The sequence below is a fragment of the Salminus brasiliensis genome, chromosome 7, assembly GCF_030463535.1.
Source record: "Salminus brasiliensis chromosome 7, fSalBra1.hap2, whole genome shotgun sequence".
Classification (NCBI taxonomy): Eukaryota; Metazoa; Chordata; class Actinopteri; order Characiformes; family Bryconidae; genus Salminus; species Salminus brasiliensis.
The window spans coordinates 20,450,022-20,522,110 of NC_132884.1; the positions used below are offsets into that span (position 1 = coordinate 20,450,022).

General features: G+C 40.5%; 2 protein-coding genes across 4 annotated transcripts; one reads left to right on the plus strand and one right to left on the minus strand.

Moving 5' to 3' along the window:
* Positions 1 to 3,252: 3,252 nt before the first annotated feature.
* Positions 3,253 to 23,770, plus strand: dzip1l (DAZ interacting zinc finger protein 1-like). Of its 3 annotated transcripts, none has more exons than XM_072684060.1 (16): positions 3,253 to 3,327; positions 7,777 to 8,349; positions 9,930 to 10,014; positions 11,784 to 11,908; positions 13,150 to 13,311; positions 14,633 to 14,752; positions 14,861 to 14,923; positions 15,080 to 15,226; positions 15,952 to 15,982; positions 16,148 to 16,249; positions 16,369 to 16,502; positions 17,675 to 17,861; positions 19,345 to 19,516; positions 20,701 to 20,903; positions 21,565 to 21,701; positions 21,936 to 23,770. In XM_072684060.1, the coding sequence occupies exons 2-16, from the start codon at positions 7,837 to 7,839 to the stop codon at positions 22,080 to 22,082; spliced, it is 2,328 nt and encodes a 775-aa protein (XP_072540161.1). In that variant the 5' UTR covers positions 3,253 to 3,327; positions 7,777 to 7,836; the 3' UTR covers positions 22,083 to 23,770. The 3 variants fall into 3 exon arrangements, with proteins under 3 accessions (XP_072540161.1, XP_072540164.1, XP_072540163.1); XM_072684063.1 differs by having other exon boundaries at positions 21,565 to 21,629; XM_072684062.1 differs by having other exon boundaries at positions 20,701 to 20,894.
* A 513-nt stretch (positions 23,771 to 24,283) lies between these two features.
* Positions 24,284 to 27,660, minus strand: LOC140559466 (claudin-18-like). Its single transcript, XM_072682979.1, has 5 exons — positions 27,441 to 27,660; positions 24,994 to 25,158; positions 24,760 to 24,898; positions 24,516 to 24,623; positions 24,284 to 24,419 (listed from the first exon to the last, which is right to left on the minus strand). The coding sequence occupies exons 1-5, from the start codon at positions 27,658 to 27,660 to the stop codon at positions 24,284 to 24,286; spliced, it is 768 nt and encodes a 255-aa protein (XP_072539080.1).
* Positions 27,661 to 72,089: the final 44,429 nt, after the last annotated feature.

A 72,089-nucleotide genomic window follows, 5' to 3' on the forward strand; every position in this document is an offset into this window, starting at 1 on the left:
TCTTCAAGATTGATTTTTTGGCCGCAGTTAAGTTAAGGCTGCCCTCATAACCTTTCTTTGTTGTACACCGAGCCTCAAATTAGAATCATCAGCAAGCAATAAATTGTTCTGTTTTCTTCATAAACACAGAGGATTGTGTTTGTTTAGTTTGTAAATGTATGTTTGTAAAAGTGGAATTTGGTGAGAGGTAATAAAAATAAGATAAGGAACAAAGAGAAATTTAGGCATGGATAACATGGGCAGTTTTTGGCTGTGGCCTAAACGGAAAGTACCTACAACCAAATCACGAATCATGGGCAGCGGTTTTTCACAAATTTGCCAGTATACTACTGTCAGCTGTTGACGTAAAAAAGGTAAAATTTGGCCACTACACTGACAAACCCCTCAGAAATAACAAAATATTCCTAATTACTCCATTACTGCTTGCTTTCGTCATGTTGCTTTTTCTCTCTCGAGATGAGCTGGCACTCACCCAGACAATCATGGGCTACATAAAGCAGCAAAGGATACATCTATGGTGCCTTCACAAACTGGCAAGATGAAGGTACCTAAACAGGCAGCATTTTATACAAACATTTCATTCGGACGTGTTACACGGCTTGTAACCAATACCGTCCGGCCTTCAAATACTGCCTGAGTAGGCAGCATTTATGTTTTAGACACAGCCTTTATCTTTCAGTTAACCTTACCTGGCTACATGCTTGTCCAAAAGTTCTGTGTCTCCTCCACGTTTCCTGCCCAGGTCATCCATAGATTACCAGTATCTAGCCCCACCCCTCTTGTTATCGTTGCCAGGTGTTCATTGTTTTGTTCTGAGTCTGTAGACTCTGTCAGTCCTTATGGAGTCTTGTATGTGTGCTCATATGTCTGGTGTGTATGATAAACCAACACCTTCACAGACGTGTTTACGGTCATACCTATTTTTTCTTTCAATGAACCCCTGTTCCGGTGATTTGGACACCTGTGTTTGGATCAAGTTGCTTGTTTTGTTGTGTTTCAATAAACTATGTCTTACACTGACATCCAGTCTCCTTCTTTTGCCCAGGACGCCATACAAGCTAGAACGGCCACTGTGTACCGCACCGTTCTGAGTAAACTCTAGAGACTGTTGTGCTGAAAATCCCAGGAGATCAGCTGTTATAGAAATACTCAGACCAGCCAATCATGCCAAATCATGGCACTCTGAAAATCCAGGAGATCAGATTTTTCTTTTACTCATTCTGATGGCTGAGGTGAACAGTACCTGAAGTGGCTGGCTTGTATCTTAATGATTTTATGAAGTGCGCTGCTGCCACACGATTGGCCGATCAGATACAGTAACTGCATGAATGAGTAGGGCTACATGTGTATCTAATTAGTGTACATCTAGCCTAATGTATAACCTATATAACTCACTTAACCCATTATGGTTTAAAGGTTTTTTTCACAGCCTATGGGCCTTTGCAATTTAGCATCGTTCTACGTAATGCAGCTAAACTACTGTAAATCATCTAAAGGGTGTCACTTCTGAGATCTTCACAATCTAAGCAACATCAGAGCCCATGCATTAGCCGGAATCAAGTCCACCATCCAGATGATGCTGTGAAGCTGTTTAAAGAGATCTTTTAGAGGACTGAATTCAAGTGAATTCAAAGTGCACACAGCTTTTAGACGCAGAGTCAGCAGGGTCAAGAAAAAGAGAAACCAGCAATGCCGATTACCAAATCCATGTCAATTAGTGTCTCCTGGATTCAAATTAAGCCCAGTCTTGGACTACATTGACAATCTAGTACTGAATCAGAGTTGGCAGTCTCGTTTAATCTGGATTTTTACTGACCAGGTCAATGGCACCACTGTCCACGGGCCTCTGACTAAAATGTTTAGAGCAGAACAAAGACTTGGGACACTCCACTGCAGATCTAAAAATAAGGTGGATGAACAGCCTTTGAAATATTACAAATACAGACGCATCTTATCTGTCCTCAGTCTTCTAAGCCAGTGCTGTTCTTACATTCTTCAGTTTCAGACTGTTATTGATTCTGGGACGTTGTAACTATTCCAGTGAGGTATTTTAGCTTGTGTGTGTGATAGTGGTGTTAGTGTTTAGTCCTTTTCGTATATAGGGCTACCTATATTCGCAGAGCATTATATATACGCATTAGCTTGAAAAGAAGATCATTAAGGCCATAATAAGCTATTACATATGAATAAGGCGAGTTGTGCCCAGGGGCCTCGTAAGACCACGACCTACCTGGATTTAGGAAAGAAGCCTTTTGGACACCATTTAATAAAAAAGTTTTTTTTTAATTAAGGTAGCAACACAAATTTGAATGCATGGATGTCCTGATGCAATTCAGTGGACGGAGATTGGACGGATCCAATCGGATCGATTTTTTGTTGTATTCAAAACCACATGGCCATCTGTTAAACTGTGCTATCAATCTAAAAAAGGATTTTAAAAATACAGGCTAATAAACAAAACATCAGTAATTATATATATTTAATAATAAATTAGGTTTCTAAACTAAACTATGTGTCTGTATTACCTATACAATTTGATTGGATTGAATTTTTGTCCAAGTCTGAGCATGAAGTCCTTGAATCGGTGGGCAGAAAGCCACACCTGGACATCCCCAGGCCTGGTTAAATGGCTCTGTAAAAGGTGGGCTCCACTTATTATAAGTCAAAGAACCCTTTTTCAGCAGCTTTTACAATCAGATTGCTTAAGAGTCAAGGCTGATCTAGGAACAGCAAACTTCAGGCACATAACAAGAGCGCCCCCTTGTGTTTGCTTACCTGATGCATTTTTTTTTCTTTTTTCATTTTTATGTCCAACATTTCAGGCAAGTCGAGTTTTAAACATTTTACCCCATCTCATTTCCCAGGGGCTTAAAAATACACGGGTTTCCATCATCATCATCACGTCTGTGATTGTTATATTACCTGCTGCACTAAATTCTCACATGCTGCTATATTAGTGTGCTTGAACTGCATAACCTCAAAAGCAGAAGACAGCCTAATAAACCCTTGTTCTAACAGCTATCTAGAGTTCAGCTGCAGTCACGACAAACATACAGAGCCATGATGAAGCCTGGCTTTCATCTGGATCGCTGTGTCTTACATTAGCTAGCTAGTGATCTCCAAGGAGACTGTGTGTTTCCTCTCCTTGCTCCACCCGTGCTCTGCCCACCTACCAGCTGTTGCTCACTCACACACAGTGACTTATTACAGGCCTCGAAATACGGGTGGTTTTCTTTATTTCCTTACTCTCAACTCGATCTCTCTTCAAAGTCATGCTCGAAACGTTCACTTTCTTCGCTGAATGTCTGGAAGAGTCTCGGGGCCGAGGTAAGTTGACCGGTTTGGACTGAGGCTGAACTCAGCTCCCTGTTTCACTGGCCTGCAGTGCCTCTGTAAACGCAGGAAGGCTCCGCTTCGAAGCAGCGCCGGTTCTCCAGCGAGGAGGAAATCGCTAGCGCGAGCTACCTTCGGCCGAAAGGCAGATGTGATATGTAGCTATGTAGCTAAAGCCGTTAGCTTAGCTTAGCATGGCTATCCAACGACCATTAAACCGCTCTCGTACTGTCGACAAAACGAGCTGCAGACTGAACTCTTCAGACTAACCTCGGACTGAAGTTAACAGTTGTTGAGGTTGAGGTTAATGTTGCCGCCCCGTAGATTTCTTCCATATTGTCGCCTCAGAAACCCAAAGCCTCCAAATAACGGTAACGGTGGCGGCTATTAGAAATCCTTTAGCCTTTGTTTTTCTAATCGTCGGCGATTTTTATGCAACACGGTGAAACTTTTAAATGATGAGATGGTGGGGGTCGGTTTTTTGGTTGTTTTTTTTTTGTTATCAGCACGTATTAAAAGTAAGTTTAGTTATTAAAGATGTGCAAGTTGCAGCGATGACTCGAATCGGTTCTTTTGAACTGGTTCTGACGGCTGACTTGTTCGTACCGATTCACAAAGCCACCGCCACCGACATCACAGACATGTTAAATAGACACACTGTAAAATAGAGAAAAACAATAAATAAATAAATAAATACATAAATAAAGAAATGGTTACAAGCAATTTAACTCCCGTTTTGATAAACTCGATTTTCTTTATTAAACAACTGTGTATTATAGCTAATATTTTACCGCATTTTAAACGAGTTCCACTTCAACTCTTTATTGGAAAACATGACAGTTAAGTAAGCTTTGTGTTGTCTTATAGCCTTTTGTTTTGGAAATTGATGGATTTAGGTTGAATTAATTAATGTAAAATGTAGCTAGATGATTCATTTCTTTTTAAATAAGCAGCAACCAAACTAGTTAAAGATGTTGACTCCAGTCCTATGGGCTGCCACAATACTGCATGTTTTCTAGCTCATGAATCGCACCAGGCCTTTTTGAGAACAACTCATCTCTGTATCCATCTAGTTTAACACCCTGGTTCACAGACACTAGCGCTGGTTGTCCATTTCCTTTCAGTGTGAATGCCGTGTGTATCCAGTCCTTTGCTTTGCGAGTCAAGTCAAAATCTCTCATTAATCTCTGATTAGTGAACTCAGAAGTCAGACGTCAAGCGCACACGGAACCGGTGTCACCAAAATCCCTATTTTGAAGACGCTGGTCTTTGAGTTTCAACTCTTTAAAAACAGGACTGTTCAAAAGAGTCGGTTCAGTAATCTGAGTCAAACTGAATCAGCAGTAGCTTCTGCCAGGCGGAAATGGCACCGTTGCCAGGGGGCGTGACCACGCCGCTGTTCTGGGCGCGGTCACTGTGTTGCCAGGGGGCGTGGTCGCGGCTCACAGGAACAGTCGTCAGCCAGACACAGCGCCATCCAGCGGGATTAACGATGACTAATTGAATATTCTGTAATCTGGCAGTAATCTGCCTTCACTGCTGTAATCTGATCGTTAAATTAACAAGCAGCATTCACACAGCAGGGTGTGAGAGTGACCGGTTTTTACAGTGCTGTCTCATTGTGAGTTTACATGGGTAAAGTGTAGCAGATGGAGTGTATATATATATATATATACATATATATATAATGTCGACTCAGGTGCAGGAGGTTAAACAACACCCCATATTCGCAATAACTTTGCTATATATAAAGCATATTGTGCATACATTAATATAAGAACATGACCAGAAATCATCGTCGTGAAAATCAAATCAGATTATTTTTGATTGGTCACTTACACTTGCAGTGACGACTGCCTGGTCTCATAAAAATCTAGATATTGTTGGTAAAAGATGTTACTTGGATAGTCATAAATATAAAAAATTGTAGAAGGAGCTTATAGATGTTGTTTTTGCATAATAATAAATATTATGAATGCAAGTTGGATATTAATAATAAATATTATGAATGAATTATATTAAACATTGATATAAATAATAATAATAAATATTGCTGCATAATAATTAAAGCAAATGGTAATTTAAAACATTGCATTGTCTGATTTAAGATGCTCCTCAAATTGAATTTAACTTAACTAAGTAAAGAATCTGTTTCCTTAAACTGCTTGAAAACATTGTAAAAAGTTTTTATTTATATATATGAATGTGTGTTTTTTTTTTTATTGCAACAACGCTAAATGTATAATTCTCCAGTTTGCAGTACATTATGAGTAAGTCCAGTTTTCTAATATTAAAACCATTCAAGCAATTCCCGGTTTTTCAGCAGTGCAGATTACAGAACCCAGGATCAATCCAACAACAACAAAATCAAACACACACTGAATACTGTAAGTGACGACTGAATTGAAGGAGTGGCATCTGGTTGTCTAGAAACTAAGACCGGTCAAACACCAGCTGCTATAGGTTGGAACAATGCGGTTCCACATGCTGCTAAGAAACTGTTGAGTGTTGACACACACTCCAGGGAAACAGAACCGTGCAGGTCTTCTTCAAATCTAGATGCTACTCAGAGAAGATGAACCATTTCCAAATGTACAGCCAGGTTAGTACACCTTCTCTCAGTTCTGTATACGGGAGTTAAAGCTGAGCTGTGGGGTTATTTCTGTTGCCTGTTCAACTCCCCAATTACTGTCTTAGCATTAAGCATAATCAACAGGATACACTGCACTTCTTATTACTGTTAATATTAGGAAGGAGTGGTGTATTATCAAAGAGATAGGACTGCAAAATACCACTGACATGCTATATGGGAACACATTTACAGGACTTTATGTAGTGTATTTGAAAGCATATTTATTCACTTTCTTTAAGATCAATAAAGAACATTGTTGATCTGCCGGTCTGTCTATTATTCACAAATATCAAAAATCTCATTTTTACATTTATTGTAGGACTCAGCGATATTGTACACATTTTGTATCATGATATTTAAAGATATTTACTACCATCCAACTACCATCCAAACACTCTCCCATATTTAGTACAGGGATTTTTATTCAAAATATGCTGTACTTCGTCCAGGTAAACCAGACTAATTACACTGTTTGCAATTAAACGTGTTGGTGGTCATCCTCGACATGCTTAGAAAGCACATTGTGTATTACAATACGAAAATGTATCACAGTACGATCAAATATTGTCATATTGCCCACCCCCTAGTTCACTTATAACGCAACATTGACTGAACGCAAAAGGTGGAAGAAGCTCCAGATCAGTCTGTGGCGTGCACATAATGGATGAGCAAGAAATCCAATCAAAGCTAGTGTATGGAAACACTTTGACTCTGGTTGGCAATAACTACAGCAATCCTCACACCCTACAATGAGAACAGAGCCGAAGTGGTCTGGTCTCATAAAAATCTAGATATTATTTGTTAAAGATGTTATTTGGATAGTCATAAATATAAAAAAAATTGTAGAAAGAGCTTATAGATGTTGTTTTACAAACCTCAAACCATAGTTTAAGTCATTCTGCACGTTTTTTGCATAATATTGAATATTATGAATGCAAGTTGAGTATTAATAATGAATATTATGAATGAATTATATTAAATATTGATATTAATAATAATAAATATTGTCAGAAAATGTTTGCACATTTTGGAGCTAAAATACAATCATTCTGCACGTTTTTTGCATAATAATGAATAGTATGAATGCAAGTTGAATATTAATAATGAATATTATGAATGAATTATATTAAACATTGATATTAACAATGAATAAGAACTATTGTCCAAAAAACTCTTCGTCCGTATTCAGTCTTTCTCCCTATGTTGCACACTTTGGAGCTAAAATACAGCAATCCTCACACCCTACAATGAGAACAGAGCCGAAGTTGTGGAATCACTCATTTTATCACTGATGAGCGCCATCTAGTGTCTCATGCTCCAGAAATCAGCAGTGAATGTGAGCCACAGGGGTGCAGATCTGTAGCAGAAGGTGTCAGAGGAACGGCAGATCACTAAAAGAGATGTGGTCTTAGTTACTGATAACGCTCCAGCATGGTCGTTGCTGCTGAACTGGGTAAAGTCCTGCATGTGAAATACTATGCCCACACGCTAAACCTGGCCTCTCAGCGAGTGCTCAAGTTGCCTACTGTGTCAAAACTAGGACGCATTACTCCGTTTTTCCAAGACCTTCCAGTTGAGTTGCCACATCGCTTCCATTTGTGGTATTAATAAAAAAATATTGGGAGTACATGCATTATGGATTATTCCACAGTGTGTGTGTGTGTGTGTGTGTGTGTGTAGGTGTATCATATGTTTGAAAGGACTGTTCCCTGCTTTGTAGGGTTTGTCTTCGAGATAAGTTTCCAGTGAGTTGGATCTATTCCCTGGTCTGATAGCTCTCTCACTCTCTTTCTCTTTCTCTGTCTCCTAAGCCCTTCTTTAGAAGTGGCCACTACCCATCATCCTGCCCTCTCTTCGCTAAACCCCTTATCATGCCAGGCCAGTTCTCCCCAGCTGAGCCCCACTCTCCCTTGGTCACCCCACCGGCCTGGAGTACAGGACTCCCTCCTCAGCCCTTTCACTTCCGATCCCGCACAGAGCCAATGGACTGGCGGCGCATGGCAGCGCTGGACGTGGACCGTGTGGCGCGAGAGATGGACATAACCGTCCTGCAGGAGTTCATTACTGCTGTGACGTTCTGCGACGCTGAGGGCGAGCGATGCCCCCACTGCCGAGGCCCCACAGACACAGCCTTGCTGAAGGTCCTGCGCATGTCCCAGCTGAGCACTGAATACCTGCTGCACTGCCAGGAATACCTGAGCACACAGGTGTCCACGCTGGAGGAGCGTCTGCGGGGGGCGCTGTCCCAGGCCCAACGGGAAGCAGAGGAGCGAGCGCGGTTGGAGAAGGAGCTGCAGGAGGTGAAGCTGGAGAGCCGGCGCAGGAAGAAAATGATTGCGACCCAGCAGCTCCTCCTACAGGCCAGTGCCAATAACTACCACAAGGTGAGCTTCGGAAATTAAAGGGCACAGCAAAACCTACTCCTGAATTTGATGAGTGATGACGTAGTGGGCGGAGCTTCCTAATTACCACAATACCCGCATGCCACTAATAAACACATAACAAGGTTTCATGGAAGAAAAAAGGTTCCTTCAAGGTTCCTCAAAGCACCTTAAGAGGTTCCTCCACAATTTCAATTTGAAGACCCTCCAAAAGTCCCTCAAGGGTCTTTTAACAGCGTGCTAAACATAAACCCACTCGCTACCATAATTTAAGGCATTTTGGAGACACTCTTATCAGAGCAACTTACAAAAGTGGTGAATCTTTCACTCAGAATTTCCAAAGCTAGAGTCCATATACCCCCGAAGATAAACATACAGGCCATGCCAAAATAAAAGTCTCTAATACATATAAACATACAGCCCATTTCAAAATAAGACACACTCCAGTTACGAGTTACGCGGCCGCTTAGAGACCCAACGCCACCAGGGGCCCCAAAATCACCAAAATCTCATAATAAAAAAATACACATTTAAAAAATAACTGAATAACTTATAATTGAATAATAAAACGAAATGGTATTACACAGGTAAAAGCCATTTTTATATTCATTCATGTTCATAGTTGGCACACCAGTACTAGGTTCATTAATTTCTTCTGTTGGCTGCTGCCACTGTTGGGCAAATGCACATATGCACCACTTGGGTGGTCGATAAAGGCCGGGGCGCTTCATCGTATTGCACAATATCCCTCCCCCTATGAAATGATGAAGCTTCTGGTGCTGAGGTGGTGGTATGGGGGGCCCCCAAATGAAAATCTGCTTAGGGCCCTATAAAGGCTTGGGCCGGCCCTGGTCTTACATTTGTCTCAGATGATCCGATGATCCGATTCGTGGCTTAAAAACAGTGATTCAGTCCAAAGTGAAAGATTTGTGATCCATTACACCACTACTATTAAATGTGTAAATCAGGTCCACTTGTCTGTTTCTTAAATAAACTAAAAGATACAAAACCATAATTTGTGTTGATGTAACCTACTGTCAAAGTAGTGTTTTTTTTTTTTGGTAAAAACATTTTGTTGCCTTTACAGTTACATGAAATAATTTCATTTTAATAATAATATTATTTATTATTATTTATATATTATTATTTAAAATTCAGAACTAATGTATACAAAATGTATACAAAATTACATATAATTTTTCTCCATTTCTTTGCTACGTACCTCAAATAAAAGCTATTGTTATTGTACAGTGTGCAAAACTCCACATAAGCAGGTCATTTGCTCACAGCTCTGTATGCATCTCATATGGCTTTCATACTGAATTCAACTCTTGAAGCACACTGCTGCAAATACCAACTACAGTGGTCTTAAAATAGTATACAAATGAAAACAGGTGGTGAGATATCATCTGAAACCTGCAGAATGTCAGCTTTAATTGAGCCTGCAACGTTAGGTTTAGCCAGTGTTAGCTCAAGTGTCAGAGACCGAAGACGTGTAACTTAAGTGAGAATTGTAACTCCGAGTTTGGAATGGGGAAAAAGTTTATGTTGAGTAAAAGCACCTGTTCTTTCTCTCACTTCAGTGCCAGTTCTGTGAAAAATCCTTCGTCAATTACTCCTACTTGCAGTCACACATTCAGCGGCGGCATCCTGAGATCACGGATGCAGGTACGAAACCTCCCACATGTATCCTCAGGACCATTCAGCATGTGTCAGTCAGTCTGGGAGCCGGTACACATCATACGTTTCTTAAGTTTCTTAAGACATGTTTTGCTAAATGGAAAAAATATGGAGATTTTCTTCCCATTTCATATGTGGGCTGCTGGGTCTGCTTTGTAGTGTATCTTGCTATGCAGATTTGCCTTTTGCTGTGTGGAATATTTCATTTAACTGTGTTTAGGCAATACTCTGTTTACATTTAGCAAATGCAATCAGGCTTACGCTCAACCCCCGAATTTCTGACCACTTTACTGACATTTGTCATTAATTAATAAATGAAGGTTGTTTATCTGATGCTTGCACAGTGATGATTAGATGGATGATTAGATCCTCCCTTCATGTATGCAATTCTATGTACCTGATCGATCCAGTGAGGAAACCAAACAGTATCCCATGATGCTCTGTGCAGACTGCAAACATATATGCAGAAAAAAAGTATATAGCAAGGACAACCTTCACAATAACAACAAATCTTATTGGACATTATAGGTCATTGTCTACATTATACATTACATTTACAACCTGCATATGTGGTCATTTTACTGCTGATGACCAGATATTGTTTAAAGTGGTGGGCCATTTTTAATGGACAGGGCAATGTGCACTGCTGATTGGAGTGTGTGAGGCACAGTGGTGTTCCTGAGATTTGGACATGCACTATATGTCCACATATTTGTGGACACCCCTTCTAATGAATGCATTCAGCTACTTTAGGCTGCACACATTGCAAATGCACACACACAGCTTGTCTAGTCCCTGTAAAGAAGTACTGCCATTAGAATAGGACTATCTGAAGCAGATAAACATGAACCACACACAAGGGGCCCTATTTTAGTGATATTTAGGCGATCCGTCAACCACGGACTGTGTAGCTTGATTTAGGGCCTGTCAGTATGTCTTTGCTATCATAATGATGGGAAAAGTACGCCATGCCTTCTGTGCAAGTCTTTTAATTAACCCTGGCTGTGTTTTGGGCATAACATGCAATAAACCAATCAGCGTGTCACTTGCCATTCCCTTTAGGAGCTAGGGGCAACATTGCAATAAGCCAGAAATTGACCTGAACACACCTCATTTTGAAACCACCACGCACATTGGCACATTGGTGAAAGTAGACTGTTGGCGGGGTGTAAGATAGCAATGAACGACATGCCTTGTGCAGGGTGTAAGATAGGGCCCTAGGTGTGGGATAGAGGGGTGTAAAGACCCCCAGCATTGAACTTTGGAGCAGTGGAACTGTGTTCTCTCGAATGATGATGATGCTCCATCCATTACTTATGGAATGGGGTGGGGTGGTGATTATCCAACATACTGACCTCAGCAAGTGGTCTACCACCCAAAACTATCCAGCCAAAAGCAGGTCTTGGGTCAAAAAGACACAAGCTCTCTAATAAAGTGACCAGTGAGTTTACCATTAGGCCAGGGACAAAAGTATTTGGTCAGTGTTATTTTGGCTCTGAACTTTGCATCAGATCATTGCATCAGATGTTCGGAACAATGGAATTAACGAACCCACGTGCAAACTCACTGTATTTATGTTTACCTGCTTCAGTTCTTCAGTATAGCGCTTCACTGACTATTCTGTCAGAATTTCTGGAAGAATTGATCAGTAGAAATGCTTCCTTCTCCTGCCAAGTTGCCATTTTGGAGATACAAGCTTCTCTCGTGACAGTTATGATTATATAATATGCCATATCAGTATCATGTTTATGTTTTAGAGAGACAGAAGAAGAAGCAAGTGGAACAGATGGAGGATGGGATAGAGGAACTGAAGGAGAAACTGAGGCTGACTCAGCTTCAACTGGCAGCAGAAAAGGAGGCAGATGCGCACAAGAGACAGCAGGTGCGTAAGGGTCATCTTTACAGCTGGGAGAGAGCAGAGCATAACCCACATTTTAGTTTGTGTTCATTTTCTTTTAGATTATTTGAACATACTTCTTGTTGCTGCTAAAAGTCTTTCACAGTGAGGGTAATTGAATTTTTCCTATTCTCTTTGCAGAAGGCCTCTCAATATTCTTTTGGGTCGTCGGGAATGCACAGCTTGTTAAAGGTCTATTCACAAAGCTTTGGGTGAAAATGTTTAGGGCAGGGGGTTGTGAGGGCCATTCCAAAAGCTTCAGTTTTTCCAGTTCAGTCTCTTTAGGTAGTTTGTGGTGGTTGTCAGCTTTAGCTTTTGAACAGATGGTTTCATATTTGCTATTTGTGGCCAAAGAGTTCTGTTTTGACTTTCAATCAATTGTTGTCAAAACTGGGGCTAAATCATATTTTGGTATGCTTAAGAGAAATGGAGATATACGGTAGGATGATAGGATGATGAAAACTTTAACAAAGTAGAATGTTAAAGTACCAGCGTTTATTTGTAATACCAAAAACACAGCATGCTAGGTGTCTAAGTAATATAGTTAATGACATATAATAAAAACACTTGCACGCTTCATGGTATTTTACTCAGCAAACTGCAGTGATTCGTCAGGCTGTTTTTAAATAAGTTTAAATAAGCTTCTATTTGCAAAGGTGGTACTCTGTAACGTGTACTCCCTCTGGAAACCATTCCATTTCAACCATACATACATTCGTTTTTGGAATTAAATTGTACGCAAATGGTAACCAACGGAGCATGTACATAGTAACATATAACATATGTTAACATATATAATAACATATATAGTTCTTCTAGAAGTAGCCATTAGAAGATGAGTAAATCGTGGTCATTAAAGGATGCACAGGGTCAGCATTACTACTCAGAAAGGCCAGAAGTGTGCAAAACAACCATACCCACCAGCCTGGACTGTTACCATAGGGCAGGTTGTTGCAGAAATCTGAACTTACTTAGAATTGACATTGTGAGAGTGTGCATTCTGTTAATTTGTACAGAGTGGTTAATTGAGATGAGGTTGCTATATGTAGGCAATATGAAATAATGGCCAAATCCTGCTGATTGTATTTAGCGATAGCTGTAGTTATCACATGTTAGGTGGTACCCCTCTCTCTCTCTCTCGTATAACATAAAGCAATGCAAGTAAACACATTCGTTTGAACGCTGAAATACTTTAAGCATGTTTGTCAATGCACTTAACCCACCAGGAGCTGGAGGAGCAGCGGAGAAGAGATGTAGCTGAGAGGGAGGTGATTGAGAGATGGAAGGAGGAGGAGAGGAGGAAATTTCAGCAAGAGATTGAGGAATTGCGACAGCTCTTTCTGCAGGAGTTTAAAGGCATGGCAAACAAGAGCTACTCCATAGAAGCTGTAAGTGCAAATATAAGTGTTGACACACTTCTGCCACTAGATGGAGTCACACACCCAGACCCAAAATTGACAGAACAGTTAGACAGAGGTAGACAGCACAGCAGACAAACCTGACCGAAAAGGCAACTTAATTATGCACCTTTTTCTTTTTACTTGGTGGAGAAGGAAAGGCCTCTCACACCGTTAGTACAGTGCAGGACATGCACTGTTTAGGATGATATAGAAAGTGGACTGGATATTTATACAGTTTATGTTTTACACATGCAAGTTAAAAAAAATATATAAACATGGACACAAGGTCTCATGTGTTTACTGCAGCCACTGTGGACTTAAACATTGGTTCAATTGGTACCAGACCGTTTACAAAACGGGTCCTGATCCCCAACATTGAGGTTAAAGCAACACTATGTAGCATTTTTACTTTTAAGTGAAAGCATCAGAATCATTGTGATGTTCCACTGACCTGTAATAGGAAGATTAACATCGCTGTCATTGCTACCCCCGGCTCTTCACTGCAGTATGTACCTTTAGAGAAGTGGGCGGGATAGCACACACGATGCAGTGCCGTGTAAGCAGAGTCATATTTGGATAAACTCTTGTAATATTACTTTACCGCCTCAGTCTACATACTTTTTCCACTTTCTGGGATGGGTCTGTGTCTTTCAGCTTGTCCAAAAATGCATGTGTCAGGAGAGGCTCGAAGGTGGAACTATGCTTTCTGACTTCAGGGGGAGTCCCGGAGCAAAAAAAATGGCATTTTCTATAGTGTTGCTTTAACTTAATTAATTTGTGCTTTAGTCTTTAGAATTTTTTTTACTTTTGTGTAGCAGATCAGTAACAGTGACTAAGGTAATAGTTAGGTCACGTGTTTGAGTAAAAATAACTCACAGTATAAATTAAATTAGTGAGAAACACATGCAAGACTCCATGCTCTTGTTATTTCCAGTGATAATTGTATAATGCAGCACTTGGTGTAATGTAGTGCCTTTCCCAATGCCAGACTAGGATTTCCACAGTTAGTTGAAACCCCGCAATGTGACTGGCTGCGAGACGTAGGAGTGCCAATATTGCATGATTATGGCACTTTGACATTAAGCGGTAAACGGTGATGACAGAACTGTGGTATAATCGCAGTAATACACTATATAACATAAGATACTGCCACTGGTGTACTTCAGATGTAGGTCGGTACACCCTCTCATGTATTATATCCACATAGTGAATGGCAGCTACAGGTATAAAACAATACTTGTAATTTTATTGGTGTCTGGATGGGAGAGTTTCAGTCTAAATAGGGCTAATGTGATGTTTCTGTGTGTAGAAACTGCTGGAGCTGGAGAGCAGAGAACAGAATGTGTCTACTGTGAGAAGTGAGAATGAGCAGGAGAATGAGCGAAGACGACTCTGGGAGAAAGAGCTGAAGGAGCAGATGGCTCAAAAGGTTTGGTTTCCACTGTTTTTTACCTTCAGGTCTGTGTTTTTATGCAAAAGTCTGATGTCAGATAACATAATTATAAATCAGTCTACTGTCTTGTGTTTTTATTTTCAGAAGAATGAGTGGAGGAAGAAACTGAAGGAGATGCAGAACTTTCACCAACAGGAGAAAGAGGAGGTGAGAGGAGTTCCATGGCGTCTACATGTACTGGGCAGCTGTCATGTCAAAGCTTTAAGGAAATGCTTGTCTTGTTAAAGGTATTACATATTGCACACCTGGACAAGATATGAAAACAAATATATATATATGTGTGTGTGTGTTGATGTGTAACAGTTGCAGAGTGAGAACGCCAGGCTGCAGAAGGCTCTGTCTGTGGAGCACAACTCCAGCTCTAGCCTGCATAATCTGAAGCAGCAGCTCCTGTCCCTTTCTTCTCAGCTCAAACAGAAAGACAGACTCATCCACTCCCAGGAGCAGAAGGTGAGAGGGCTAGCTTTAACCCTACAACGTATTTGAGCTGTAATGTGACGTTCATAGTGCAGTTGTAAACTACAGTCCACATGTTTGGAGTCACTTGTCTCTATAATATTTTATTGCCACAACATGACAGCAGAATGTTTTATTCTATAATTTTACAAAGCTGTTTAGTGATCCATTCTGACAGATCACAATACAATTTTCTAATTTGATCTCCCTTGTTTATACATGTGAGCCACTTTGGAGAGTAATTGTATTCTAACTTAATATCTCAAAAATAATGTAAGCATTTATAGCTTTGTTCACCAGTCTGGGCAACTGTAATTTCATTCTTTACATGAATCTAGCTTATAGTTGGTTGTATATTACTGGAAACATTGGTTAGAGAGTTTTCAATTATAGGATTAATTAGAGCTGGGCAATATGGTGATATTTTATTGTATCGTAATACATTTTATTATTGTGAATAAAAGTCATAGAATAGAGTCATTCTATTCAGTACGGGAGAGTATCTGAATAGTAGTTTTTAAGAATCTGTCGCTACTAATGGTAGCGGTTTTAGTCTGTGATAAATATTGTGTATTTCAAAAACGTCTTTAAATATCATGATATAGTATTTTTATCACCCAGCTCAGGTATATATGTAATCAATTGTTTATATATGTCTTTATATATAATGTAATTTACTTGAAGATAGTAACAAATAATTCTCTCTATTTTTATTCCAGATCAAGAAACTATCTGCAAGACCGCTGTTAGGTAACTCACTGCTGTGTTATTTGGACTATTCTATGTTGCAACACTATTTTCACACTAAATGTACAAGGCCTGTACTATTGTACTATTGTTATTTACTGTAATGATTCATTGTAATATAGTATTGTGTATATTTTGTTGGCCTTAAATTATATTTTTTATATATAGTGCCAACAACAGGTAATATTTTAAATGCTCACAACACCCCTGAAGAAGATGAAGAGGAGGAGGATGATGATGATAAAGAGGAAGAAGAGGAAGAAGAAGAAAGTATGATTTAAACAAATAAATGACTTTTTAGTACTTCATAAAAAAGAGTGCTTCACTGGTCCGCTGTATACTCAAAACTAAAACACTGTGAAGCACTAAAGCTATATGGGCTTCTGCAGGGCTGGAGGATTCAATGGAGGCTCAGCGCAAAGTTCTGGAATCATTGAAAGGAAATTCAGAGCTGATGAGGGAATTTAGACCCATCCTGGAGGAGACACTGGAGGAGAGATTGGAGAAAATGGGACTGAGGAAGGTAAAACACATACACACAAACACACACAAGTAGGGGTACTAGCTGTGGTGGTGTATTGATTACTAATATTAAAAAAAAAAAAACTACTGTTACTTAGTTCAATGTTTGCAGCTACAAATAAACAGCTTACATCATTATTCAAACAGAGTTTCATCATTATTGTGATAAAGTATGTAAATGTATTTATATAAATAATGTCATAGTTCTAATTCTGAAGTGCATAGTTATATGTAGTAAATTACATTTATGTTAAATAATTTTCTGTAGTCGTAGGTTTCAGTCTGCGCCTTTTTGAAATGACAAAATCATTATACAAAAATGCAAAGGCTTGGTGAAGAATTTTCAGCTAATTAGGATCATATTGTTTCACAATTGGTTCCAGTCTCAGTGTGTTTAAGAGGCCGATGGTTATCTCTCGATAACATCACTCTGAACAAAGTGACAGATAACCAGAGTTAAAAAGAATTATAATGAATAACAGTAGCCATTTTTTTCTATTTTTATTTTAATGTTAACGTATCCTGATGTGAGAAATTTGGATTTGGTGAACACCGTAGGTCACTACATTAGCTGAATTTTGACCAAAGTGCATTGTGAGTCTCTCGTGCCTATGAAACAGGTTTTACGTTAGTGGCAGCCGTTAAAAACAAAAGGTATCAGACTATAGAGAAACAACAGCAGATGTATACAATTAAAAACAAAGGCTTAATGTGTTTGCTGCTACACATTATAGAGCAAAAATGATAACTGCTGTTTACTGCAATCATGGACCATGAGTTAACTGTGCAGCCTTTTCCATTTTTTACTTGTTTCTCTTTTCCTACACTTTTTAAAAACTTTACACCCATGTTTTCTAATAAGAAACTTCCGTCTCACTTAAACACAAACACTGGTTTGATTGAGTTCCACCGCTAACAAGAAACACCTGTAGATAATCCAGCCAGCTTTCAGCAGAACATGGTTAAACTTGATAACAATAAATCAGGAGAACATGCTTTGGTTATGTGCCCATTAACACCGCTGCTGATATCTCATGGTAGGGTACACTGTGTGTTGTTGTGTAAATAAGAACACTCCTGAGCCCTTCAGTGTGATTGTACCAGTTGTACATTGCTGGTATATAACCCCAAGCAATGTGCATTGATTGAAAAATATGTGTGCTGCATATTTAGGGAACAAAGGGAATCTCTAAGCAGACACTGAAGAGTCTGAGCTCGGTGGTGTCTGCTCAACGACTACAGAGGACCAGGAGCCAGTCACACCTACAGGACCTGAGGGAGAACCTGGTGCTTGAGTTAAACTCCAGATTGAGAAAGTTGCAGAAGAACCAGACAAAATCTGCACCTACACACACCCTGCGTAAGCATAGAAACACACACGCACACATGCATGCACATACACACTCTCACTTACATTTACCTGGTTTGACACACAGACCACCCACATCCACATAACCCCTATCACGCACACATATACGCTCTGATTCAAAATAATCACATTGACTTAACACTGCTCTACACACTAGGGCTGCAACAAATGACTGTTTTTGAGTTGATTAAGCTTAAGTTTTTTGTGTTTGCTAACTAACAATGAAGACAATAAGGAACAATACCTTATTCGATGTTTTCACATTTTAAAGAACTTTACCTGTTAATCCTGCTAAAAGATGCATACAACTCCAGTGTATTTTACCTGTCAAAATTTAATACCAAGGAGATGCAGAGTAGCAACATATCATTACATATCATATCAAAAAAGAAAAAAAAGGTAAACAACTGTGAAACAGTAGTTTTAGTTTTCAGTTTGAAAGTTACTGTTACTGCATTGTTTGTATTAGTGACTTTTATTTTCACACGTCTGACCAGTGCCACAATATTGCTAACTCACCTCTGCTCACAGCCCTTTTTTTTTTGAAGGTCGGGATTTTAACCATAACCAGCAAGCAGATTGGCTCTTTTTGTTGAAGGGCGGGACTTTTTTGTACACAAGCAAGCTGTTTGGCTCTTTTAGTTGAAGGGTGAGACTTCATCAGTAACCAGCATGTGATTGGCACTTTTTGATGAAGGGTAGGACTTGATCCGTAAACAGACGCCATGTTGAGCTTTACGAGAACTCCCATTCATATTGCAACCAAACACCCGTCATCTCTGGGTTGATGTACTTGAAGATTTCTCCTTTTTACACTCAGCCAGTGTCCATGTGAGTCCAAGTGAGACCTCTGCTCTCCACTCACAACTGTAACGGTTAAACATTGGCTTTTAATCTGCGGTTCTCATGCGTCCTGAACCATTCCTAGGTAGTGTGAGAAACACACATGCTGATGTCACCAAGGAATCAGCTATTAAATTAGTCAACAACTAATTTGACTGTTGATTTTGTCCGACTCGGTCCAATAGTTGTGGCACCCTTACTACACACTGCACTTCACTTCAGATGCACCCAATGTAATTACTGTGCTTAGACAACCCTTTTTAAATAAAATGCGTTGATTGTCTATGTGACAGTAAGAGAAATAATCCTAATAATAGGATAATAATGTAGAATAAGAATCCTACAGGAAACAAATTTAATATGACATTTGCTGAATTGGACATATTTTATTTTATGATTGCATTTTTGTCCAGTATGTTAAATTAAGCAACTAAACAGTGACTGTACATTAAAATGTGCAGAGGTTCCTCTGTGGAGGATGTATACTTTTTTTTTTTTCAGTAAGCAAAACATGCGATTTGACCAGGGGTGCAAATTACTGTGCATCTTGTTTCATCATTATTTTGTGGTATTCTGTGGAATAAATTACTGTGTGTACAGGGTCTGTTTTTGACTCATGTATTTTGTTCAGAGAGGAAGAAGCAGCCCAGTACAGTGGTGGAAAGAAGTTCTAAAACCAGGCAGGCCAGCTCCAAACACTCCCCTCAGAAAACCAAGACTCAGCAGCCTCCTACACCTGCCCCACGCGCCAAGGTTCCTGCACATGCTCCGCCTACACAGACACAAAAGAAGAAGAAGAGCAGGTACTATTGGGTGTAGAGTACACAGAAAGAAGGTTACACTGAACATCCATCAACAAACGTTCTTTAGCTGATGCCAAATTGTAAAGTGAAAGCTTTAAACTTCTTTTTTTTATAAAGGCACTTGTACATGGCACCTGCTCCTCCTTTGACATGCGACAGTGAACAGTGCTCATTCTCTGCACTGCAGTGACTCTCTGAGGCGTGTTAGTGTGTGTTTGTTGCACTGGTTCGAGTGGATCAGACACAGCAGTGTGGCTGGAGTGTTTAAACGCTGTGTCCACTCACTGTCCACTGACTTAAAGCACCTTGCCCACAGGATGCTGTTGACTGGATATTTCTGGTTAGCAGACTGTTCTCAGTCCAGCAGTGACGCAGAGGTGATTAAACACTCCAGCACGACTGATGTGTCTGATCCACTCATGGTACAGAGAGTTCTGACCATTAAAAACATGGTAAAGGGAGGCTAATAAGTACAGATATATGGACAGTAGTATTAGGACGCACCTCTTAGTCATTGAATGCAGGTGTTTCATTCAGTCCCATTGCCATAGGTGTATAAAATATAACATCAGAATGCCAGTGTTAAACAGGTATTTCTTCCTTTGATATGCATAAACATACTTTTTTTCTTTTTCCTTGCACTCTTATTGGCTGTTGCCTAAATCACTCCTTCAAGCATATCACTGGCTAGATCACAAACCTCGTAAAAAAAGGTCTAATGTTTAAAAGTATCAGAAAGCCTCCAATCACTCCAGAGTTAAATTAGAAGGCAAAGTAAGAGGTGCATCCCAATACTACTGTCCATATATCTGTACTTATTAGCCTCCCTTTACCATGTTTTTAATGGTCAGAACTCTTTGTACCATGAGTGGATCAGACACAGCAGTGCTGCTTTCAATGCATACCTCGGGTCACTAGGGATCTGTGACCTCTCTGCTTTTAGCTTATCCAGTTTTCAGAGATCACATTTGTTTCCATTATGAAGGTTGTTAGAGATATCAGGGCAGGGTCTCTAGTAACCTGAGGTGCGTATGAACTGTTGAAACTGTTGAAACATTCATGTATTTAAGGGTTAAGCCATTAAACAAAGTAATGTCAGGCCTAGGTGTGTGCTGATCGTCAGTAGCACTTTTGCTTATGAGCCAGCGCTAATGTGTTTTTAATGCTTGCTTTCCTTCTTTCAGCACCCCACCCTTCAGTTCAGAGGAGGACGAGTCAGGCGAGGACAGCGCCTACATCACCAGCTCTCGGGGCAAGCCTTCACCCTCCACACACCTCACACCATCAGGAGAACAGCAGAAACCAAGCACTGAGCTGGACTGGTCAGACAGTGACACATCAGATGGGCCAGACACACCAAAAGATCAGCAGGCATACGGTACTCACGGTGCGACAATGGAGTTTGAATGTAATACTTGGGCCTAATAATTTATCTCTAAGGAGCAGTTAATTACTGGGCATGTCGACGATCAACAGAGTAACAAGAGAGGGTCTTGCCATTAAGTGTCAGAAAAAAATCCTTTGAGTAACTGTTTGAACATTTTACAACATACCATTAACTCCAGTATAAGCCGATCAGTCATAGCATTAATACCATACCACAGGTGAAGTGATAAACATTGATTATCTTCATCTACAGTGGCATCTGTCTAGGGGTGGATATATTAGGCAGCAAGGGAACAGTCAGTTCTTTAGGGTAATGTGTTTAAGAAAGAAAAATGGATAAGCATAAGGATCTGAGCCACTTTGATAAGGGCAGAATTGTGATGGCTAGATGACTGGGTCTGAACGTCTCCAAAACATCAGGCAGGCCGTCTGGGGTTTTTCAGTCCATACCTGCCAGAAGTTCTCCAAGAAAGGGCAAATGTTGAACGGGCGGCATGGTCATGGGCGCTCATGATTGATTGATTCTCATGGAGGCCCGACCTCCATGAGTATCATGTGCAGCCTCTGTGTAGTCTCTTTCTGATGCTTGTTGTAGGCTCTTGACCAGCTTCTTGAACCTGAAATGCACTGGTAATATTGACTGTGATGATTTCTGCTCATAGGTTCAGTTGTCCAAACCCTGACGAGAAGTTTAGAAAAGCAGCTGAGCGGCCCCGTCACCAGACCTGTAGGTGGAGTCCAAGTGTTCCCTCCAGCCACTCTGCCTTCCCCTAGACCTTCTATCGTCAAACAGCAGGCGGTACATGAAAACTACTCCACACAGTTCCACACAGCATGCTGCGTTTTAAGAGGATCCTTGCTGTTTCTTTTTTTTCTGTCATTTACTATGTAAATATAAACCATACCGTTTACTACCCAGTCCAGGCTGTTCACATGCGGAAAGCAGTCAATTTTGAATTCGCCATGGTTGCGATTATTGGATTTCATACACATCCATGTTCATACATAATGCAGTCTTCCATTCTCTTGGCAGGTGTCCGAGGAGGAGAGTGATTTGGACCTGTCCTCCATAGAGGATCTCACTGCCCTGCCCACAGGAGTGCACAGGAGCTCAGATATGGGTGGCACTTCTGGAACAAGTGTGTGGAGCTCCGCAGCCAGCAGGGCACGAGGGTGGTGAGGTGCAGTTCTGTGCAGTGTCTCTATCACAAAAGTGCACATTCTAAAGCAATGAATCTGCTACAAAAAATACGTACACAATGTTTTCTGTAGCCCAGGTGTAATCAGTCAGCCAAGACATGTGTCTCTTACACTTTTGTCTATGTATAGAAAACAGTGAGACGTACAGTGTCAGACACCATATAAACTTAACGATGACTTGCCTCTACATGGTTTGTGGTGAATGTGTTTAGTCAGGTACTTTGAATGATACCACTTGGTTATTATAAGATTCAGTTAACTGTTAGTAAAATTAGCATCATAGATCCAGTTCAGAAATAATGACAAGGCAATGACATTTGAGCAAGTCTCATGTTAACTCTCAAATTGTAACTTTTGTGTATTGCTACATCCCTAGTCATCTAAAAGTCATTGTTTGAATCTCAAGATTCAATATGAGTTCTGAAAAAAAACACTAAAAACATAGAGCTAAACCCAGGTGTAATTTTATTTATTTTTAACAGACACCTAGTGTCATACAATCCCCTCTGAGGTAGTCAGTACAGCCTGTAGTGGGTTAAGCAGTACAGTATAAATGTTGTCGAACAATGCCCACACAACGTCCTTATACAGCGCAATTTCACAAGTTACAATTAAATGAAAAAAAGGAGCAGATTGTGGGTCAAATACATTGTATTTGTTTGCTTGTGTTCTGTCGTTTTACTTGCAAACAGAACAGTGACTTGTAAAGTTTCCACAACACTTTGAATATTCCAAAAAATATTAGATTAGTAGATCAATACATGAGCGTGCTGAACGTTTTGATTTTGGTTCTTGGAACGTTCAATCTAATCTGTCAAATTAGACAAATCATTTCTAGCACATTATTTGTATTTATGTTTTTATATTCATTTGGGTTCATTCTCACAATTAAATATGGACATATTACATTTGGTAGGTACAAACAAAATAATGCAAGTTCAGGTTTTAAACGTTTTTTTTTTTTTTTATTATCAGAGTAAGTATGATATCAGTGTGATTATGTATCCGTTTCATCAGCGTTTTCATTGTACTGTGTTTGTATTTGTATTGTATTGTGTGCTTAGTTTTGGGAAAGTTCCTTCAGATGTTTCCGTAATGTTACTATTTGTCTAACTGGGAACGTCGTGTAAGAAATGTTCTAATAACGTTGTGATGCAAAACATTATTACGTCACATGTTTTCAGAACGTTCCTGGAATATTATTTCTGTAATGTTACAGACTAACCTCCCCGAAACCTTTTTAAAACATTGCTGAACTTAGACATACCATGTAAATACCATGTAAATACACATGCCATTACACCACTAATGTGGAATGAGAAGATATGCACACATGGATTTAAAAAGCCTGTTGTATTGATTACTTTCTGTTGCATATGAATTCAAACAAGGACCTATGAAGTAGACTATGATTCATAATTTCATTCGATTTTATAAAACAGTCTGTGAATCTTTTTTATATGTATTTTTTCAGATAAAGTTTCCAAGCAGCACAATACATGTACTGCATATCATTGAATGCATATTGTATTTTACAGGTACATGATTTACAGTGTCTTCAAATATTTATTCCAATTTTGCATTGGTATATGATTTATTTGTGTACTTTTTTTTTTTTACTGATTTTTATAATAAAGATTATATAAGAAATAAATTACTGAAAACAAACATCATTGTAATCTGTGCATTAGTGCACTGAATGTTGCAACTTTATTTTACGAAAACAAAATTAAATTGATACAAAATTTCAACATAAACATGAACCAGCATAAACATAATCAGAAAAGAATAATAGCATAATACACATAAACATTTAAAGAAACAGTAGAATGATTTCATATGTATTATTTCATTAGTCCTACTTTACACACAAGCAAAATGTTTTAAAATGTTTTATTTAATATTTAAAAAAGGCTCTACAAAAGGTTTCAACTCATCCAGATGACCCTTAAGCCAGGTAAAAAAAAAAAAAAAAAACATTTAAGCATCCAAATGGTTCTTTGAATTGTCATGATTCTAATGTACAACCCTTGAAGAACCCCTTTTTTTAAGAGCGTACTACTGCCTTACTACATTTCAATATTAAGGGACTGATGTACTAAATGTGCCTCTGCAGTTCCAATATACAGCTTTGCCATGACTTTCAAGGCTCAGAATCTCCCTCCTGCTCGTTACTGAGGTTTAAACGTAGTCAAATCTTTGGGTGGATTGCCTGCCGTCCATACTCTGACCTCTGTAGGACTCGTTGTAGGTTTTGGATTTGCCCTCTGACCGGTAGATGCTGGCTGTAGCTGCTTTGTATGCTGTTCCGTCGTAGCTACACAGGAGGACACAGGAGGCATAATGTAGATTAGTGAATACTGGGAACTATTACCCGTACATGTCATGCACTGTTTCAGTAGCTGAAACTCACCGCTTTTCAGGCATCATTCCACGACAGGCCAAGCACAGCATAACTCCACCCACTAGCAAAATACCTCCACCCACCCAACCAACAAACAGGGCAGAGCCGAATGTGTATCTGCAAAATAACATGAGTAATAATTATGGTAAACTAGATTAGATGGTGTAACTAAAACCATTAGATGGTTAAACTGAAACATTTAAAGCAATGGACTGAAAGACAGAAACTGTCAAACTGCTGTGTTTCTTCTTACCTTGGAGTGAGAGGTGACCCAACAAAGCCAGTGCTCCCGAAACTACCACCGAAACCTCCAACTGAGGTAAAACTAGTGAGAGCAAAGTTGGTCACAATAAGATTTGCAAAGATGGAAACCCCAGCGATGGCGCAGATCCCTGCAGAGAAGAAAATGCAGCATGCATTAACAATTTATGAGAACATAATGGGTGGAAAAATGAAATATTGATAACGGAAAATAAATATTTCTCACCCGCAATGATAAACATGGCCCCCGAAGTAAGTGTCATGGTCGCTTTCACGCTGTCCTCCATGTTGCCCATTCTAAGGCATTTGAGGGCAAATATAGCAATGAGGACACCAATCACTCCCAGAACGATTCCCACAATCATCAGTGCTCTCACGCCTTGGAACAGGCCTGAGGATTAATCAGAGAATAAACCAACAAACAGAAAATTGTTAATAAAGCAAGTCATGCAATCTTAGTACCTTAGACTTTGGCTTAGGCCACCAAAACTGATGCAGTACCAAAATCATGAATCCTAATAATTACACCTTTCTAGACCAATGAAGTCTAGAGTTTAGTTCAGAGCGATTCACAGCATTAGGCCTGAAGGATATTTTGTAATGGTAAATGGAATTAATCATTTTCTTTGTAAAACAGACCAGTAGTCTCAGTTTTCATCTCAACGTTTGTCCTAGAACTCCTGGAAGAAACATACACTTTTAATAATAACTACTATCATTATAAATATACATATTCATAACGAGTTAATTTAAAAAAACATTTTTGCCATTGAGTTTTTGTTTTTTTGCAGTAGTCAGTTTCAGTGTGAAAAGCTACTAAAACCTTTGATACTTATTTGAGCCTTATCGTTCTGTACATAATAAGCAAGACTATCTTATCAGAGGCCACACCCAGAGAGAAAAGAAGTAGTTGCTATTTAACGGCTGCCGGCATCACCAACATTTGACATCATCAACGTTTGCTGCCAATTAATCTGCGGTGACCTCTTTTCTTTCATCATCTGAAATTGTAAGACTAATTCATTGTAGACTTCTAAAAGTCACACAGTCGCACAGTCTCAGATCTCGAAATTCGCCAATATGTCTGTAGAAAAACTCACCAGGCAGTCCCAAAATAGTGAAATATGGTCGACACTGTGTCGTACCATACTCTGTCCCCACACATGAGTACCACAGTCCATAATACGCGTAAATGCTCGTTACTACAGTGAAACCGCGGTCTTCAATACTCCACATATCCATGGCTGTGGCAGAGGCCACCAAAAATGTGCCCAGAGCCGTTAACATAAACCCAGCTACTTGTAACAGTAAGGCCGACATTTGTCTTTTAGCAGTGATCCCCCCCCTCGTGTCCGGTAACTGCCCACCACTGAGCTATGACTTTGGCATACGAGCAGCAGAGTCTTATCTTTGTATCCAAGAGGAAGCCAGTCCTATCTTATGTTTGCACAAAATTGTCATGTGTTCCGTTCCCGCTTTCAGGTATCGGCTAACGTTTTCAGGTAGCTTTTTCCGCAAATGAGTAATTGAAGGTGTGTCTCTGTTTCAACACTTAATGGTGTCATTTTTCATCGCTTAATAGTGTCAGGCATAACCACCAGGCAGTGTGCCAAGATCTTTTTTTTTTTCTTCAGAAACAAGCATAATTGGAAGGTTGTGTAATGTGCTTTTTTAAAATCGCTTCTAAATCAAATGCAGTGTGAAGGTTCAGAAACTCTGAATATTGCTTCGAAAACTTTGGATTTCTCTGTCAGAATAAAAGAAGAAAAAAAAGGCTAAGGATAAGTAGACTTAGTCTCAAACAGTTTTTGGACCATTTCCGTTAGTCTCTTCGTAATGAAATTTTGACAGTTATGAGCCTTGAATGTTTTGTAACATTTTCTTTTCTATGCCTTATGTTGTCTTCTCCATTTTCTTTCATTTCTATATTTAATTTTCACCATTTTAGAATTTTTATATACATACTTTTATAACTTTCAGACTTATTCATTATACTACTTTATTTAGTGTTTTATTTATGTCTGAGTTTATTATTATATTTTTTACATTAATTAAATACATAATTGCTTATTTTTTTTCTCTCAGTTTTTTTATGTTTACCAATATAATTAACATCATAAGGCAAATTGAGTGCACAGATAAAGTAAACTGCCTCATAAATGTACATTGCCCTGACTTGACCTGACCAGATTGTTCAATATTCACATATGAAAGTAATGGAAAGGATGGGAAATGGATGTGAAAATAATGGCATCTGAAAGTAATGGATGGGAAAATAATGCTAGTTGTTGTGTAGTGCTGGATAACAACACCTCCCACCCCCTGACAGACTAGCGTTCAATTCCTTGAGGAGAACAAGTTACACTAATAAGAGTCCCAATGTTACATTAGTCTGTGTATGTAATATGATTCAGGTATGAGGCACTCTGACTAAGAGCATCAGCCAAATGCAAGTACTATTAATGTTAAACCTGCTAGGAAAACCTTAAATATGATCACAGGGAAAGATCTGAGCACAAATAGGTTTTTAACTTTACCTGGACTTTATCCTGTGTATTATACAGTTCAAAGTTGTTGTTTTTTACGTGACATTTTTTCTATGGATTCATTGTTCAGTACCTTAAAACACCCTTGACCTCAGTCCTCACTTTGATCACCTCTCTGGCATCTTACCTGGAAGTCCCAGAATGGTGAAGTAGGGTCGGCACTCAGTGAAGCCTGAGCTCTGCCTCACACACGACCTCCACAGGCCTGCATAGCTGTAGACGGACGTTACGGGGTTGTCATAGAGATCCTCTGTGCTCCACATGTCCATGACCGTCGCAGCCACGACCCCTGCAACCCCCACAACACCCAGCACAAAGCCCATCACCTGACACAGTGTCACGGCCATGATGCTTGGACCCCTCAGAGGTTCTGTCCTAATATCGCAAATCTAGCACAGTAGCTTTTTCCTAGCAGCCGTCCTTGGCCTTTGTCCAGACTGTGAACAGTGGCACAGCTCCTCAGCTATATGCGTGTTTGTGGCAGGTTGGTACAGATGGGCTTGACCTTCGTTATGACTACACCTCTGCATCTGACCATGTATTTGTCCACAGCTATTAGCAGGCAGGGTGGAACTACAGGGCAGTGGTCACAGAAAGGAGGTCGGACTTAATGCGGAATCGTATCGAAACTTAGATAAGCAAATGCACGCAGAAACTTCCAAGGAGGGAAGTTTCTGTATTTCATTGGTTGGTTTTTGATTTTCTTCCGCCATGATAATAAAGCAGCTGTTTCACTATTTAAGCTCTAAACTTATTGTTCAATTTTCAGTTGTTATTAAATATTCATTCTAAAGAGTATTATTCCATATATACTATGACTTATTTAGTAAAAAACATTCATTCAATAAAAGTATCAATGTTAAGGCTTATTATCCCATAGTTTTCATAAGTTACTCTGAAATGTAAATTATTGATTCTATAGTTAATATGAATTATTCAATAACTTCTATGAATTACGTGTTAATTGCATTAAGTATTAATATAAGAAATGTGACTACTAATGGGGATTATCAATAACATTAATAATAAAAAAAAAATGGTGGTAACCAAACACAATATTGATTAGTTTGCTTTGATATTTGCCATCACATGACTGATAGAGGGAAAATACAGATGGTAGGAGTAGTGCTGATCAAAAAAGAAAAAATGAAATAAAAAATACACTTTACATTCACATATTACTTAAACTTAAGTTGGCTGTGTGATGTGCAGAAACTGTTTAAATAATTATGTAATTAGTATACATCATGTATTACTATATGTTAGTCAGTAATATATTTGTTACAATAAATGTATATATATATATATATATATATATATATATATATATTAATAGTAAGGTTAGTTATTTAGTAATAAATTAAATACTCTTAATACTTAATACTCTCGTATTAATATTATTACTCAATACCCAGTATTTAATTAACCAGATTACTATGAATTATTCAGTTACTAATTAGAATTATTAATTAACTGCTTTGAATTATTCTGTAATTATAATGAAGTATTCTGTAATATTATGTAATGTCATGAAGTATTAATATTAAGATGTATTATCCAGTAAAAACTGTAAATGACCTATTAATTATTCAGTAACAAGTATGAATTATTCAGTAGGTACTGTCAATCATCTACTTATTCAACAGTCATTATTTTTTATTTTTTATTAAAAAGGTTTATTATGTAGGAACATCTATAAATAACATTACTATACATTATGATTACATGCTATATGAGTACCATAGCTTAATACCCTACCTTAGACTATACTCAACTGCTAAAATAGAGTGTAATTATGGAATATCTGAGGTATCTGTTAAAAGACACTAAGGTAGTGTTGTACAACAGTGCGCATTTTCATGCTGTTAAACTCAATAGTTATTAACTAGTACGTACCTAAACTGGAGTTTGCAGTCATATGAGCTCTAGATAAGTAAACAAAAGTGGTTCCTCACTGGCAACAAATGTAAACACAGATATGATTGTTGTGAACTGAAACCAATACTGGCCGATACTGTGTATGAGCTGTTACTCATGTACAGAGACCAAAGACCTGTGATGGATCATGTAGTATCTCTTCTCTGAACCATTCTGAGAAATTGTTTAGAATTTGTGTCAAGGACCAAAGATAAAGTTTAACTTTGTGATTGTCCAAGGATTTCTCCTTGTCTCCTCTCTACAAGGTTTCTCATTACGTTTTGGTCAACAATGAATTCAGAAGCTTATCTTTCTTAATCAAATTCCAAACAGTAAATGGCAGTTTAATACATTCCAGCTGGCAAATTACTAATTCCAGAAATGCTTTCTGAACTTTTGTAAATTTTGAGGGACTTTTGTGGCATGTGGCACACTGTGTGCTTAAGTTTTTTTTTAAAACCCAGATAAAGCCCTAGCGCACACGGCAGATTAGATTTACTCTGCCCTGCACTCTTGTTAACCACCTACTAACAGCCCATATCAAAATGCCTCACACCTCCATTTCATATTTCCACTGATCCACACAACAGGGGATCTCAGTTGACTGAAAGCAGAAGGTCTAAACCTCAGCAATTTTTGGGATATCTTACTTTTTTGGGGGTTCATTAAGGAATTTTTAGGAAAGCTGTGCAATAATAAAAAGGCTTATTATTGGCATTATTTTCAAGGCAGCATTGTAGCATATACTGTCAATATTGTTGACTGTCCTAAATTAAAAAGCATAATGATAGTTAGTCTTTAATATGATACACTATTGTTGACGCACAACAGACTCATTTATATTTAATACATACAAGCTTAGTTTTCCCAAATGGCAGTTGAGTAATTGGAGAGCAAAAAAAAGGAATGGTAAGAAGAAACATCAGAAGCTGGGTGAGAGATGAACAATGGCCTGAGGACCACAAACAGATTTTATTTGTATCTTTGAGAAAATACATTACTGTTCAGGAACAGATGGAGGGAGCTGTAGAGGACTCTACAGTGAATGGGCATTAAGTTTATATTTAATTACTATCCAGAATGACAGAATGGTGATTAAAAGGCCAGAATCTAAACATGTAAATGTCATTATATTTTTAGCTTTTTATTGTTTCTGAGATGGACTGCACAGATTTCATATAATTCATACATATAGCACTAAAATGCACCCCATAAAATACATAACACTTTCACCATATGGATGGAAACTCATGCAGAAACAATAATAAACAATAATATGAAATTTCTATGTTTAGGTACTATTTTTAGGTTAGGTTTAGGTTGAGGTGTAGTAGGTTAAATTTAGGCTTAGGTTTAGAAGGCTAAGTTTAGGTTTAGGTTGATGTGTAGTAGTTTAAGTTTAGGTTTAGGTTGATGTGTAGTAGGTTAAGTTTAGGTTTAGGTTGAGGTGTAGTAGGTTAAGTTTAGGTTTAGGTTTAGAAGGCTAAGTTTAGGTTTAGGTTGATGTGTAGTAGTTTAAGTTTAGGTTTAGGTTGAGGTGTAGTAGGTTAAATTTAGGCTTAGGTTTAGAAGGCTAAGTTTAGGTTTAGGTTGATGTGTAGTAGTTTAAGTTTAGGTTTAGGTTGATGTGTAGTAGTTTAAGTTTAGGTTTAGGTTGAGGTGTAGTAGGTTAAGTTTAGGTTGATGTGTAGTAGGTTAAGTTTAGGTTTAGGTTGATGTGTAGTAGGTTAAGTTTAGGTGTAGTAGGTTAAGTTTAGGTTGAGGTGTAGTAGGTTAAGTTTAGGTTTAGATTGAGGGGTAGTAGGTTAAGTTTAGGTTTAGGTGTAGCAGGTTCGTTTAGGTTTAGGTTGAGGTGTAGTAGGTTAAGTTTAGGTTTAGGTATAGCAGGTTAAGTTTAGGTTTAGGTTGAGGTATAGCAGGTTAATTTTAGGTTTAGGTGTAGTAGGTTAAGTTTAGGTTTAGGTTTAGCAGGTTAAGTTTAGGTTTAGGTGTAGTAGGTTAAGTTTAGGTTTAGATTGAGGTGTAGTAGGTTAAGTTTAGGTTTAGGTGTAGCAGGTTACGTTTAGGTTTAGGTTGAGGTGTAGTAGGTTAAGTTTAGGTTTAGGTTTAGGTGTAGTAGGTTAAGTTTAGGTTTAGGTATAGCAGGTTAAGTTTAGGTTTAGGTTGAGGTATAGCAGGTTAATGTTAGGTTTAGGTTTAGTAGGTAAGTTTAGGTTTAGGTGTAGCAGGTTAAGTTTAGGTGTAGTAGGTTAAGTGTAGGTTTAGTTTGAGGTGTAGCAGTATAAGTTTCAGGTTGAGATGTAGTACATTAGGTTTAGGTTTAGATGAGGTGTAGCAGTTTAAGTTTAGGTTTATGTTGAGGTGTAGTAGGTTAAGTTTTTTTTAATGTTTGGTACATGTTGTATGAATCCTGAAATGGTCTTTTAGTCACATATGTACGATTTTCTCTTAAAACCAGCCTCCTGTTCAGTGTGTTTTCATGCTTTGCGCACAGTGTTTCTGGGTTGGACATGGACCCTTACCAGAAGAAGCAGGTAAGAAGAGAAGATTCATAATTTCTTGCTGTTCCCAAAATACTTAAAATATTAACACATCTAAATATTCCTTTATGATGCTCTGTGTATCATATTTGAATCTAAATTGAATAAGTTATTATTAAATAAAAAGTAAATAACAAAATGTTATGACATGTGATTCCAAACTTTTGAACTGTAGTGTGTTTTGAACCTTTTGAAGATGCCATAGAAGCATCCATGCAGGTTGATAATGGTAAAGCTCGTGTCCAGAAGGATCAGGTGGTGTTCGTACAATAACTCGGCTACCTGTTCTTATCACTCTGTCAACAGAGCAGGTTACCTTGGCTCTCTTATCGGTGTCAATTCATCGCAGAATGAGATTAAATGTTGAATTATATGCTTCCCCGTTTCTCGCCTTGCAACACACATCCCTGCCTTCTGCCACCCTTTCAGCAGGTGCCTGCTTATTGTTTGCCCCATTATACGGCAGGACCTGGAATAGCTTCCATCCCCACAAAAAGGAATAAAAGTTTCTGCTCCTTTCCTGCTCTTATACCCCGAGCCCCCGCAATCACTTTTGGCAGACCATTAGCGAAGTACCAGAGAAAGGATCCGGAGCAGCTCGGCGCTGGGCAAGATGAAAGGTTCTCTGGGAAAATGGTGACAAATGGGGGGCATTTACAGCCTTTCACCTTCAGATACACGTCCTACTTCCTCAATGACTCTCCTTCACTCTAAACGCAGAATGTCTGGCATTGCTGGCCCGCCACCACTAGAGGGCACAGTCACTACAGTGTAGGCGGCGAGTGCAAGACAGCAGGAAGCAGATTTGCAGAGAGCATGATAAGAATGTTCCCTTTCACTCTCACCAGCCCTGAGCAGAAATGTCCTGCTTGTGTGTGTGTGTGTGTGTGTGTGTGTTTTGTTTTTTTTCTCCGCAGGCCTCAGAGACTTCTCCCAGAATGTGGACTGGTCAGGAGGAGGACAATTAGGATTTCCACAACACATTTCCCTCTGCAAATGAGCGCCCTCACAAAGCCGTCTTAAAAATTCCTCTCGCTCAATCTCCAGCCATTCTGTTCTTCTTCCTCACTCGTTTGACGGCCTCGCTCTTTATCTCCTGTCCATCCGTAACACCGCTGCTGCTGCTGCTGCCTTCAGCGAACTGACAGCAGATGTGAAATCCTTTCAGAAGGAAGCCTCAGGCCTAAGCTTCAGTTGCACAGCCAGTATCCACTACTGCACCAGTATCCACTAAGAAACCCATGCGACATCCAACATAGCTCTTATTCTTCACAAACCACTTTCTATTTGCTTCAATAGCACACAAGTGGAAATGCAGCAGATGCCAGGCAGTGGTGATATAGAACTCGCACTTGGCAAGAGGCGAGAAGCTCGGTGGACGCTTCTGGGAAAAGGTTCGAGGATGTGAGACAATAACTCTGTCACTCTGACCAACAGCTTAACTCACTGCAATGACCCTGGGGTCACAGTGCCGGCAATGAAGGGGTCACCGGGTGGACTTTACTTAAGCTTCGGAGCGGCTGTTACAGAGCCATCAGCTAACCCTCAAACTGTCCTAAAGTAAGCTCCCTCCCCCGCCTCGTGTCTGCCGACCTCAATATCACCCTACATTTTTTAAAAAACGGCTGTGACAAATGTGGCCGCGCTGCAGCCTTAAGCTCAGGCTTTGGCTACTCTATGCCTCAGCGGGACGGGTGGGCTCCTCGTCAGAGGGAGCCGAGAGCTGTGGCCAGGCCAAGATCCGCTCCGTTTTGAAGGATGGGTGCAAACTTCGCCGATCCCTGAGCAATTAACCAATCGGGTCCGGCAGGACGGCGTGACAGAGTGAGCACATCACGGGCCGCCGCGGCTCACATCCGTTATGCATTCAGCCTGGCCAGATCTAAATTAGAGAGCCAATTAACTCCGCTAATAGCCCTCTCCAATTTAATCTGGGAGACAATGGGGGATTGAAGACGACGCTTTATTAAAGGCTGGAGCTCACACAATATCCTCTTTCTGCCACGATTCGGAGGGCCTCCGCTCGCTGCCTTGTTTTTGCTTCAATTAGCCCACCACTTCCCCATGATTAAGTGCCTATAATTATTTTTCAATTAAGGCTTTGATCTGCTGTGTACTGTATACAGCTCCATGGCGCAGCGCGAAGAATGAGGAGGAGACAGTGAATTTGTTGCCTTTCTGTCTGCCGTTGATGGGGAGCGGCGGCGAGATTACGCTTGCAGTGGGGACCTCTGCGTACAGCTGGATGAAAGCTGGGGCTATTTTTTTTTCCTCTTTAACTGCACTGCTCCCGTGTTTGTGTACTTCTGGCTACGGTGCCGACCGAAGCAGGATTGAGTGTTTCAGGATTAGGGGAGATAAAGGATGGTCCGGCGGGGTTGGCGGCACAGCTGTGGCAGTGGAGTAATAGGTTCTGGCCTTGCAGCAAGAACAATAGGGCCATTACAAAGCCCTTATCTCTACCACAAGCTTTTAATTACCTCATAGGATGGATTTTTTTATAATAGCAATTATTACTCATTAATGCATGAATTAATGGTGACATTTTGCTTTATAAGGTGGCTCACAGACAATTATTCATGGGCTTTTAAAATGCCACATACAGTAGGATGTCATAAAGCACCTCTGCTGAGGGAACATCCCTTCTTGAGAATAATTCCACAGCATTCATAAGCGACTTGCGAATGACCATTCCTCCATTCAGGGGTCAGTTACCAACAAGCAAAGGCATCTACAACAAAATCTGAACGGCTAATCCCTGTGGGAACTCCTGTTTCTTCTCAGTACTGCTGCTTAAAGGTAATGACTAATACAATTCACCATCGTTAACAGTGGCTCTCCCGAAAGCTAAAGTGATACCGGTCACGTGCATCATGAAGCAGTACTTAGCCAGACTGTCACTTTAAGTCCTGCTCGGCCTACCTGTGCTAGAGCCTGATCAAAGTGCAGCGGCCTGACGGGGCTGTTCTAATTATCAGTATAGCTGCAGGGATTAAGAGCGATCAGAGAGAGACGCCATTCATGGGGCGGTGTGGAAGTGACAGCTGCTTTTGTGCCAGAAGCCTAAACCAGTAGGCCTCATTGCACCCCCCCAGGCCTTGTCTGCCATTACACACATACACACCCACACACACAACAGCAAGGACACAGAGCACAGTCATAGTGTAGTGGTTCTCAGTCTCAGTTTTGAAGACAGTAAGCAATGAAGATTTCTGTATTTTGTACGTGCTGTAAGACACCGATGTGGCTCATGAAAGCTTTCATAAATGTTTCCATGCTTCACCCACAAGTCCGTTCTTTCGTAGCTACTGTTGTAAGGTTAGACAAGCTTTACATAATTTTTGTAAAAATCCCATTGAACCTAGTGAGAAACTGTAGGGCACATTTCAGTTTTCCTGAATATGTTTACTGTGTGTTTTAAATTTCAAATGATTTCTTTTATTTACTCGGGAAAAGTCTGGATTGTTAAGATAAATTATAGAATGTGGAATTTCTGTCGTGTAATTGGGCACATGTTAGCATAGTCACAAAATCTGTCCTTTGTTGTTTCAAGCTCATTTACACTCTTACATGCTCACTCTTATCTTAAAGGTACCTAAAAGTTCTTCTTTGCATTGCTATGGAGGAACTACTGTTGGTTCCCTAAAAAAACTTTCAATGGACAGTTCTTTAGAGACCCATTTTTGTATAGTTGTGGTCAGAAGATTATGTTCTGGTGATGTTGGGTGATATTGAGTCTGAAATATACGTACAGCACATCCTATACTTCGTAAAATGCCCCTTGACCTGACGCTTTTGGTAGCCATCAACAAGCTTCTGGCAGAACTCTGGATATTTGACTACTCATCTTCGAGTGCTTGTTATCACATGAATATGTCTCATCATATTTCTTAGGTTGAATGCGAAAAAAAGGGCTGAGACCAAGAGTTTGTAAAGACCATCTCTCTCTTTAATGCATTTGCTTAACATTTGGTAGAGTTGTCTTGGGGTTGAAAGGCTCGTCTGCTGTACTCCTCCAAACATACATCTGGTCATTGTGGCCAAACAAAACAGGCTTTCTTTCATCTGACCATTAAACTCCTCCATGTGGTCAGCTGCAAACTTTAGTTGAGCTTGAAGGCGTTGCTTATGGAGTACGGGCTGCTTACTTGGATGGCAGCTTCTCAGTCCATGGCGATGTACAGCTTGCTTGACTGTAAACAATGACAGCTTCCTGTTCATGCCTGTGTCTTGGTGGTTGTTGGGTTGTTTCTGTCCAGTCAAGTTTCCTCTTAGCTGAGGAGCTTGGGTCAGTTTGGGTCTTCTGCTAGTCTCCCAGTACCTTTGTCTCCCAATACCTTGTGAGAACAAGTTATTGGAAGGTTGGGAGAATGGGGAGTTGTTTGAAGTGATGATCTTGAAATGTTGCACTGAGCTTCTTGGACTTTCCCATTGTACTGTGTGTTGGTCATGAGTGCTGTTAAACTAACTCTTTTTATTTGGGCTCAGAGAAGCTATCTGCTGTAGTCAATCATGATCACTAACAGGAAGTTAAGAGACATTGCCAAGTAAAAGCACATTTTGAAACTTTTAGCACCATGTTTAGCACCATTATACTTGACACAACTGTTAATGACATATGTGAACACTCACTGAAGGACCCTTTTTAAGTGCAGGAATCTCATATAATGTAACAGTTCTATGATAGAAGAAGGTGTTTCTACACTTGTTCACATCAGAACCCAGATGTAGAGGTAGTTTTTGTCTCAAGAACCACCATTTTTTAAATGAAACAGGCCAGCACTGTGCCATATAAAGCTAAAAGAGTTCATAGAAATGTATGTGTTACTACAGAACACTTATTTGTTGTGTGTTTAGATATATTTCCTTCAGCTCGTGACTTCAGCATGAACACATGAATAAATTACATTAATATTTATTTGGACATTAATATTTACATGTCATTTAAATCTGTTCTGGTCTTTGCTTTCAGCTAGATTAGTCAGCCAACTCTTAGCTCTGATCATCACTGTGTATTTTTAAAATGACTGTAGTATCGTGTAGCTTTTGACATCTAGGATAAACTGCTTCGGTGTGCACTTAGCCACGTAAAAGACCACGCGAATAACAGAGGAGCGCTTAGGAAGTAGCAGTAATGCAGTATAGAAGATAGACGGTTCCCCTTCTGATGTAAAACCTGCTTAATTTAGCTCTACTCTGGAGGGAAATGAAAACATGTGCACTGATGCAGCTTCCTCGCACATTTCTCCACAGTGTGATCCAGCAGTAGGTCGCAGCCCATAGCTTGAAATCTTCTACAGTGACGGCTAGCAGGTGAGCTTAGACACAACAGTTACGCGGTTGGACATGTAGCAGTTAAGCTTGAAGACTACAGTGACGAAAAAGAGACTACAAAGCACTTACCAAAGCACAAAGGCAGAAACAGGGTGTGTCTGCATTCCTATACCTGCCCTTCATTCAGAGAGTAATTACTCCTGACTTCACTGGTACACACGCGGTACAGTTCACACTGAGGTTGAAAAGCTGTCCGCGTTCGTAAGGAGAGACGAATAAGGATCTCACACTAGTGTTTTAGACTATTAACCAGTAAAGGATTTCAAATTGACATGAATCCCACAGGCATGGCTGGAAGACACTGATTAAACAGTTTCCATCTGTGGTTTGACTTGATGTCTATAGCAGTGAACTCTGTTCATGTAAATAAAGGTTGTTCACATAATGTTACAGACATGTCGCATCAAGCAGAGCAGTTGACTGTATAAACGCTGGAGTAAAATACTGGTGATTGATTTTTCCAAAAGAAAGCACAGGATTTAACAGGGATCTTTTAGTGGGTTATTTTAGGGAAAGATGATTATAGGGGTCAGCACCTAACCATCAGCACTCTGAGCAAGAAATCTGACAGTGATGATCAGAGCTGATCAGGGCGTGAAGGTCTGAGATCTCCTTAAATATCGGTGTTTGTTTTTTTAACCCCTTAAACAGCCTGTGGCCCACTGGCGGATTGAATGTTATTACAAACCTTTATTATTAAGAATAGTTACTGAATAATACACCTTAGTGTTTAATAAGTCACAGGGGTTAAGGGGTTAAAAAAGCTGCTATTCCAGGTAAATTTTCAATTTTGACCAAAAGCGCCGATTTGTTTTTTGTCTTTATGGACGTCAGGTGGATTTGATCTACTATTCAGAGGCTTTTACACAAACCTGTGGAGTCCGTAATGCTTGTGGTCAGAAAGTATGCGGTCATTAAAGCAAAAGGGAGACACAACCAAATATTAAGAAATTCTGAAACAAGCATTCTTCATGGTGAGGAAGCAAATAATAATCTGTTTCATTGGTCGAATCTTTCTTATCCTGCCAATGAAAAACACAGTAAGCTATATGTTTTACTGAATTCTAAATTAAAAAAATTCTACTTTTCAATCAAGTTGTTATGCTGATAATATCACTTGTATCACTTATCACTTGGTTTGATGATGCAATTCTTTCCATCTGAATAACAGATTTGTACAGTTTTCTTATGTTTGTAATCAACGCACTGTAATTTATTATATACACTTGCGACTGACAGACTGCGGATTTGAAATAATTAAATGCATCATTTTTCAGTTTATATCTGAAAAGTAAAGCCCTCTCTCTCTCTCTCTCTCTCTCTCTCTCTCTCTCTGACAGGTGGAGATGGAGGTAAATTCCTGCTGACTGATGGGCAGAAAGAGTCACTGGAAGGCTACATTTTAATTGCCACCCTGTAATTAAAGCTCAGGAAGGCTTAAATATGCAGAACCCTAATGAGGCGTGACATTAGATTCATCCTGAGTACACACTGTAGTTTGACATATGCAAACACACACACGCAGCACACACACACATACACACCGTTCTGGCTCTGGCCTTCGCCATTTAAAAGAAAGAGCACAAAATATGAAATGTGTGCAGAGGGGCAGAAGAATGGAATTATTGACAGAAAGAAAGAAAAAGAGGAAAGAGGACATGATACGTGATGTAAAAATAAAGAGAAAAGGAGCCTTCATGAGAAAGAAACAAACCAGTGTTAAGGGCAAACTAACAAGAAATAAAATGACAAGACAGATTGGAACACCTATCATAGGAAAGGCAGAAAGAAATATATGAAGAAAGAATAAAGAAAAAAAAACAGAAACAGAAAGAAAAAGAAAGAGCGAAAAAGATAGAAATAAAGACGGAAAAAGAAAGAAAGAATGGAAAGAAAAAGAAAGAATGAAATGATAAAAGACAGAAGGAAAGAAAGAAAGGGAGATTAAAGGAGAGAAAGAAAGAAGGAAAAATAGGAAGAAAGGAAGAAAGACAGACAGAATGACATATAAAAAAGGAAAGAAAGAAGAAAAAATATGAAAGAAAGAAAGTAAGACATAAAGAATGAATAAAAGAAAAAGAAAGAAGGAAAAAATAAATAAAAATAGCAAAAAAAGAAAAACAGAAGAAGGAAGGACAGAAGACGATGTCAAGGGCAAAATATTAAAAGAGAGATGGAAATGGAAATAAAGAATAGAATACCCATCAGAGGAAAGAAATGAAGGAAGGAAAGGAAAGAAAGGCATGGAAAGGAAAAGTATCACATGCTCATAGGAAGTTGCAAAGTGGGCAGAGATTGGAGTGTTGTAATGAAAGCTGGTGGTGAGGGGAAGCTGTTTAAGCAGGAGGTGGGAGGGAGATATTGGGGGGGCGTGTGTGGAGAGGAGGGGAGGGGGGTTTGGATTGCGTCTGAAACATTTTGTATGACCTCCTCTCTCGGCCATCCATCAGAACGGCTGCCTCATTATTCTAACTAGCCAGCTCTTTTCTTCTGTTGCGGGACGCCATCAGTAGCAATCTGCATGCCAATTATCGGCCAGACCCCCTGATACCCCGCATGAAAATGATCTGTCAAAGGAAAAAAAGCAGGGGAAAAAGGAAACCGAAAAAGGCTTTTGCACCATAGCCCCAATCTCTCCCCTCCCCTTCTTTTGTACTCTCTTTCTCTCTCTCTCTCTCTCTCTCTCTCTCTCTCTCTCCCTCTCACTCTCCCTGTATGGGTACTGACAGGGCTTCCTGGAAAATTAATCTATGGAGAGTGAAGAGAGGAAGAAAAAAAATTATAAATGTAGCTATTCTCCGTCTCCGGCCAGCTCGATTCTCGCGGCTCCGCGGGGCATGGGGAAGTGGAGAGGGCGATCATTTCCAGAGAGAGAGGGATGATAACAAAAGGATATTCCTCCCGCTCCGAATGTTACACTAAGGGGGCGAGGGCGGCTGGGCCGACGGCAGCCATCTTTAAACGCCTTGTGCCCTTCCAGGTACACTCCTTTCTTTCCCTTTCATTCCACTTTCAAATTACAGATGGGAATCCAATGTTATGTCAAGGTTCTGATTACGCTTGAATAAAACTCCTTCCTCATCTGTGTGCAGGGAAAAAGAGCAATGGTATTGCGGATGTCGACTTTGTGACAGTGATGACTGGTCAGTTATTTGAAATAAGGTCAGCAAACTGTAGAATGTAGACATTCAGGTTTTGTCATCCACTGAAATGTTTCAGTGGTGTTTCATCTGCTGGAACACCTTTCAAAACTGACCACATGGTAGCAGACTAGCCCCAAACTAACACACTGACCACAAGGTAACACACTGACCACAAGGTAACACATTAGCCCTAAACTAAAACACTGACCACAAGGTAACACACTACACTAAAGTTAACACACTAGCCCCAAACTTACACACTGGCCAAATGGTAACTTATTGACCACAAGATAACGCTCTAGCCCCCAAGTGACACGCTGACGACAAGTTAACAGACTAGACCCAAATTAACACACTGACCACAAGCTAACACACTGACTACAAGATTACACACTGACTACAAGCTAACACACTGACTACAAGATTACACACTGACTACAAGATAACACACTATTCCCAAAGTAACACATTGACCACAAGATAACACAGTTGCCCCAAGTTTATACACTAGCAAACAAACTAACACACTGACCACAAGCAAAAAAAACACTAGACCCAAAGTAACACACTAGACCACAAGGAAACACACTATCCCCAAAGTAACACACTGACCACATGGTAACACACTGACCACAAGGTAACACACTAGCCCCAAACTAACACACTGACCACAAGGTAACACACTATCTCCAAAGTAACACACTAGCCACATGGTAACAGACTAGACACAAATGAACACACTGACCTCAAGGAAACACACTAGCCCCAAACTAACACACTGACCACAAGGAAACACACTATCCCCAAAGTAACACACTGACCACATGGTAACACACTGACCACAAGGTAACACACTAGCCCCAAACTAACACACTGACCACAAGGTAACACACTATCTCCAAAGTAACACACTAGCCACATGGTAACAGACTAGAATCAAATGAACACACTGACCTCAAGGAAACACACTATACTCAAACTAACACACTGACCACAAGGTAACACACTAGACACAATCTAGCACACTGACCACAAGCTAACACACTAGACACAATCTAGCACACTGACCACAAGGTAACACACTGGACACAAGTGAACACACTGGCCACAAGCTAACACAATCACTACTATGATGACACACTATCCCTGAAGTAACACATTGACCACAAGGAAACACACTAGCCCCAAACTTATTCACTAGACACAAGCGAACACACTGGCCACAAGCTAACACACTGACCACAAGGAAACACACTAACCCCAAGCTAACACACTGACCACAAGGAAACACACTAACCCCAAGCTAACACACTGACCACAAGGAAACACACTAGCCCCAAACTTATTCACTAGACGCAAGCGAACACACTGGCCACAAGCTAACACACTAACCCCAAGCTAACACACTGACCACAAGGTAACACACTGACCACAAGGTAACACACTAACCCCAAGCTAACACACTGACCACAAGGTAACACACCATCCCCAAACTTATTCACTAGACACAAGCGAACACATTGGCCACAAGCTAACACACTGACCACAAGCTAACACACTGACCACAAGCTAACACACTGACCACAAGGTAACACACTGACCACAAGGAAACACACTTGACTAAACACACTTTTTACATACTTTTTGAATTGATACATGCTTTCATTGCTAACAGTGTGTGAGAAACCACAGTATATCCAAACTTTAGATATTGATCCCATTTGGGCACACAGGAAAAGTATATACATTTGATTTGACCAGTATTGCCAAAGTCTAAGTGATACTGCCAAGGCCTTTTTCCCCTACATAACTGATACGTCTGTCAGTATTTGCCACAGTTTCAGTGCTCTGCATTGCATATATAATACATTCTCAAAGGATATGACACAGCAGGATAAGGAACAACAATGCCTCTTTGCTTGCGGGGAGCAGGTACAAGTCATCCGAAGAAACCATGCAAAGCGCTGCAAGCGATGATCTATGTGAGTTGGTTCAATGCGGAGCTCCTCTTAGTGGTGAGCTGAGGCTGAGAGAGAGAGCCTGTCAGAGGGCAGGAGAGTTCCCAGAGTGAACGAGGCTGTCTAAATCCTGCGTGTCGGCTGATTTTCGGCGTAGGGGACGCCCGGCCCAGGCGCGCTGGAGAACAGAGGCTATGGAGCTGTGGCGGAGAATTGCGTTTGCACCGTCTGCCTTTGTGCTGCATGTGTGTGCGCCTCGATTAAAGAAAGAAGAGGCTCTAAGCGCGTTAGGGCCATTTTGTCCGATTGTTTCACGCCCCCATCCATATCCTCCTGCGGAGAAAGCTCAATATAGATGCCAGAACGGAGCCAAAAAAGCTCTGTCTCCCTATCCGGGCCTGCATTACCCAATCTTACTGAACAGGGCCAACACAAGGGAACAATACAAAGGCTGAAGGGGTATTGTGCAGAAATTGTTTCATCATGTTACCATCAGGACTGGTGTGTTTGTTGAAGACATACATGCAGAGTAGAACTATTGAACCCTTTTCTGTATGCTGAAACCATGCAAACTTACAGAAAGTACTCTCAAACTACAAACACCTATGAGGGTATGTCGAAGCCATGCACTCTCACAAGGTAGACTTATTGAACCACGTTTTGTATGCCGACAGCATGCACACTCATAAAACAGACCTATTGATCCACTTACGCTGGATGCCATTCCTGCACACAGTCTCTAGCAGGCACTTTGCAGTGAATAGGCATGATGAAAACTGCTAGTAATGGCAAACAGAAGAGCTAAACAGAGTCATCAGTGAGCCACTGATGCATACTGAATTGAGAAGCTAAACGCAGTTAGACCAGCTGAACTATTTTCTGCACGTTAAAGCCATTCACACTTAGAAAGTAGGTCCATTTTTAATATAATAAGTTATACCTAGTTACAAAATAGGTCACATTTCATACATACTTGACATGTAGGTGTATGAAAACATGTGGAAGCCATATAAACTTACAAAGTAGGTCTATTGAACAATTTTGCGCTTGTTGACACCATCCGCACTTCTGAGATAGTCATGTTGGCCCAGTTTGTGTGTGTTGACATGACACACATTCACAAAGGAGACCTATTGAACCATTTAGCTGGTGTCCTTCACTCCCACTGAGCGCCATTTCTGTACACCCTCTCCAGCTGAGACATTATCAGTGAATGTGTGTGATTAAAACACTTAAAAATGCCAAACAGAGAGGCTAAACAGAGCCATCAGTAAGCCGGCCATTGATGCATTGTGTCCAGCACAGTCAGAGTCTTGACTCTGGACTCTAGAGAGACCGAACGCATTTGAATGTGATAAGCGCAGCAGTCATGGCTGTTTAAGTACACTGAGTGCCAGCGCTGAACTCTCCCCCGACGGTCGCTCTACCCCGGGGTAATAATTAACAACCCTGTCGCCAGTTCGTCAGCAGTCAATTACACTCGCCGCTCCTGCCGACCAGACGCCATGACTGCGAGCGACGAAGAGTTACGCCAGAGAGAGAGATGGAGAGAAAAACCTACAGAAATGGAGATTATTGCGGCGAGGGCTCTTTTTTTGCACGAAGGCTGAAGAGGCCTGTGTCAGGAGGTGAGCGGCGAACACCGGTGACCTGCTTTCCCCCAAAACATAGAGCCATTATTGCGGATTACACAGAACCGGGACTTTTGGCGCCGGCGTTAATTGGAGCCCAAGCTCATGTCGGTTTTCCAATTACTTTTATGCTAGCCTACGGTTAATGCAGTGACAATGGGCAGCAAGGATGACATTCGGAGGGATTGAGAGAGGGTGTGGGGGAAAAAGACGGGGAAGTGCCTGCTGACACTGATGTTGATAGCGGTAATCGGCGAAAGCTTATCATTATTTGTTAGCCAGGTGTAGTAACTGAGATTGATCAAAAAAGGTGAATAAAAGCATGTGTAACTGAAACACTCGAGTACTGTTTGACTACATTATCCAACCAGGTCAAGTTCATCCACTAAATGTGCAGTATTGCTGGTATACATACTCGTCATGTACGGTATGTTGGAAAGATCAAGCAGAATGAAGGCAAAAATGAAATATAGATATATATATATTTAGTTTGAACTAAAGCTTCTGTATTTGGACTACAGACATGTTCTGGATTCCTTCAATACAGACCCAGTGCCATGAAATGCACAATTACCTGGCCTCATAATACACTGAGGACCAGCTTCCTGGAAATGGATTAAGCTGAATTTAGGACTTGCCAGTTGTGAAAGGTCTAGGATTAGTCTTAATGTGCATTTGGGAAACCAAGCCTAAACGTTAAGGCTTAATTGATATTGATGTAATTTGATTGGGTAGTGTAACTTCATGGTCATTAGATACATTTCCTCTGCCCATGCATGGAATATGGTAAGTAATAAGTAATAAGAAAAGGAGGGTGGGGATCTTTTTTGGTGAGGGGGAAATGGAAGGTTGTGATAATTAGCTAAACATTAGCTAAAGCTGATCATAGCTGTTTTGATATAGCTATGATTAGCAACATTAAGTGTGAAACATGAAATGTGACGCCTGCGATATAGACCAGGTGCAGTTGACAAAATAAATAAAGACATTTAAAAAATGCATTTCCTCTGTTTTGTTATTGTTTACTATCCACTATCTAGCACAGGCTTCTCAAAATGCCGCTATTGCAACGTCATTGGACAGTTAAACACACTTTGAAAAGAACACTAACTGAAAAGTCTGTTATGTCAGCTACAAGATGCCCATGCTAGTTGACATCATGCTGAGTAGTGGGGAGAGAGGGAAGGTCATTTGACCCACCCAGAGAAAGTGAGCCAGTTATGCTGTCTCGGACTCCCAACTGTGGATTTATACGGCGTCACTGGGAAAAAAGCTCTTAATCTCCCGATGATAGGCCCAGCACATAGACAGTTGTGCCACCCAGAAACACTAAACCACAATACAAATATTGTGAAATAAGAATATAATAAGTCATATGTAAAAATAAGTAAGTCACTGGTGGTCAAATCAAGGTCCTAACAGTAGCGTGACCAGATGTCCTCTTTTTTTTGGCCACGTCCACTTTTTTTTGGGGATTTCGCAGTCGCCACACATTTTACAGCTTTAAACACAACTGTTTAACTACCAAAATTGGTCTACATGTACCTGCATTTACATCAACCATTGATCAAACTGCTTCCCACTTCCAACTTTGGCCATCCCTTTGGCAGCACTGATATATACTGTACACCATACAAATCTCGCAGATGTTCAATATTCAGTGACATGATGAATATAATGTTAAAAATAGTGATAAAAATACATTCTGTCAAAGCTTGTTATGTCTGTGCATAGTAAGTACCCAAGTATTTAGCATATCTGCACTTGCAATCTCTAGTTCTTGTTTCCTAATTAAGAGTACATACAATAGTACATACACTGCATGTTCTTTGTACCTATACTTTTGCATGCCTAGGCCTGACACAGTTGAGAACAGGCATCTTTTTTATTTTTCCTGCCGAGAGCCATAGGCACAGAGTATCGGCAGGTTATTGTGAGGTTGTATTAGAAGTGCTTTTCTGCATTTTGTCCGTGGCCATCTCCGTGCCATTTACGGCTTCGTGATGCCACGGATGACCTGATGCACGCTGCTCCTTCTGCCCGTGCCCTCCTCATAAAAGCATTATGAACTTTCATCTGTTATTACACCTGTTTTTAAGCCCTAATGTTGCACCTCTAAGCTGTAGCTCTAGGACCTGCAGCACTTATCCTACCGACACTGCTGCTTTAAGGCTCCTCTCCTCCACCTTAATAGGGTTACAATGCACAGTATTCTCAAGGAAAAAAAGGTGGGAGGGGGAGGGTGGATGGGGTGGGGGGAGTGAAGTACAGGGTGCAGAGGAAAATGGCCCAATACCCTCAGGGCCAGGAAAACAAGGTGAAAAGGGTACAACAAGTACCAAAGCACACTTCAGAGTGGTACACAGCTAACACAAGCAAAGCCAGGAGACTTTGTTGGCAGAGATGAATTAGAGCACTGGAAATAGCCTTTTCCACCTTTTCTCTGATACAGCCAGTTAACACACAGACACACACACACACGCAAGCACATACGCACAAGCGCACACCTCACTCCTCTATCTCTCGCCCTCGTTCCAAACAGCCACGGGAAAAAAGAGACAGAAAAGGAGAGAAAAAGTGGCGTCTGGAGAGAGAAAAGACTGTAGCATGTTCAAAGTCAGCCTGGTTTTCACTCCTTCCACAGAAAGCCATTTAGATTATCCTCTGCATGTGACGCAGGCAAAAATAATACACTTGACCCCTTTGTGTGCACACTTTGAGAAGTTTGTTAGACTGAGGAGGCTCGTAATAATTCACAGGAGCTCATGTATATTAAGTAGAAATTCACTGGCTTTTATGATGAATTGCCAGGGTAACGGTGGGACACCTCTTTTGCATTTCAATACGCACGAGTGTCAGATTCTTATTTCATTACCCAACGTCACATTAGCTGATGGATTTTAATTTGATTTTTTTTCTTTCCCCTTCTCTCCTCACTCCCTCTCTCTCTCTCTCTCTCACTCTCTCACTCTCTCTTCCTATTGCCAGCTCTCCACTGAGACCAGGCCTGAACAGGCAGGTTCTTAATGCGGAATGGGTCGGAGAAAGGAAATAAATAATTAAAAAATAAACACAAATCACAGTCAACCACTGTGTCTAGGAATTCTGCTTGAGAAAAAAATATATCTGTGCAAAATGTGCATTTCCATAGTTTTAGCACTTTTCTACATCAGGGGAAAAAAAGAAGAAGTGTGAAAATAACCATGTGCCATGGATATGGATTGCTGGGCTGCTCTTTGCTGAGTGGGCAGAAAATCAAGGTTTAATTCATTTCTCGATAAAAATCTGGACGTCACCAAGACTAAGAAGTGGCAGGCTGAAGCAATACTGTGTCATTCATCCACTCTCTCTCTCTCTCTCTCTCTCTCTCTCTCTTTCTCTCCTTGCACCCCCCACCCCACACACACACATACACACACACACCTCTCTCTCTCTATGTAATAACCCCATGGCCTAATCTACAATACAAACTCAGCAGCTGAATTCCTTTACGCCTCACTCGCTCCGAGTGGGAAGAGGGATCCAAATAAAAGGTGCCTACTCAATTAACAAATGACTTCTGCCTTTCTCGCCCTCTGTTTAATCTGTTTGTACCAAATCCAACTAATAATACATTAATGGAGAAAAAGATTATAGCGGATGAAATGAGACACTCAATGGAGGCGGTAATTACTCTCTCTCTCTGTAGTGCTCGGCAGGCGCGGGCTGCTTCAAAAGCAGGTCGGCGTGATACCTGAGAAACGCACGGTGATCCCCGCCGCCGGAAAACCACTCCATTATAGCTCTCGCACAGAAGCAGACCTATTGAACGATTAGACGATGTTGGTGCACAGAGAACTGAAACAAATTAGACATCAGGTATGTGTCATTCAAATTTAAATTCGCCAGAGTTCGGTGATACGAGTTGTATTTCGCACGCACAGCTGGCAAAGAAAGCAAAGGCCTGTTAAAGAAGGCTACTGAGAGAAAAGTGGTATTCCGGCCTGAAAGGGTTTGGCTAAAAGTCTCATTTACACAGTTTTTCCCCTCATTTCGAAAGTACAGTCAAACAACCCAAACATGAGTTGTGTCCAAAGGTAGCTTCTCTTGAGATAGGGTCAATAGGGTCATGGTTCAGTGTACGCCTTGGTTTGGACCTCACTGTTTAGTGTAAGTTCGGTACAATAGGAAAAAGGGAACAAAAACATGGATATAAGCTTAAGACTGCGTCCCAGTTGTATCCGACACATTTATACTACTAAAAAAGGTATCGACTATATACTAATCTTAATACTGCAGGTCTGAAACTATTACGAGCTCTGTAAGTAGCTCCTTCCGTTCTGTTTCAAACTGCACTGTGGGATAATAGTGTCAATCGAAACCACACCGAAAAACTGGCCTACACTACATACTTCATACTCAAAGATTATTAGTACAATAACTAGTACACAGTTGGGATGCTCCCTAAGTTCCTTTTTTCATTTATTTTGAGTAGACTGGCATGTACGTTTACGGGGTGCATCCTAATTGTGTATTCATTACTGATATTAACTAGTTTATGAAGTATGTAGATCATGAGTGTCAATGTTGAGTTTACTCAAATACTGAAGATGCATGGGTATCTTCAATTCCAAGAATAAATGGCGGATAACAATGCAAGTGCAGTGGCAAAACCGCCTGGAGAACTTGGAGTGATGTATGCTGGCATAGGAACGTGTCATCACTTCCTGTTAGTAGAAAAGGTGCTAGTGCGTTAGTATGTGGTGTACTACCATGTGAAACGTGCACTATTAAGAAAAATATATAGTATATACCGACGAGTATTAGTGTGTAGTATGCAATTGGGACACTGCCACAGTTTGTACCACCTCATGTCGTACGGTAGTCAGTCCAGTACAGTAAAATGTAAGCGTTCAAGGCATGTACCCTACAGCTTTCTAACAAGCCGACACATCGTCCTGGTCCAACCCATCATAATTTCATTATTTTAATTAAAATGGAAGGGAAGGGAAGAATGTCGGTGAAATACTTGAAGTTTCTTTTCAGTTTCACTTTCAAACAGATCAGTAAGAGCTCACCAGGGGTTAGAAACACTGGTCTAAATCATCACACGCTTGCCTCACACTTACTTAGTGTTAGGTAATCTCAGGTATTTGCTCAGAAATCATAAGCAAATTTCAGATTTGCTTATGTGATATTTTGTCACTTCATGACCCAAGGCTACTGTTTTAGCAATGCATTTTCTAGACAGCTGTGTACCATTTAAGTCCATTTAAGATTACTGTGATGATTTAGGCATACAGGGCTTTCTGGAGGCTATAAGCCTCAATTGCATGTGAAGCACTACTTACCCAACAGTTCTTCTGGAAACACTTTACACTACATGCAGTGAGGAGTTGATTACACTGAATCACAACAGCATCAGTGAGGTCACGTACTGATGTTGGATGATCAATTCTGGATCACAAACACCACAATAACTCATCCTAAAGGTACTGTTTGGAGCTCCATCCCCCCAGAGTTCCACAGCTTAATGCTAGTGGTCTTTTTACCCCTCTAGCTGATGCTTGGCAGAGGGTTCTAATGCTGTTCTGTGGAGATTGTTTAAACTGGGAACACCTGTGTCTGGTGCACCTGAAAGTAGATGATTTCTCCAGTTAGAAGGGGTATCTGGATACTATTTGCAGTGCACATGTTCCTTGTAGCTCCAGTGCAAAACTAGAGCAGTGCTTTGGAAACTGAACATGTCTTTACTGATCCATTAGATTCTGATTTAAGGGAAAATGGTGTAAATTAGAAAGCCTATCAAATATGCCCACTTTCTCAAATTAGCCTGTGGATCTACATGCCTGCATATGGATTGGGAGACAATGTGAAATGCCAGCATACTCTTGTCTGCCCCCTGCCACTGTGTGTATTAGCTGGCATCAACTCCCTGCCATTTATCTTCACCCCCTGCTGTGATCCACACAGGCCGGATGAATTGGTGAGATACGAGTGTGTGCTTGAGTGCATCATTGCAGCTCATAATTCAAGACTAATGGCTAGTTAAGCTGAAGTGGGGGGTCTAAGTGTGGCGCTTAATACAAAGTCAGGTAACAGGAAGTGAGGGATGACTGAGGGAGATGACTGATGGAGGTGGAATGAGGGGAGGTGTGAACCAACTCTAGACTCTCTCTCTCTCCCTCTCTCTCCCTCTCTCTCTCTCATCACAGATAATTAGCGGTTTAATCGCACATGCTCTGCCACTTAATCTGCCACAGAGATGAGAGATTAAGAGATGATGAGATAATGTATGGAGAGATTCGGCACATCTCAGAGGAGCAGAGTGCAGTTTGGTGTTTCTTGCTGCACAGACTCTTATTAAAAGACCCTACCTGACCCCATATCTGACACTGAACATCAAACAAAAATGAATTATTGGGGCTAAGCTGTAGACCTCTTATACTACCACTTATCGCTAAAGATACAGTATCATATATGGAGATTATTATAACATATTAATACTATGACATATTATTACATAGGTAATACATTTATTAGCTGAAGATATGTAAAAGGGACATTACATCACCGTTATCACCGTTATCACCATGTTCTCATTGGCCATTAGTGACAGCAGACACTGAATTATTTACCAGTTAAAACGTATTGAAGCAATGACGGAGAAAGTGTCCAACCGATGACCCCTTTGAAGAGTTATATGGGTAGAACATGAGCAGTAAGCAGCTAAGCAGCTATAACTGTGCTGAAAAGTCAAGCGAAGAAATAAATTAACTGTTTAATTTGTGCCATCCATAATATATAGCATTAGCAAATAAAACAAAATAGACAACACAACACTTGTAAACTACCTTGTTTAACAGATTTGTGTTAAAAGTAACACACAATTTGTCATTAACTGCACACAGATGGGGGTCTAACTCCCTAAACTGCAGGCATATTACTCCGTTCTTAATCTTAAGATTTTGTCAGTATGATATGGTAACTATTTGAATGTTATGTAGTTCTAGGAGTGGAGACTGTGTGTGGGCCTCAGGGTATTAGCTGTTAAAGAATATCATACAATGTAGAGTTTTAAATACATCTGCAAACAGGAGCAATTAGAAGAAATACGTTTGAGGACAGCGAATCACTGTCTTCTCTAGATGTCCCCTGCAAAAGCCACACCAGCCAAGAGAGTGTCCACGTTATCCAATCCAAGAGGGTCATATTTAGGGCGGAGTGTCTAAAAGAGAGCCGGAGCACAAAGCAAATGCAACATAATACATCCTAATCTGTGCTTAATTCCTTTCTGTGCGCTTTGCAGTAGGAGGGTTTTTACTCCTATGTGTGCACAGCGGCATTGTGTACCATCAAACAGCCTCTAATGAAACGGCCCACTTCAGCATTAATGAAAGCTGCCGTGATGAGGCCAGGGCCTTAAGGGAAGGAGGAGGGAATTTTTTTCTTTCCCAGATCATTTTCATAGCCCACTACAAATTTCACTACAGACTGAAAGCTGTCATATCAATCTGTGGGGTCTGCCGCCGGTCGGTAATGCATAATTTATATGACATGTTTTTACCGCGGTCCGCTGTAATGCCATTATATTATTTCAGAATGTCTTTTGGATTTCCCCCTGGAGATTCTCCTATACAAATCAGCCCCCGTCTCCAACCAACCAAACAGGGCCAAAGATTAATGACAAACGTGGCAAGGACAAATGAGAGCGTCCGGCGATATCGTGCAAAGTTTTGCATATGAAATGCCTCGACGAATATGCTAGAGGCCATAAACAAAGGAAAGCGTTCTCATGCGGCCCACAATGACCCCTATTCGTAAGAACACAAGGGCCGGGTCTCACACTGTAATCACAGCCTTTGTCTTACTTGTTGGCGCCCTGGATCGTTTCATTTCTATTTGGCATGTGCACCTTTTTGAATTAGTCCATGCGACATCTTGACCTACTGCTATATGAAGGCCCAGACGCGTTCTTGGACTTGTAAATTATATTTAGGCCTTAACCTTTCAATACATTGGTGTTTTCCCCAATTAGTTGTTAGTGGAAGTGTTGTGGCATCAACACAAATTTAATCTACCCTGTAAAAATCATGGAATATGAAAACATCTTAAATATAGTCAGCATATCTAATATACAGTACATTATATCTAAGATTCTACAATATCTTTCTGGACGATTTTACTTGTTTAACACTGTTCAACTCCACAGAACCGCCGGCGGTTCCAATTGTATGAACGTGTCAGCATTAGGATGCCTTATGAGTTTTAGAGATTGGGTCATTTTAGGTAAGATTTTATCTGATCCATGTAACAATATACTGAAATTGACATGTCCCTCTTTGTTTATAGCAGAGACATTAAGCAGTAGCAGCTGCAAGGAAGGCTACGGTGAGTGGGCGTAGATGTGCATTAGTGTTGTAGCTGGTTTAAATTGTAGTGTTTTCTTATTTGATAGCCTTGTGGAAAAACAAAGGGACTACATTAATCTTTCTACTCACTGAAGGAGAGGTGTTGCTATCTAGCGTGGATACAATTCTCATTTAAAACATCATAAAACCAAGAAATTACCTCACTGAACACTACCATTTTAGCAACTATGGCAAACCAATGTCTCTGCTTTAGCAGAACTGCAGGCTATGGTGGCAGGAAGCCATATGTACAATTTATACACTCACAGAACAGAGATTCCTTCTGCTGCCATAGCCATCCCTGTTCCTGTTGCTGCGTAAGGTTCCTAATCATAGCAGGCTGCAGCTGATAAACAAGTTGGTTTATAATATCATGGTTTTTATTTATGTTTATATTAAATATTTTATATGGTATTTATATTTTGTTCATGACATCACCAAGCAATCCCCTTTACAATTGGTCCACTAATTATAGGATATCACATGATATTTGTCATTTATTTACATACATTAAATCATTTTGGCATAGTGTAATTTCATTTTATTGAGTGTAATGATTTTATTTAACTAGCAAGAATGATACATTCCTGCTAATGAAAAAGGACAAAAATACTCTTCTGGCAAAAATACAGTAATGAAAAATATTACTCATATTGAGCACATTTTAGATATTTTCACCAGTGGGCAACTGTGACTATTAGATCTTACTATGGGATGCTAGCAGTATGTTAGTATGAAGCTAACGCCAATCCAAATAACATGGCCGTGTGGGACCTGTATGGATAGCCCAACTGGGAACCAGAAAGTTTTGTCAATGGGTTCCATATTTGCTCCACATTTAGATGTCCACCAGTGTCCCACCAGGGTCAGTGATGGGACCAGGAAGGGGTAAACATGGGCCCCATCTGGGTTGTACACTGCATATGGGCCTGGATGGGACCCATGTGAGATTATGGTGGGCAGTAACAATGGGGCTCATTTGAGAAACCCAACTGGTTCCCAGTAACAACACATGTACAAACCCACTCAGAGCCTATGCCCACCTGGAACCCACATAGCCCATGTTCCATTCATGTGATCCCCACATTATCATGTTCTAGATTAACCACAAAGCTTGATTTGAAGTTTGTAACACACACAAACATGCCTTCTTCTTTGTCTATTGCAACTTGAACACTTTTCTTGCCAACCAGGACTTATAATAATAATAAAATATGTCTAGTGCTGTAATAAGTGTCAGTGGTTAGGGAATAAAATGCTTGATTTTGTAGAAATCAAATTAACTAAAAGGACAGATGTAATGTTTTAATTCACAGAAATCATTATTCCTTCTCCAGAGGCCCTCTGGGTTCCCCACTGATTCCCCCTTGCCAAGATTACAGTTTTGACAGTGTTCAACCTGCCACGTTATTGTAAAACTGTTAAAGGATTTATTGACGCTAGCAAATTATAATAATGCACTACATATTCAACTGATATGTTTATATGCTACATTATGCATTTAAGACTCAAAAAGAAAAGCCTAGCACGACAAACTCAGGCATGCTCATTATGAATACCTACCATAACAAATGCATGTATACTAAGCAGCACACTGACTGACCCATGGTCAAAGCTTAAGGGCCTGTGACAAGTGACATATGTCCACTGAACAAGACAGAGAGAGAGAGAAAGAGAGAGAGAGGGAGTGATTGTCACATGCACCTAGTAGCTCTCGAGATGGATGGCGGTGCTGCTTTGCTGATGAGAGGCCGTTCACAGTAATTTCCATCCAGCTGAGGAGTGGGAGCTGATTAAAATGTCCACACTGCTCATTCCTATTACCCCCACACTCACTCGCGCCCCAGCCCCTCTCGCTCAATTAAAGAGCCCTCGCTCGCATCAGTGGAGCCCGCAGAATGGCAGCCGACAGAATTACAAATGCTTCCAGTCACAATTTACTCTCCTGACAATTAGAGAGCAATTTGTTTCATGTTAACTGGTCCTCCAGGGCCTAGGGCTGGCTCTACTGGATATCCATGACTGCGGCCCCCCAACGCTAGACTAGGAGTTTGTTGCAGTTATATTTAAGATCTCTTACACACACACACACACACACACACACACACACACACACACACAAATACAGATTTTGTATATATGTGTCATTATATATTACTGGCACTATATTATGCTGCTGTGATGGTTTGCAGAGGTAATCTACTCATGTTGGCACTGTTTGCATTATTTATGTATTTATTAAGGGTCCAACAATTCATGCACACTTTTATTTAATGCATTATTTCAACACAGTGAAAAAAAAAGAATGACTGGAAATGTGCCTTATGTTGTCATGTTCTCATGTCTTACTTATTATTTGATTATTAGAGCATTCAATGTTATAAAAGTACAGTATTTGAAAAGGATCACATACTAGTCATGACACAATGATAGAATTAGACAAAAGGCTGCCCGGCAATACAATCTGATACAACACAATAAATGCAAGAAATGTGTTGCTACATTTTACCCATTTATTTATTTAATTTATTTTGTCTCATGTATTTATTACATTATATTTAGGATGGTGGTTTAGACCTCATTGCATTCCTTTAGTTATTAGACTTTTCATTTTGATTGTGTAGTAGCCCATGCCTTGGTCACTTGTTTCATGTGGTTGATTGAACATGTTGGACATCATCCTATCTTACAGAGGAAAAGCTTAATTGGAGCCTTGTCGAGCCCTAAAATAGTTTTCTATCATGTTCAAAGTAAAAAGGGTTCTATATGGTACCTAATAAGGTACCTGACTTGTGAAAAGTGTGGTGGGTGTAGTGTAGTGTAGTGAGTAACAACACCACCCTCTTTGTGGCAGATTAGGATTTCTGGTAAAGAAATATGACCTCTGCAGTGACGGGCAGGCTGGTTTCCGTCACATTGGGGGCTCACAGTAGCCACTCATGGTACAAAAGCATAGTGTAGCATTGCTTTTATCAGTGTAACAAGAACATTGTAATTATTCTTACTAAATAATGTTGCTGTCCCCTCTAGGTCTGCTTGCAGTGTGCTGTCATCAAGCTGAAGAGATTGCAGTAGTGCCTGCTAGGGTTAGATTTTAGCCTAGCAGCCACCAAGCACCTTTTGTCTTTGGAGGGATTCACCTCAGTGGAGCTTCCTCTGATTGGCCCTTCTCTAAGCGGTGCTTCTCCCGACAATCTAGCATTAACTTAGAGCCTATTTAGCCATGCTTTCTTATTCTTCTGAAATAGCTGTTATGTTTAGTTTTGGAGACTTTCGCTAGAGTGCTGGGTGAAATGACCTAAAACTGTTACATCACAGTTGTGGGGTTTTAGAATTGGCTTGTTTTACTGTTGCTTTTATGACTTATGTGCTTGAGGTTCACGACATGTCACTTCCATGTGCCAAACTCTCATTTTTCAGCAATACCAAGTGTATACTAAGTGTATTGTGTTGAATATGAATAGGAATGACAGTGAAGGCCCTCTTTACCTTCTTGATATAGATTTTTCATGTAAAATCACTGTTAAGTATCCCTGTTTCCCTCATACCTCTTACATTTTGGTCCTGAAAATGTTCAAAAACAAACAACACTTTCTGCAAACACTATAGCCATTGTGAAGGTCATCAAAAATCCACTGTTTAATGTTTAAAAAACATGGTGAAGTATCACCTCACGCTGTACAGACAGCCCAATCTGGCAATCAGGCATGCTAGTCTGAAACGAGCAGTGCAGAATGATGACAAACTGTTATTGTAAATAACTGTAGACAGACAGTGTGTATCAATAAAACATAGCTCCAACTGCGAAAAAATGCAGAGGTCAGCAACTTAAGCCGTCACACAATACAGGGGTCAGCGATATAAGCTGATAATAGCCGGTATTTTGCAGTGGTGTTTGTTATCCACACTGTAAGTATGGGAGCTTTTTTATTTGCACAATGGACCTCTGCTTGTGCCGCAGTGTGGTTAAGAAAACACGAGCCTTCTGCCTTTTCTCATGCACCAGGCTTCTCTCCTGAGCTACTTTCTGTAGCGGAACCGCTAAACTTCTACGGTGGTTTTTCCATTGTGCTTTGAAAAAGGGCTTTGAAATGCATTAGCACAACACGCTATCTGAAGAAAGACCGAGCACGGATTTGAGACATAGCAATAAGGCACAAAAATGGGACACTGGGAATTTTATAAATATATAACAGATCCGCCCGGCCCTATTGGAAGCTTTGCTTTATTGTTTGGTGACGACTTGATACCGCAAAGTTATATCAGTAATTTTTTTTTTCTTGCTTTTTCTTCCCTCCCTCCCCTTCAAATCACTTTTTTCCTCTTTTCTTCTCCACCGCAGCAAATTTGTTTTCAGGCTCCATAAAATAGCCTTTTCTTATTTCTGAGCAGAGCTGTATACGGTGGAAAATCTTTCACATAATGTATCTTTAAAAGCACATTACTCTGTCCCGAACACCGTTAAAGAGTTAAGAGCGCGGTTAATATTTACAGTCTTGAAGAAAAGGAGAGAAAGAGAGGGAGAGAGAGAGAGGGAGAGAGAGAGCAAGAGAGAGAAAGAAAGGGAAAAAGAAGAAGAAGAAGAAAAAAGAAAAAACACACAGAGAGGAAAAGAGAGGATTTCAGCGTGGAATAAAACTCCCCCACCCACATATACACACTCGCTCCCTCACTGCAGCAGTCGAACAATTGCTATTCACAATCCTATCCTTAATGCCTAAGACCCACATAAAAGAAGAGAGTTTAAGAATATAGGGATAAGCTCTTTCAGCTTTTCTAAGTCTTAAGGCTGGTTTATGCTCCCTGAATGCGGAGCATCGGCAGCCACTGCTGTTGCCACTCTAAATAGATATTACAATGATTTGGGAACAATGCGACTCGGCTGATTCTCCCAGACGCAAAAATACATATATGTGTGTGTATATATAGTTGAATGGGAGGCAAACATTAGCGGCGAGGGCTGACAATGTGAGCGGCGGAGAGATGCAGAAGAGGAGAGTAAGATTAATGTCTGCATGAGAGAAAAGGCGCGATGGCAGTCGGGGTGTTTGTGCAGAAAGCCGAGGCTGGGAGATGCTTTAGAGAGGCTAAGTCTTCCCCACAGCACAATGCGCCAGTGCTGATACAAGCAGCAGACATGGGGTCACCTCCCCTCCGGAGACAAAGAGACGGCAGCAGCACCCAGAGACACAGAGCGCCTCTTCCAGTGCAGGAATCAGCTCTAACACACAGCCTGTCCAATCTGTTCACCACCACATAGTGACACACACATACACACACACAGACACACAACTCAGATCAAAAGCTTTATTGATATGACCACTCTTTTAATCAGTCTACTGAAGGCCACTGATTTAATCAGTATATTATGTGCTATACAGTCTACTGTAATGACCATTGTATGACACACAGACACACATGCGCACAAACACAGCTCAATTCACCTCCAGTCAAATAAGCTTTATTGGAATAATCATAATAATGTGTTTCCACACATGCACAGATGCTCAGCTAAACTCAACTCATACAAGCTTTGCTCCATAAAAGTGAACAGTGTTGTCAAAGTATGAGCTTCTTAAACTTCAGGTTTACTATCTAATAATAATCATTTCTACAAACTGTTCAGTAACTACTATAAATCATTCAGTGATCATTTATCCAACTAGCATATTTAGGAATTACTTAGTGCCATAATTTATCCAGAGACAGTGATTCACTCAGTAACTACTATGAAATGGTCAGTAACTGATATGAATTATTTCCTGACCACTATCTATTATTTAGTAACTACTTTGAATCATTCACTAACTACTATGAATTATTTAGTACATACTAAATCATTAAAAACATTTAATTATTCAGTAACTGATATGAGTTATTCAGTAATGACTATGTATTGTTCAGTGACTACTGAGTTATTCAGTAATGACTATGTATTGTTCAGTGACTACTGAGTTATTCAGTAATGACTATAAATTAGTAACTATTATGAATTATTCAGTAACTACTACACATTATTTAGTAACTATTATGAAGTACTTAGTAACTACTATGAATTATGTAGCAACTAATATGAACTATTTGATTACAACTATGAATTACTTAGTAACTACTATGAATTATGTAGCAACTAATATGAATTATTTGATTACAACTATGAATTACTTAGTAACTACTATGAATTATTAAGTAACAATTATTAATTATTTAGGAACTGATATTGATTATTTTGTAACTACTTTGAATTTCTTAGTAACTACTATGAATGATTATGCTATTAATTATTTAGTAACGACTGTGTATTATTTAGTAATGTCTGTGTAAATAATTTCCAAGGTATATTGTTATTAGAGTGAGGAACTGAAGTGCAGACCTACATGCAGTATGTCTTAGTTGTTGCTCTGCGTCTGATCACTGTGAATGGATTGAACTTGTGTGTGTTTTACAAGGAAGGAACCTCACTAATGGACTATCAGGCAACAAAGAAGTCAAGCAAAGGGCCTTTGCTGTAGCTAAAAACTGATATTGTGGTTTGTGCATTTATCTCTTTCTCCGGCTCAGAAATTGTGAGAGGCTTTTCTCTCCTGTAAAAATAGCCTGAGGGGTGCAGATGAACCCCCTCCAACACACATACACACACACACACACACACACACACACACACCCTTGTCTTAATCCAGTAGAATCACTGCTCTCTGACTCTGCCACCTTTCTACAATTACAGAAACCCCATAATCCCAGCAGCCTCCATTTTCCTGCACGATTTAAGAGGGGTAGAGATCAGGGGGGATCACTCACCCCCCTCCATACACCCCAACACCCACCCACTCCTCTCCAGCCCTCCAGCTCCTCCACTGCAAATCACACAGCGATGACTGGGAGAGATTCTAATGCTGGCCTGTCCTCATGGTCAGTGCTTAAACACAGTTTAGTGGCTTAGTGAGGATTTGCTTGTATCAGAGCTACTGGGTGTTTAGGAGAAGCTTTTTTCAAGTGTATTGCGCTTGTTCACATGTGTTATGTTGCCAAGATGGCCTTTTCGGAGAGGCTCAAGAATTCACCAAGTTTGAAGTGTGGTCAATGAGATACTTGACTTAGAGGGTGAGCCTTTCTCGGTGGCCATGCTCCCGCAGTTTAAGCTGTTTCTAACGGAGACATCCCTAATTCAAGCAGAACAGATATAACTGCCATATCCCTCTGGATAGGGATCCCAAAAGCAGAACATTTCTGCTGCACCACTAGTCTAGCAGTACAGAAACAGGGCTAATGATCCAGATGTCACATAGTCACTGGTAAGAGCGTTCAGAGAGATCCAGGAGATTCAAAAACAGATGTATACTCCTCCTACAAAAGCATTTTTGCATAGCAATTGTGAGTTTTTGACAAAGTTTTGTTGCCGATGTTAGCTTGATCAATTAATTCTTGTTGTTTCCAGCTGCTTAATTGCTAAGGCAACAACAACGTAGTCTAGCTTGCTAGCGTAGCATTTTTAACTAGCAACTTAACGTAGGCCTAGATGATCGAAACAGTGTGAGGTTCAACAGAAAAGTGCCTAGGGTTCGATTTCCCTGGCCAGGCAAGCACACCAAGGATTCCAATAAAAGTTGGAATTCCTTGGGGGAAAGACTCCCAATGCCACAGTTGCCTACCTATATAACATGGATTAAATGTAAGTCACTCTGGAAAAAGGCTCAGCCAAATGCCGTAATTGCATGGTACTGTGGGAAGTATAGTAGGTTTATTTGTAATGCTATGGTAACTGTAGTCTTGTTTGTCCCGACCTGCACCACCTCCTTCTCTCTTTATTCTTTATCTCTCACTGTTCTCACATTTGGATTTGAAATGAATGATGATAATAATGCAAGCATTTCACAGCAGTTCTGACTTTTCCTGAAATCATGGTGAATCAGATGAGCATGATGTGTCTGCAGGTTTGGGGTGTGTTTTTGGTGTGTTTGGAAACACATGGACCATTCTAACATTTACACTGTACTGTTTAATCAAAACACTACTTTTTTGCACTGTACTCATATCGAACCACAGTGCAAAACTGAACCGTGACTATACCAACCTTATAGCTGCTCCATACTTTGAACTTTATATACACAGTTACAGCCTGCGGCCCATCTGTTGCTGCATGATTTCTCAGCTGCCCTCAATGCCCTCATGATCTTATTTATCATTGGTCACTAAGGAGGTCAAAAGCCTGCAGGTCAAAGCACAAACCTGACAATACATCCTGGAGAATAAGCCTTTTATTAATTATGACATCCAATGCAATGGCATTGGTTGACCACCAAAAGCCCATTCCTGCAGAATTCTGTAACATGCCACACTCCGCCTGCCTCCCAGCTCTAGTTGGGGTACAGTCATTATTTTCCTTATTTGAAATGATGTCAAAACATTGTAAAAAAAAAAATTCTCACAATCCAGTATTGTGATTTGAATGGAATAGTGGGCTGAGTATAGTCACACCCCTATTGGTTGGTTTCTGACCACATGACTGCTGATGTCCAGGTATTATTTGGGTGGTGAGCCATTGTGAGCACAGCAGTGACGCTAGTTTGAGTGTTTGTGGGTTTTTGCTCTGTAGCCTGAAACAGACCATTGGTGATTTGGACTGTGAATTATCAGATGGACACTATCTATAAGGGAGAGACTTCTAATAAAGTAGCCAGTGACTATATAGAACTGCATATATATTATATAACTACGGGATGATGTAGAATAGCCCAGCGGAAACCATATCAGACTAATACTGCATCTCTAAGTTGGATGTAGCTCTCAGAAGAGCTTTCGAAATGCCTTGACTGCTTGTTAACTAAAGTGCTTTGCAGTGAATCGCTGGCCCCCCACTCTTGAATCTGAATTATGAGTCCCCAGAAGCAGCAGCAGCACAATACACAGTGCTTAAGAAGACAAGAGATGTGCTTAAATGAATCATCCAGTTGGCTTAAACTGAGCTTGGCTGCCTCTGTCCTCCCAACGTCTTTAGAGCGTTTGTTTGCCTGCGGGGCCTGCAATTCTTTCTCCATCCTTTCTCTCTCTTCCTCTCAAATGCAGGATAGATTCTCTTCTTAAAAAAAAAGATTTATTTCAAAACCTTTAAATGGACTTGAATCGATCAATACCTTATTGTGTGTGTGACGAAAGAGGCGCAGGAGGAGGGGGGAGAGCACCCCAATACGACAGATGTTACAATTCCGATTTGCCTTTCATTCTTTTTCAAACGTGCACAATAGCATAGCGAAAGGCATTTCAAAGGCTGCTTTAAATTGATTTAAGTTACAGCCCTTGTCATAAAGCTCTGTGTTTGCAAGTATCACAAAGATGACTGGCAAAGAGAAGGAAAAGAGAGCATAAAAAGGGACTAAGCCATTGTAGGCTTTTGCCCAAGCCTTAAGATTCTAGCTTTTTGTTTATTTTTTATTTTTTTAAGGCCCAGGCCTGGGCAGATTTGCTCTGGAAGTCCTTTGAGATATATAAAGATATTTGTTCAGTGTAAAAGATAGTCATCGTGAAGAATAAACACCTTGGATTCAGAGGAGGAGAGGACATGAAAGAAAAAGCTGGAAAAGAACACCCTACTGGTAGGAAAACCAGGAGAACTGAAGGCTATCTTTACCTATAGATCATCCAGCCGACACATACGCTGAATGAAAACCGCCATGTGTCCATGTGTAGAGTCGAGAGTAAAGAGTGTGGTAGACTATCATTACTATTCCAAAAAAAAATGGGAAGATAGCCAAGTATTGGTCATAATAATGAATGACTGTGGATAATAAGGTTAAATTTAACGGCACAGCAATAAACGACAGATCTGTGCTGAGATTATAGCTGCCGAGAGTGTAGGGTGGGTCAAATGTCAAATACTGGCATCAAGTTCTGCCTTCATGTGCCACATTTGCTTTGAGGATAACCATAAATACAAGTTCCCAACCTGATTGCTGCATATGAATACCAGTAAATGCTTTGGAACTGTTGAATTCTGAGTTTCTGATCACCTACTGAGCCTTTTCCCTTTCATTATGGTGAAGCTTAACATATGGTTTTAGTGGTCAAAGACTTACTGAGACTCACATTAGGCCAAAAACATGTGCATATATCACGTACAGTACAGTATTTGGCACCCAAGCAAACTATTTGCAACACTTATCTGGGCTGGGGTTCCAAAAGCATCTTTCTTATGATTCTTGGTTGAGTGAGCACCATACTGAACACTCTCCCTAACAGCCAAGATAATCTTAATACTAAGATGCATTTGGGAAACTGCAGTAATGCATGTGTTTTTGCATGTAGCATGTAGCATTATTTCATTTTCACTTACATTTGTGGCATTTCATCCAGAGCGTTGGAATATGAATTTGAATCCTGTTACACAGGTATGAGAATGTAGTGTTAGGAATCCACTGGGGCAGCAGTGTTGTTGCCCACGATGTTGCACCAACCTGAACTAAAATAAATGAACTGGAATGCACATTAATGCACTAAAATTAAAAAGCAACTTGAATTTGTTATGAACAATCCGACTACTTAAAGCAGCATTATGCAAGAATTGGTATTTGTATGGTCTTGAATTTGTTATGAACAATCTGACTACTTAAAGCAGCATTATGCAAGAATTGGTATTTGTATGGTCTTGAATTTGTTATGAACAATCTGACTACTTAAAGCAGCATTATGCAAGAATTGGTATTTGTATGGTCCTGGGCTCTTCCTCCTTTCGATGTAGTATGATTTGTGCTTTGAGCCACTTCTAACACATGCATTTCTAAATAAGCTGAGAACCAGCATTGAAACTTAGTTACAGAAGCATGTAGAAGGACGCAGTAGAGTATTACTACAAGATTTTACACAAACATGACTTGGTTTGGGTGGCATTACACAGCTCTCACAAGCATTGCCTTTCCTGCTTTACCAAAATTACAAACTGGCATTTTGAGCCGGGAGCAGCAATGATAGAGATGATATTCTCCCTGTTACAGCTCACTGAAGCATCACAATGATTTTGAACCTGTAATTCAAATGTCAATTTTTACAGTTTATAGGTAACTGCAGTACTGTATGTGTAAACAGGTTGAACCAAACTAAAGAAGATTATTTAAAATGAGACTAGCTAAGAAGCTAGCTGTTCAAGTACTAAGTAAGCCTGGTTACGCTGAAACAATGGCACTTCAGAATCATTGTGATACTCCACTGACCTGTAATAGGGGGAGTCAGGGGGATCACTGTCATCAATCAAATCACATCAAATTGATTTATATAGCTCTCTTTACAACTGCCGGCGGAGACTGGAGACTGTGGTGGTCTCGAAATAAGGTGTGTTCAAGTTTCTGCCGTGTTGCTATCTTACAGACGTGTGCCACACACATGGACATGCAGCAGTGCACAAACCCATAGCGCGTGCCAGTTATGCAAACTTTTACATCAACAATAAACAAAAACAATATATATAATTAACATTTTTCTAAAGGCGAGGTGCTCCACTGCTTCAGCAAGCCTTCCCAGACTGTGCGTGATGCACCATTGAAATAGCAATCCGCCAAAGTCAGACCGCACCTGGCTCTTAAAAGGAATGGCAAGTGACATGCTGACTGTTTTATTGCATGTTGCGCCCAAAACACAACGTTAAGATAGCAAAGACACACTAACACGCCCTAGATCAAGCTCTCTCTGTATATAAACACAGTCCTGTGCAAATATCTTGGGTAAAGTCTTTGACTTTTCCACATGAACATAAATGAAACAATTTTGTCTGAGTTTTGCATATGTTCTGGAAATGATTGCACTGGTATAAACATACATTGAATCAGGCAAATCCAATACATTGCCCTATCTAAGCAAGCCAACCTATAAACATGTGCAGGCAGCTTGAGAAGACAGAGTTGGTGAATTTCCAAAACTTTCTAATACATGTTATGACTCTCAGGTAGGCTATAAGGCTATAAGGAATTTACTCGTCTGTGAATGCATGGTAAAGCAGAAACTTTCAGAGAGGCAGCGATAGCGATTTGCACTGCTTCTCCCAGGTGCACCTTAGCAAGTGTCTTTGATGGATCTGTGGTGTCTTCCCAAGTACTCGGTTCAATTAAGACTGGGCAGCCTTATTGCCCAGGTCCAGCACACATAAATCAGCCTGTGAATCGAGTCGCTGAGGAGGAGGAGAGAGAGACAGAGAGTATGGAGGAAGAGACTGAAAGAGTGAAGAGACAGATGGAGGGAATGATGGCAGAACTGGAAGAGACAGAGTGTGTAAGAGAGGCAAGGGGAGAAAGAAGCCGGTCTGCATGCGCTCCGAGTCGCTTGGAGAACAAAACGCGTAATTAGAGCAGCAGCAGACTCTGAAGTGGTCATTAGTGACACTAATGAGAGCACTATCTGCGGCTGCATTAAAGTGCTCACTAACGACGCCTTGTTCATCATCAGTGAACACAAGTCATGGCATAATCCTATCGGCCCTGCTCCGCTCTCCTCGGCACGGGGAGAGGCCATGCTCAGCACAGGCTGGACAAAACACTCGGGCCCCTGGTGGCCCTTGGCCCTCAGAGACCTCCTCAGTCTTTTTCCTATTCCTTGCAGCTCTCTGCGTGTCATGAGGGAACCTGCACACTCTTCCTCACTTGCACAAAACGAGGAACTGTGCAGTTTATCCCCTCACCTGCTCTCTTTGTTCACCCTTATATTAACACTGTATGTCCAAATGTTTGTGGACACGCCTTCTAATGATTGCATTCAGCTATTCTGAGATGCATCCATTGCTAACACAGATGTACAAATGCACACACAGACACTCTAGTCAGTAGTATTGCCAATAGAATAGGACCCTCAGGAGCAGATCAGCATGAACCTATTGGCACAGTGCGTAATGCCAGGTGTGGACTAGAGGGGTAGACAAGCCCCATAGCTTTGAGCTGTGGAGCAGTGGGAGCCGTGTTCTCTGGAATGATGATGGTGCTCCATCCAATACTTTTGACCTGACCTCACTAACGCTTCTGAAAGCCTTTCCGGGACGGTAGAGACAGTTACCCTAAGAAAAGCAGGATACACTGTTTTTAATATCCTTGATTTTGGAAGAAACAACATATGAGCAGGGGTCCCAATACTTTTGTCCATATGGTGTATATAGATATGCAGGGGCATTCACTTGTTTCATCTACAGCACCAGTTTTGGCCTTACCAACGCAGCACACCTCATCACCCTGTCAATAGCCTTGGCTCATAACACACACATAGGGATCACATGAGTGCTGAAGGACTTGCTGCGCTTCAAGTGGGCCTGAGCTCAGATCTTCATTCCTCCCTCCACCACTAGAGCGCACTGCAGCCCAGTTGTTGTGCTTTGTCGGAGGGCCCTTCAGAGAGGCAGCTAAACGCTGATAAAGACAAGCCACCCGATGGTTGAGTGCGATAGTGAGAGGGGGAGTGCACTCCATAGGGTGTGCAGATTCCAAAACATTTATTATCTCCTTCGATTCATTCCTGATTGCCAAATATTTTCATTGGCAAATCCTCCCACCGGGCCCTCAACCTATTGCCTTCCCCTTGCTTTCTTTGTCCTTGTGTTTCTATTTACAGTTGCAGAAAAAAAGGAAGGGGCTGGGGGTGGAGGAAGTGGGGTGGGGTTTGGGGTGAGGTGGTGGTGGTGGTGGTGGTTGGGGGGGTCGGCAAGAAAGTTTTGTTTGCTGCTGACTTGAAGAAATAAAGCAATGTGTGGTTAAGTAGAGAAGGCTGGTGTTCCAAATAGTTTGAGGAACAAAACAGCGGGATAGATTCAAAGAACATCAGAGAGTGAGAGAGAGAGAGAGAGAGAGAGTGAGAGAGAGAGAGTCAGAGAATGGGAGAAAAGAATGATGGAGCACAATAGCAGCAAATAAAGAGATGATTTAGGATTGTGTGCTTTCTCTCTCTCTTTTTCTCTCTCTCTCTCTCCGCCGGCTTGTTTGTTTCTCGCAGCTCCACAGGGCAATGCTCTGGCAGTCACAATCGGATGAACAAGTTTTTCTTTCCTCTTTATAGAAAGTCTCTCACACAGCCATGACTCATTCATACCCTGTAATTATGCGCCTTTGAAAAGAAAAAAAAAAAAAAAAAAGAAAAAAGAAAAAAGAAAAAGAAGAAACGTAAATCTGCCTCTAATGCACTTTAATTGTGTGGGAGAGCGTGAGTGTGAAATGGAGTTTGGATGGCAGGTTTGATGTGTTTTAATCCTGACAGTAGGAAATTATCTGATTGTCACGAGCCTGTCATGCAAACTCCGAGTCGCACAAACACAACAAACAAGCTCGGCACACCACATTACAGTAAGATTGCCAAATGATTTACATTTACACATCGGGAGCTTTGTCTAGTTTGCTGCTGCTTTGTGTTTGCTACTGTAGGTCCCTTAATTTCTACTGTATGTAAAAAGTGCTTTTAAGTGAGAACTCTGTGATTAAGACTGAGATATGAGATATTTTGGTTATCTGGCAATTTAGCAGTTCATTCCACTGTAAAAACTCCATTTAGATATACAGCTTTTGTTGAATTTCTTGTTTCACCATGACTAGGCCCGAAGTGAGGCTCATCAGCTGTGTAAAGCTGACTCATGGGGATGTTGGATGTGGCCCACTTGAAAGTTTCCCTTAACCCACCTAATAAAAGAACGCACATAATTTCATATTAAATGTAACTCAGTGAATTCTGGAAGTAGTTCATGATCATAATGATCTACCTAATCGAGACCACCAGACCAACAGTTCACTTTAGCAAGAACCTCTCAAATTGTTGTTGTTTTTCACTTTGTGACTTTTTGACATCATGTTAATCTGGCGGTTGTTCTTTATGTTGTAAAAAAAAGTGATGAATGGACCAATAGAAACGCTCCAAAATTACTTGGAATACTTTTTTGCAGTAAAGTATCCATTTTGGAGATACAATGTTTTTGCGTGACACTGATAATATTATTATTTACATGTTAAAATATTTTTTAAGGAGAGAATTATTTCATACACACAAATAAATCTTCATCTACAGCATTATTCTGATCAGTCTGGTTTTGGTACATTCTATTAGAGTGCAATACAACATCCACCAGGCCTGAAGTGCCAGATTAGCTAGAAATTTATTGCATTCACAATACAAAGGGTAACACATACAGGCAGTAGCTTTGGCTGATTAAATGTAACCTTTTCCCAACTCCTGTCTTAAAAAAAAAGAAAAAAAGCCTCAGCCTAATATTTGTTGGCTTGGCTACAGCGCATCCCAAGCTTATACGACATTCATTGAAGTGTGTTTTCAACGCAGGCCACATAATGAGCTGTGGGTGCTAAGAGAAGCTCCTGTGCTGGCATGTGTCCCCAGAGGGAGTGTGGAGCGCAGGAGACAGGGAGAGGAGATAAGGAGGCCTAAACACTTTCAGCTGCTGAAACACGACACCCCAGTGTACATTTTACGTCTAGACATGTTTGATCAACACCTCTAAGGGCGAGTGAACATGTGTGGATGGAGTCCGAGGAAACGGAAAGGCTTGTAGTGAAAGCCCACAAGTGTGCTTATGTACACACAAACACACACATCGCTGCTGGCGTAATGGATGTGTCAATAAAAAAAAACACACAAATCAGATTCAGTTCAGTTCAGTTCAGTTAAGTTCAGTTCAGTTCAGTTCAGTTCAGTTCAGTTCAGTTAACGTGAATCTAACTGCTCGTGAGACCAGAACAGCATGATGAAAAGCTTTGGTTCACTGATACAGCAATGTGTGTCACACACAACAATAACACATAACAATATGCTGAAAATTCAGTGTGAAAATCGCCCAGTTTTTAATGGGCTAGACAGAAACTTTGGCAGTAGCAGTGCCATCCAGCAGCTGATATAATCACCAAGCTTTTCCTTCATGCCACTCTTAAGTATGACATATTAATTATAGGCTCATTATGCAGTTATTAATCTTAATCATACCCAGTAACTACCATACTTGCTTCAGTTCTTCAATAATTACTATAAAACTAATATCTAAGTTAAGTCATTCTGAAAATAAGGAAGTTCAGGCCCTCTGTCTGAACCTTGGAGGGGTTAACAGCGTGCATTCTTTTTTGGGCAATTAGTGTTTTAACACTGATAATATGACGAGTGAACTGTCTTTACTGAGGGACAGCATTTATAAAGCTGCATGACATTTATAAAGCTACATAAGCTCTTATCAGCTTTTGATATTAACCTCTACAAACCTATTCCAACAAGCATCAGTGTATCTAACATGACAATAAAAATGGGCTAAATGCAGCTTCCATTACAACTAGTACTTCATAGAATAAGCCGTAATAAATGGTTATGTAACCTTATGTCAGCAGTCATGAAATGTTTAAACAGGCGTTATGTAGTATAGTATATACAATGATCTTTGATTGAATGGAAAAGTGCTAAATTAAATGTTTAAGCAACTTAGTGCATATCTTGAACAAATCTGAGCAATGGATAATGCACCGGTTGCATTAGAAATAACACCAAATGGGCCTTTAACACACACACACACACACACACACACACACACACACACAAAAAAAAATCACATTATGCATTATTTTTAACACATCTGTTTTCAGAGTGGGATTTCCTTTGAGCTGAACACATTGACTCAGATTGGGCCTCTTCACCCCTACACCCACTCACACCATCCTTTTGTTTGTGCCTAATGTGTGTTTGCATTGCATCTATTCGTAAGGGCTCAACTAATGAGCAGGATTCATTCCAACTCATCATATCATCAGAATGCCACCGACTGCACAGCCACCCTACTGCATGATCGCCCATCAATTATACATGGAGTCTCCTGGGCTTGTGTGTACCCTGTGTTTTCCGGGGTGACTGGCGCAGGGGGACCTCCAGCAGGGAGGCCGGTGAGCGAGGCGTCGCTGGCCGTACCCATTCTCCATTATTAATCAGACCCTAACCGGGGGCAGCCCGGGGGTCATCTCCTATTAGTGCCAGCTGGGACAGGAACCCCACTTCCACAGATTGGGCATTTCACGCTGCGCTGCTCACACCACTCACGCCCTGATTTGATATTAATATCCATTTAGGGTTTCCCAGCTTGTCTCATTGCGATTATCAGATCCTGCGCTTGGCCTTTGACACTCATTAAGCTCCTGTGTGATTTGCTGCAGTTGTGATGAAGCACTTTTTCAGTGTTTTAGTGTTTCAGGTGGGGATTAATGTTGGAGAATGGTGGTGGATAAAGATCTGTGTGAAGTTGGAGGGGTTTTGTTCTAGAGCACAATGCTGCCAAAAAATGAATGCTTTGGTGCGGTGCTAGCTAAACGCTCAAAAGCAAACGAGGCTAACGCATTTACTCTGCCACACATACACACACACACACACACACATAGGCAGCTACACTGTGTCCTACATACAGAGGATGCTGGAGAAGGATTGTGCGAATAGAGATCTTTGTGAAGTGTTTTGTATGGTGGCTGAGAAAGACCAAAACTCTGCAAAATTAAAATGAGATGCAAAGTCACAAAACACATCCATCAAAATCACAACACTTGTGCTCCATTTTTCAAACTCTTTAATCAAAATAACAAACACGCAGCAAATTCACAGACATGATGCAAATTCAGAAATGCTGCAAATCCAGTCACAACACTATGGGACTGTTGTTGGAACCCCAAGGCTACGTCCCATACCACATACTACTGCACTAAATAGTATGCAAATGTAGTTCACCACCATTAGAAGTACATTTATTAGCATAGTACGTAAAGTACAGAAGTGTGTGATTTGGGACATAGCCTGAAGCCTTGCAATATGTACACAGCAACTGGCACCAAGCAACCGAACAAATGAAAAACAAGCCTTCTTCGCTAACTATGATCATCATGGTTTTAGAATGGGTTTAGGACAGAACCAAAGATCAACCTCTTCATTAAAACTGTTGATTACATTGAGATACATCTTCCTTTCTTATACTAGCTAATAGTTGCCTACCCTTGCCTATGGTTCACTGGACAGCTTGCTTAAGCTGTCTATTATAATAGCTAGCATCTTGCAGTTAGACGTGTGGTAAATTCGCTCATCGCTAACAACGAGCGGCCGCGCATGTATTCCAGATGTGCAGTGCAGATGCAAACGGACCATTTTGTTGCTGTCACAACATGCTAACGTTAACTCCGGCAGCTGTAGCTAGGGAACTACATTTCCCCCAGTGCAGCATCACTGTTTTACAAGCCGCCCTTGAGGCCATGAGGAGAGTTAAACTTACCTAAGCATACGTTTCATTCAGCTCACAACAAAACAACACTTCTGTGACTGGATTTGCAGCATTTCTGATTTGCATCACACCGGTGAATTTGCCATGCTTTTCTTAAATGGAGTGTAAAGTGTTTAAAATTTTGTAAAGTGTCTGTGAATTTGCAGTGAGTTTAAAAAAGTTGCGCATGCGTCGTGATTTTGATGGATGTGTTTGGTGGTATTGGAGCTTTGGGCTTTCTCAGCCACTGTAGTTTGATTTTTTGGAATGACACTTGAGCTAATGTCTGGTGTGATGCTAGCCAAATGCTGAAGAACAAATATGTTAACCACACACACTCACACTGCTACACACACTGTGTCCTACACACAAGTGAAAAGTAATGTTGGGTGAAGATTAAGGCCTGTTTGACAGCCTTCAAATGCCACAAACCTGCATTTTCATTTGAGCGTCCAAAGAGCCCTCAAAAGCAAAAGTGACTAATTGATTTGAATGACTACACATGTCAAATCCCACACATACAGACCCCCACACACACTTTGTCATACGTAGGGTTGGAAAGTAATGTTGGAGAATGAAGTTGGAGGGTTTTTGTGTATTCAATGTTGGCTAATGTCATGTCATACATGCTGAAAAGCAACAAATATGAATGCCCCCCCACCCCACATATAATCTGTCCTACAGACAGAACAAGAGCAATATTGAGGAATGATATTGGATAAAGTTGCTTACAGGTTTTTGTTCTAAAGATACTGTGTGTTTACTACTAGCTAGATGCTCAAAAGCAACCATTTTTGCTCACCCACACACACATAAACACACCCCCACCCACGCACACAGAGTGTCCTACATACTTTCTCTTGCAATCATCTTCAAGGTGAGAATCAGATGTGATATTGGACTGTTTTTTTCCCCTAGCCAAACAACGCCTGTTCTTCTAGGCAATAAGTGAAGCTAGCAAACCACTTTAGCGTGACAGTAGCAACAAAAGCAGCAGTGACATCTCGTTGGTGGAAGGAGAATGACTTCACCACCCGCCGCCAAATTTCCAGTGGTTATCTGATGCCATCAGATCTTGTTAGTGGACGACTACAGGCTGGAGATTGAGGTGAGAGGGGGGGGGGGGGGGGGATGGGGGACATGGCTGAGTGATTCAGGCCATGCTTTCCGGGCCACCCTCGGCTGTGTGTGTATGGGGAGGGTGGGATTTTTTTGCCCTAGGGCCTTGAAACTGCACCCTTCTCTCAGACAGGCACGTCTTTTACCCATTATCTGGACTAACAACGGCTGCCTACTGAAACACAACAGGGGTCAGATGTCGGGTCAGAGGTCATTTTAGGGACAGTGATTCAAACACTTGAACAAGGCTTTCACTCGTTCTGTGTACGGAGCCTGAGGGGTTTCCTCACTCTGCTGCAGTTCAGATATCTGTGTAAGCTAGCATGAGGATAGTGTATTGGGTTTCCTTAATGCTGAGTATCGGCCAATCTTGATCTGATCCAGCATTGTTTTTTTTTATATAGGAATAATACAGTAACACTATTTAAAATGTAATGTCACGTTTTACAATGTGACATTCTGCTTTTTGGCCTACAAGTTTAAAATGTTTTAATATTATTAAAAAGTTTATATAA

What these genes read in the sequence shown, in the direction of transcription:
- LOC140559466 (XM_072682979.1), bottom strand. Translation starts at nt 27,660, where the DNA reads ATGGCCGTGACACTGTGTCAGGTGATGGGCTTTGTGCTGGGTGTTGTG. An exon ending in CACCATTCTGGGACTTCCAG is followed by an intron (nt 25,159 to 27,440) that starts GTAAGATGCCAG and finishes ATTAATCCTCAG; the next exon opens with GCCTGTTCCAAGGCGTGAGA. An exon ending in GGCCATGTTTATCATTGCGG is followed by an intron (nt 24,899 to 24,993) that starts GTGAGAAATATT and finishes TCTTCTCTGCAG; the next exon opens with GGATCTGCGCCATCGCTGGG.
- dzip1l (XM_072684060.1), top strand. Translation starts at nt 7,837, where the DNA reads ATGCCAGGCCAGTTCTCCCCAGCTGAGCCCCACTCTCCCTTGGTCACC. An exon ending in GTGCCAATAACTACCACAAG is followed by an intron (nt 8,350 to 9,929) that starts GTGAGCTTCGGA and finishes CTCTCACTTCAG; the next exon opens with TGCCAGTTCTGTGAAAAATC. An exon ending in TCCTGAGATCACGGATGCAG is followed by an intron (nt 10,015 to 11,783) that starts GTACGAAACCTC and finishes TTTATGTTTTAG; the next exon opens with AGAGACAGAAGAAGAAGCAA.